At 34.6% G+C, this 68,839-nt stretch overlaps 1 protein-coding gene across 1 annotated transcript; it reads left to right on the forward strand.

Moving 5' to 3' along the window:
• Positions 1-3,094: 3,094 nt before the first annotated feature.
• Positions 3,095-26,859, forward strand: LOC132715085 (uncharacterized; the record flags this gene model as incomplete). Its single annotated transcript, XM_060698059.1, has 5 exons — positions 3,095-3,422; positions 13,820-13,896; positions 16,877-16,933; positions 19,016-19,343; positions 26,783-26,859. Coding segments are annotated over 5 exons (867 nt in total), but the record flags the coding sequence as incomplete, so codon positions are not given.
• Between the last annotated feature and the right edge of the window lie 41,980 nt (positions 26,860-68,839).

Raw genomic sequence — 68,839 nt, forward strand, 5'->3', positions numbered from 1 at the left:
TGGCCCGGAAATTGGGCGAATGACAGTTTGGAAAATCAATTATTATATGGATCTGATTGCTTATGTCATTGGAATAATGGACTCACGAGGGTAACTTGAAAAAACCCGAGAGAATCTACGCACAAATTTCAACCAAGGAAAGTAGTATTAGCTCTATGACATGAAAATAAAGCATATAAGTTTTTTTTATCAAATATTAATTTACCCGAGACTGAATTTGCAATATCAACAATCCGTGGCAATATCAAGGCAAATATACATGCCGTAGTCGGTGTGTTCAACTAAAACATTCGGTCTTTGTCGCAAAACTTCGGCAACTTAACGACAGTCTGGAGAAATTCTGGAAAATTCCGAAAGCTATTTTAGAATATTATTCGAAATTGGTGCTGAGCGGCTGATAAAAAATATCATAATTGTGAGTTTGAACTGTTTGTATTTCACAATAAGTTTATAGTTTTAAAATTGCTTCACAATATTTCGTACATTTATAAAACGTTACATGATTTACGTGCAGGTGTGGAAAGGTAATGTTTGAGTCGCTCACATTGTCATCATGTCAGTTCGGCCCAGAGTCGTTTCGAAACACTCGTCAAAAAAGAGTCCATATCAGTAAAAAAAATATTTGAACAAAACGGCGCCAATCCGTAAGCAGTGTAATGACGTCATCCAAAGTAAACAACTCATTCATAAAGAAGCTGACGTTATTCATACATACAAGAATGATAAATGGGACACTGATATAAACACAATACGTCGCAAGTTTTTATTGTTGAAAAACTTTGATAAAATAATGTTTTTTCTTATTATTTCTTTTGTTTAATAATTTCTATATCTTCGCAACAGTAGTGTGGGAATGTCGGACAGCATTTTACTAAAATCAAGAAACTGAAGTTATTCTGCTAAAAAAAACATTAGTGATCTTCCTTATTTTATTGTGTTTAGAATCGAAATAATATCGTCTTAACGGTGTTTATCGGCTATTTAACCACCGGTTTTTGTCGTTTTTGTTACAAAAAAAAATTAACCATATTCCATACATATCAAATTCCAGACCGGTGTTTAAAAGCCGATAACACGCCTTAGAACATATTATTTCTTAAGTTAAAACTCAGCTTGAAAATCAGAATAAAATCAGTCGTTTTTACATTTATATGCTTTTTCTATGCCTAATGATAATTTAATAATTTTTTAAGGAAATTTTCTCAATGTCAGTAGCCTGTGTTCATGACAATACTAACCACCGTCTGGAAGATAAGTAAAAAGAACATTTTGTTGGAAAGAAAACAACAAATGAAACTTATGGTACAAAAATTGTCATAAGCTATATAACATATATAGAGGATATTGAATGAGTGTAGGTTTAATACTAAATTTATTGAACCAGTTGAATAAAATCATATTATGTGAGCCTCTGGCGAGCATAATATTGTTTTATTCAACGAGTTCAATAAATTTAGTATTGAATCTATAGAAATATAATATTCTATTTATCACATATATAAAATAAGAACGGTAAACTGTTAACAAGAGTCATTTCTCTTTGGCGCGCCTATATTGTAACGCTAACATTAGCGCGCTTTAACGCTATGTTTATAGTGCAAATGACGTGACGTCAAAGTGTTATTACACTAGTGTAATATCGTCTAGTGTAATATCGTTTTTATTTAATGGCTTTATTACACTCCTGCGCCGCGGTTTATGTGATAAATAGAGGATATTGAATGAGTGTAAGTTCAATACTGAATTTATTGCACAAGTTGAATAAAATTATATGCGAGCCTCTGGCGAGCATAATATTATTTTATTCAACGAGTGCAATAAATTCAGTAATGAACTTACACGAATTTAATATTCTATTTATCACATACCCAAAATAAAGACCGTTTAAAGTGAAATAAGAGTCATTTTTCATTGACGCGCCTATAGTTAAACGCTAACATTTAGCGCGTCTTACACTATGTTTGTATAACGCTAATGACGTCACGTCAAAATATATGCACGGCCGTGCAATACCATATTTACGGAGTCGCAAAATCGGCACGGGTGTGTGATAAAGGTATTTTCTGCTGTATGTCACAGGAAACAACAATGTATTCAGTCAAAGTCAATTTTAATGGACATAACGTAGACCATATGTCGGCCATTTTGAAAACAGTATGTCATCATTTAAATTGCGGTAATGGTGTTACATTTCAGTTCATGTTTAAGTTAAAATTTCTACATATTATTTTGCTTAATTTTAAATATTAGAATTATCCTTACTTAGTAACTCTAAATTTATTTTTCAACAAACAAGAACATTTAGAAAATGATGATTGTTTCAGACATACGCACAAATTAAATGGACTATTGTTGCATTTTGCAGAAATTTGTTAAATGTTGTTCTGTTTTACGATTTAAAATATTTTGCACAAAAAAAATGTTGTATAGGTGTATGAATAAATATGTCAATTCTGACCAATTTTAACACTGATCACATGAAAATATGCCATTACCGTGAAATAAGTGATGACGCAGAATTAGTGATGTTGAGGAGTATATTTTTTTTTTTCATCGCCTCTTATTTAAAATCACAGGTGCTCGTCAAGTCTAGGTACCCATACAACTCTCACCCCCCCCCCCAAAATAAAAATTAAAAAGCACCAAAACAACTTTTTTGTGATAAATTAAAGAAAAAAATAGAACTTTACTAGGACAAGCTCACTCACTGTGGAACAACCACAATGTCTAGTTCTGTAACAATAAAAGCTATTTTGCTACTCTTTACACATCATGCATTTAAACTCGGACACTCCAACTTGTTAAAATCTTGCAAAACCACAGTGATTATGGGCCATTTTGTTGAAAACAAAAGTATAAAGCATACACCGTATTGTTCCGCTGTCCTGGTCCCCTACGACTACGTTCGCAGAACAGTAGACAACAGTAACAGTTGAATTGATGGTTCTTGGTTTTAAATCACAAACAAGCAGAACTAGCACTACCAACTTCAAGTGTTTGTTGCTTTAATACATTTTAAAGAACTACATGTATTTGAATTATATCAGTGTTGCATAGAAATTTTCTTTATCTTTTTATTTTAATTTACTTTCAGAAAATGTTAACATACCATATTACTGGTCTTGCTATTAGAGGGTATGATAAAACTTGTAAGCAGTGGAAACCGGAAAAAAATGAAGTTCTTGAGTGCAGTTGTGAGGGGGCAGTTGTTGTGATGAAAGGAAAAGTAAACTGTGGCTCTGTGCCCACAGATATACAGGAAGAGTCAAAAAAGTTTATATTGGCTGGTGGCAGTATAAAAGCTGAAGTTATAGATATAAATCCAAGGTATAGAGGTAAAGGGAAAGAAATACCTTGCATATATATTTGGTCTGGTCTGAACAATCAATTGATCAAGGATGCAGGGAAGGCAGCTAAATTAGGTATTTTAGTCTTATTTATATTTATATTATGTTATTTTGAAAATGATGAAAAAAGTACAGTTGTTGTGTTGCCTTGAAAAAAGGCTTCATATGGGTGTTACTTTAGTTGGCGGTGTCGGCGTCCCCTTAAGCTTGTCCGGAGCATAAGTCAGTCATTATAAGTTTGATTTACTTCAACCTTGGTATGCATGCTTCTTATAATGACCCGAAGTGCAGTGCACAAGAACCAGTACTCTGCACTTCTTAATTTTTGAGTTATTGCCCTGAATGTTAATTTTCATACTTTATTTTTATCCGGGCCATTTCTCCTAATGTATAAAAGCTATGGACTTGAAACTTTATAGGATGATAGATCTCATTAAGAAGAAGTGCAGTGCACAAGAACCGGTACTCTGCACTTCTTTTTGGCTCAACTATTTGATAAGAATAAGTAGAGCTATTGAAGTCCGCGTCAGCGTAACAACTTCTGTTAAAGTTTTTGTAATACCTCAAATATTTTCAAAGTCCATTGACATATGGCTTTGAAACTTTGCACACTTGTTCAACATCATGACCCCAACCTGTAGACAGGAGGAGGTAACTGTATCAAGCATTTTGAAAGAATTATGCCCCTTTTTCGACTTAGAATTAACGTTTAAGTTTTTGTAATACCTCAAATATTTTCAAAGTCCATTGCCATATGGCTTTGAAACTTTGCACACTTTACACCATCATGACCCCAACCTGAAGACATGAGGAGGTAACTGTATCAAGCATTTAGACAGAATTATGCCCCTTTTTCGACTTAGAATTTATGTACACGTTTGCATACCGCCCCAGATTATTTTCATATTCTATTGACATCTGGCTTTGAAACAAGTTGAAATTTTATACTCTTCTGTGGGAGGGTAATAGGACTCTCTCCAAGGCCTATAACTGTAACATGGATTTAAAGAAAAATTTTGCCCTTTTGTAAACTTAGAAAATTTTACATTTTCAAGGCTCTTTACTATCAAGCACTAAGAATAGTTGAGCGTTGCTGTCCTACCTACAGCTCTTGTTTTTTGAGTTATTGCCCTTTGTTAATTTTCATACTTTATTTTTGTCCAGGCCATTTCTCCTAAAGTATAAAAGCTATGGACATGAAACTTCTTAGGATGATAGATCTCATTAAGAACTTAGAAGAAGTGCAGTGCACAAGAACCTGAACTCTGCATTTCTTATTTTTTGAGTTATTGCCCTTTGTTAATTTTCATACTTTATTTTTGTCCAGGCCATTTCTCTTAAAGTATAACAGCTTTATATGGTCTTTTAACTTCATAGGATGATAGATCTCATTAAGATAAAGTGCAGTGTACAAGAACTGGTACTCTGCACTTCTTATTTTTGAGTTATTACCCTTTATTAATTTTCATACTTTATTTTTGTCAAGGCCATTTCTCAAAAATTATAAAAGCTATAGACTTGAAACTTCATAGGATGATAGATCTTATTGATAAGAAGTGCAGTGCACAGAAACTGCTGCTCTGCATTTTTAGCTCGACTTTTCTATGAAAAGGGGAGCTATCCTACTCGCCCCGGCGTCGGCGTCGGCGTCGGCGTTGGCGTCGGCGTCGGCGTTGGCGTCACACCTTGGTTAAGTTTTTCGTACCACCCCACTTTATTTCAGAAGTACTACAAGTATGGCTTTGAAACTTACCATACTTGTTCACCATCATAACCTCCATCTACAGACAAGAGTACATAACTCTGTCAAGGTTTTTGACAGAATTATGGCCCTTTTTTGACTTAGAAAGTGTATTGAGCTTGGTTAAGTTTTTTGTACCACCTCACTTTATTTCAAAACCATTGGAGGTATTGCTTTGAAACTGACCATACTTGTTTACCATTACGACCTTCATCAACAGACAAGAGGACATAACTCTGTCAAGGTTTTTGACAGAATTATGCCCCTTTTTGACTTAGAAAATACATTGAATATGGGTAAAATCCACTTATTGCCTTAACCCTTTGAGATATTGCTTTGAAACTTTTAATGCTATTTCACATCATTACCCCCATCTGTACGCAAGAGAAGGTAACTCTGTCAAGGATTTGTTTTAAAAATTAAGGCCTTTTATCGACTTAGAATCTTGGTTAAGTTTTTAGTACCAGTCCACTTTTTGACTGAACTGTTTGAGATATTAATTTGAAAGTTGGAATACTTGTTTACAATCATGATTTTTTTTCTTTCTTACCAGCCCTCTTTTGACTTAAACATTTCAAACTTTGCTGCAGTGTTCAAGGGTATCACACAATTCAGTAAAATAATTCTTCACTAAATATCTTAATGCTCATGGCCATTGTTCACTTTAAAAATACAGAGATTCTTGTATTGCCTTTTACTGCAAAAACTTTTTTTATTGGCAAGCAATAAAAAAGTCGAGCGCGCTGTCTTACGGACAGCTCTTGTTTATTTTTTGAGTTATTGCCCTTTGTTAATTTTCATATTTCATTTTTGTCCTGGCCATTTCTCCTAAACTATATTGTTCACAAGGCGATACATCCGACTTGCGGTTTTCTAATATTGTTTTTAGCTTACCTAAAAACAATTGCTCAATAGTGAGTTTTTGTCATTGCAAAATGTCCCCTTTGCCTCAATAGTCATACTCTTGAAAAAAAATATTTTGGGTTTTTCCCAGCTTATCCGCAAAGGAACTCTGGAACAGGACCGCATATTGCGGCACATAAACCCGAATCCGTACCGGCTTTAAATATTGTTTGTCCGACCTTTGAATATCTTTTCATATTATGCGAGCGGATGGTCTTTAATTATCTAATCTCAATTTAATATAATCTGCTAATTTAAAAATCAGTAAAATTTACGGTATATTGAAAAAAGAAAAGGAGTGACATCCGCCATTTACCGCAACGTTCGGCGTAAGTTATCCCCCTTGATATGCTTGATTTTTGTTTAAATTTTTCTAGTAATGAATTCCAGATGAGTGCCAAAAATATTTATCTTTGGATCATGTTTTAATATTCCTTTTTTCAGTTAGGCAAAATCAGTTGGACCATATTACTAAACTGTCTGTTTTCTCCATGTTAAAGAATCAAAACACGAATACGCCCGTTATAATGCCGCCTATACATGTCAACACGTGTAAACGATAAACCGTTAACGTTATATCCGGACAATACCTGATAGTTGACAAAAATAACGGGAACAAAATTCTGAAAAAATAGTAATCAATTGTAACCAAAGGGGAAAAACTCATGCCGAAAACGTTGCGGCGAATGGCGGATGTCACTCCTTGTCTTTTTAGCTCACCTGTCACAAAGTGACAGGGTGAGCTTTTGTGATCGCTTTTCGTCCGGCGTCTGTCCGTCCGTCCGTCCGTAAACTTTTACTTTAAATGACATCTCCTCATAAACCACTTAGCCAATTTCATCCAAACTTCACAGGAATGTTCCTTTGGTGGTCACCTTTGAAAATTGTTCAAAGAATTTAATTCCATGCAGAACTCTGGTTGCCATGGCAACCAAAAGAAAAAACTTTAAATATCTTCTTTTTAGGAACCCAAAGAGCTAGAGCTAAGATGTTTAGCATGAAACATCTTCTAATGAGTGTCTACCAAGTTTGTTCAAATAAAAGCCCTGGTGTCAAAATTGGCCCCGCCCCAGGGGGTTATTGATTTTCCCTATATGCATATAGTAAAAACTTAAAAAATCTTCTTTTAAAGAACTCAAAGAGCTAGAGCTAAGATATTTAGCATGAAACATGTTCTAATGGGTTTTTACCAAGTTTGTTCAAATAAATTCCCTGGGGTCAAATTCCCTGGGGTCCCTGGCCCTGCCCCGGGGGTCATTGGTTTTTTCTTATATGTGTATATATAGCAAAAACTTCAAAAATCTTCTTTGAAAAAAACCAAATAGCTAGAGTTTAGATATTAAGCATGAGACATCTTCTAGTGAGTGTCTATCAAGTTTGTTCAAATAAAAGCCCTTGGGTCAAAATTGGCCCTGCCCTGGGGGTCATTGATTTTCCTAATATGTGTATAGCAAAAACTTAAAAATCTTCTTTGAAAAAATCCAAATAGCTAGAGTTTAGATATTAAGCATGAAACATCTTCTAGTAAGTGTCTACAAAGTTTGTTCAAATAAAAGCCCTGGGGTCAAAACTGGCCCTGCCCCTGGAGTGTCAATGTTTTTAACTATATTTGTATAGTAAAAACATAAAAAGCTTCTCTTAAAAAACCCAATGAGTTAGAGCTTAGATATTAAGCATGAAACATCTTCTTATGGTTGTCTACCAAGTTTGTTCAAATAAAAGCCGGGGGGGGGGGGGGGCTGGTCATTGTTTTACATTATATGTGTGTAGTAAACACATCATGAAACATCTTCTAATGGGTGCCTTCCAAGTTTGTTCAAATAAAAGCCCTGGGGTTTAAACTGGCCCCGCTCCGGGGGCCTATATACAGGTGAGCGACCTCAGGGCCATCATGGCCCTCTTGTTTTATAATATCGTAAAATTTGACCAGTTTTAAAAGAGACAGATTGGGTTTAATTGATAACATATTTTTTGAGTCCATACACTCGGATAATACTAAAAGATATTTAGATGTAGCAGAAACATTTTTAAAAACCGTTAAACGATCCAAAATATGCGTCGCAATCTGCGGTCCCGTTCTCGAGTTCCTATGCTTATCCGGGGGTACAAGCAAACTTTTACAGTTACAGCTCCAAAAAATAAGCGCAAAAGGTTAACTTATCCGATTCCATTGTGTCAGGTAGTGGACCTTGTAGCGCTAAGAGTAAACGTTTGTTTGTACCAGGGAAAAAGCTTGTAAAAACCCACATTTAATGTGTTCCGGTTAACATCTGTTATCAAACTTCATAGGAATGATCCTTTACATAGTTCACCTTCTACTAAAGTTATATAAATAGTTCCAGTCTGATGCATGAGTAGTTTACAGGAGTTATAAAATAAGTCTATCAAATGTGCATTTCAAATACATGTACATGGATGGCAAGATATTTACAGTTGTAATAGAGTAGCAGAAATTCAGAATAACCAATAGCAAACTTTTAAACAAAAACAAAATTTATTGTTTATAACAAATTACTATATCACTTAATATGTTATCATAATGCAAAAAATTACGATGTTTTACTGCATTTATCCAACATTCTGTAATAGATCACTCACTAGAAAGTTTAGATCAATGTAGATTCTATAAACTTAATAAAATTTCTACAATGTTCCTCAATGAGTCATACAAATTTGACAGGAACAATATAGGTAGAAACAAGTTAATGATTAATTCTAAAAATAGCAATCAAAATATAAACTACATGTAGACATGTATAAGTCAACATTTTTGCAACATCCATCCATGCTTCCTTCCTGCCATCCGCACTTTTAGTTTGATTTAAATAATGTGTAGCACATTGGGATAATGTGTTGAATAAAACATGATCTTTGGCGCAAAGGCCAAGGTCCTATTTTGACAACAAAGGAGATTTTCAAAAAAGTACATTGATAAATAGTTTCTTTCTGGTCAACAATTCTGTCATTCTCGGACACCTCTGTGGAGTAGTGGCGACATATTGGGATCACTTCTCTGTTGTCTGTCCGTTTGCCACAAAACTTGTCCGTACTACTGCTCATAATCAACTGGTGAAATTTCATCCAAACTTTTCAGGAATGATCAGTACCAAGTCTAGTTGTGCATATTTTCAGCATTTTCTAGTTCAATGATTTTTGTCTGAGTTATGGCCCTTTAATAATTTTTATTTTTAAAGTTTGTACGGACTACTCCTCTTATACCACTAATGCAATATAAATGAAACTTTACTGGATTGATCTGTAGCTTAAGTCCTTGCGCATATTGCACAGGTTTTTTGATTGAATGATTTTTATCCCCCGCCGATGGAGTCGGGAGGGGGATATAGTTTTGGCGTTGACAGTCCATCCGCACTACCGAATAGGGAAATAGGGCCATCTAACTGTAAACAGAACAAAAGAGAACAATAGAGTTCATTCCGTAACAATAGAGTAAGGGGCCATCGGCCCTCTATTAAACAATAGAAAATAACAAAAGAAATAGCCCCTTATTCCATTTCCGCCGGACATTCGTCCGTCCGAATTTCGTTTCCGGAGTAGTTCTCTGCAACTACTGGCTGGAATTCAAGGAAACTTTATGGGAATCATCAATATCAAGAAGAGATGCGCATCTGTCCGTCCGTCCGTCCGAATTTCGTTTCCGGAGTAGTTCTCTGCAACTACTGGCTGGAATTCAACGAAACTTTATGGGAATCATCAATATCAAGAGGAGATGCGCATATCGTCGGCTGGTTCCGGTCCGACCCTTTAACTCAGAGTTATGGCCCTTGATTAGTTATGTAGTATGTATATAGAGTAAAAATCGTTTCCAGAGTAGTTCTCTGCAACTACTGGCTGGAATTCAACGAAACTTTATGGGAATCATCAATACCAAGAGGAGATGGGCTTATCGTCGGCTTGTTCCGGTCAGACACTTTAACTCAGAGTTATGGCCCTCAATTAGTTATGCAGTATGCATATAGAGTAAAAATCGTTTCCGTGCTACTTCTCTGCAACTACTGGCTGGAATGCAACGAAACTTTATGGGAACCTTCAATACCAAGAGGAGATGTGCATATCGTTGGCTTGTTCCAGTCAGACACTTTAACTCAGAGTTACATGTATGGCCCTTGATTTGTTATGCAATATGCATATGGAGTAAAAATTGTTTCCGGAGTAGGTCTCTGCAACTACTGGCTGGAATTCAATGAAACTTTATGGGAATCATCAATATCAAGAGGAGATGCGCATATCGTCGGCTTGTTCCGGTCAGACCCTTTAACTCAGAGTTATGGCCCTTGATTAGTTATGTAGTATGCATATAGAGTAAAAATCGTTTCAGCGCTACTTCTATGCAACTACTGGCTGGAATTCAACGAATCTTTATGAGAACCTTCAATACCAAGAGGAGATGCGCATATTGTCGGCTTGTTCCGGTCAGACTCTTTAACTCATAGTTATGGCCCTTGATTAGTTATGCAGTATCCATATAGAAAAATATTTGTTTCCTCGCTACTTCTCTGCTTCTACTGGCTGGAATTCAACGAAACTAAAATTATGGGATACTAAGAGGAGATGTGCATATAGTCACCTTGTTCCCGGTCAGATACTTATAACTCAGATTTATGGCCCTTGATTAGTTATGTAGTATGCATACATCTCATTGGCATTTCCAGATTTTACTATTTAACACAAAATTATGGCTCTGTTATTGCCCTGAATATTTATCAAGTTCAAAGAATATTACTGTTTATGCCATGATTAATATATAAATAAAGCCTTATGTCTTCAGTTGTTGTGTTAATAATAACCAGTACTCAGTGGGGGATATAAATTCAACGAATTTGCTTGTTGGCTGAGTTATGGCCCTTTTATAAAAAAAAGGAGTTTTTTTTTGTGTGTAGCCAGATACACAAAAGCTTGTATGGATAATTCTCAAAAACTACTGGTGCAATTTCATCCAAACTTTACAGGAATGATCAGTAACGAGTCTAGTTGTGTGTGTATTCAGCTTTTTATGGTTCATTGAATTTGTCAGAGTTATGGCCCTTTAATTATTTTTATTAATTAATGTTTCTCTATACTACTCCTCTTATACAACTAATGCAATTTTAATGAAACTTTACAGGATTGATTGGTATACTTGTGCATGTTACATGGGTTTTCCGCTTGAATGATTTTTATATGCCCGAAAGGGCATATTATGTTATACCCCCTGGCGTCCGTCTGTCTGTCTGTCCGTCCGTCCATTAGCAATTTGGTTTCCGGAGCATAACTTAAGTTCCATTTGGTCCACAATGTTCAAACTTCATAGGATGATTGTCCATATTGGGTAGAAGACTCCTATTGATTTTGGGGTCAAAAGGTCAAGGTCACTATTACCTTAAAACTGAAAACAGTTTCCGGAGCATAACTTAAGTTCCATTCGACCCACAATGTTCAAACTTCATAGGATGATTGTCCATATTGGGTAGAAGACCTCTATTGATTTTGGGGTCACAAGGTCAAAGGTCAAGGTCACTATTACCTTGATACTGAAAACAGTTTTCCAGAGTTCCATTTGACCCACAATGTTCAAACTTCATAGGATGATTGTCCATATTGGGAAGAAGACCCCTATTTATTTTGGGGTCACAAGGTCAAAGGTCAAGGTCATTATTACCTTTATACTGAAAACAGTTTCCGGAGCATAACTTAAGTTGCATTTGTCCCACAATGTTCAAACTTCATAGGATGATTGTCCATATTGGGTAGAAGACCCCTATTGATTTTGGGGTCAAAAGGTCAAGGTCACTATATCCTTAAAACTGAAAACAGTTTCCGGAGCATAACTTAAGTTGCATTTGGCCCACAATATTCAAACTTCATAGATGATTGTCCATATTGGGCAAAAGACCCCTATTGATTTTGGGGTCAAAGGTCAAGGTCATTATTTATAACTTAAGTTCCATTCAACCCACAATATTCAAATTTCTTAGGATGATTGTCCATATAAGGTAGAAGACTCCTATTGATTTTGGGGTCACAAGGTCAAAGGTAAAGGTCATTATTAATAACTTAAGTATATACAACCTACAGCTGTAAAATTTTATAGGATGAACAGCTTATTCCCATGTCTTACACATGCTTCATCCTTACTAAAAAAAACAACACACTTTCAGGCATATAATGCTCCGCCTAGCGGTGCTCTTGTTGACTTAGTTATGGCCCTTGAATAAAAAGGTGCTTTTTTGTGTTGCCAGCTACATAGAAGTTGCAATTTTATCAAAACTTTATGGGAATGATCAATACCATGTCTTGTTGTGCATCTCATCAACATTTTTGGTTCATTGATTTTTGTCAGAGTTTTTGCCCTTTCATGATTTTAATTTTGAAATTTGTCTGGACTACTCCACTAATGCAATTTCAGTGAAACTTTACAGGATTGATCAAAAGCTCAAATTCTTGTGTATATTACACAGTGTTTTAGGTTGGATGATTTTTTGCCGAGGTATGGCTATCATGAGGCGACACATGTTATTACTGATGGCCCTTGTTAAATAACTTGGCAGAAATGTATTGGACATGATGACTAAGTGACTTGAACATCATAGGTCTTAATCTAATATTTTTGTCTCCCAAAATTTTTGGGACACATAAAATTATTGACTTTGCCTTCGTTGTCTGTTTGTCCGTCTGTCTGGTTGTCTGTCTGTCTTTATTAAGCTTGTCCCCCCTTCATAGGTCAAACTACTGGTGGATTTCAACAGTCAGTGATCAGTACCATCCCTAGTTGTGCACATCACTGGCACGTTCTGCTTCACTGCACAAAATGGCTGCCAGAGCTTAAAATAGAAAATTCTTGTCCGGCCTTCACAGGTCAAACTACATGTACTGGTTGGATTTCAACCAAACTTTACAGGAGTGATCAATACCATCCCTAGTTGTGCACATCACCAACACGTTACGCTTTGCTGCACAAAATAGAAAAATCTTGTCTGGCTTACATAGGTCAAGCTACTGGTGGGATTTCAATGAAACTTCACATGAGTGACCATACATAGTTTTGGGAGACATGTTTTTGTGACAAAAACCCTTCAAGTTATATTTTAGTTTGTCATGATGCATTGCCTAACGGAACTCTTAAAAAATTGAATAAATGAAATGAAGCGGATAATGTTCTTTGGGTCCAAAATGGCTAGACCCAGCATATACTTTTGTTATAAGCAAAATTCAGTACGCATATTTTTGTTTCTTTGGTTTTTTTACACAAATTTTAATACATTTTTGTCATGTCTTGGCAATCACTCCACCTTACCAGCTTTCCAGTGAAAAGTGATCAACTTCTTATCACATATAACTTCTTAAAACAGTGATGTGAGAAAAATGACCATTACACACAGTGTCCAAGATGATTCTTATGGAGAAATTACATCATGCCGATGGATTATAATCCTGGATAGGATCTGACCAATGTAAAAATTGTATGATATTAGCCATTTTTATTACGCTGCTTATTGAAATGAAAAACCTGGCAAATACTTTGGGGAGAAGTATTATACAAGTGTCAGGACACAAAGATTTCAACTTGGTTAATTTTTGCCTGGAAGTTGTAATATCCTAAACTAATGAAAGGGTTGAAACTGAAACACTTGTTCACTGTGATTATCTTACATGATGGGTACAGATCCCGTAACTGTTAAGTTACCTTTTCACAGAGTTTTACCCCTTTCTTACTGTCAAACACAGAGAATAGTCGAGTGGGCTGTCTGCAGACAGCTCTAATTGATAAAATTTGTTAGAATAGAAGCTTTCAAATATTGATGGTGTCAAAAAAATTAATTTTATGTTTTAGCTGTGGCCAAAGCAAGGAAAGTGTTTGGTGATGATGGAATTAAGTTTGAACAGCAAAAAATACCACCAGAAGAAAAGGTAAAAATCATATGCTAGTGTCAACAATTTTCTGTATGTCTTGTTAGGATTATCAGACCCATTCCCAATGGCAAATATGCTTTTTAAGAAATTCTCAATTGAATTTAATTTCCAACTTAAATTTCCTGATAACCATATGAACAGATTTGCTGATGTTCTTTCTGGTTTCTATCAAACAGATGTTTCCTTACATTTTATTAGCTCGACCAATTATTTTTTTTAAAAAGTAGAGGTATTGTTAAAGTCGTGTCGGCGTTGCTGTTGCCATCCGCAAACTTGTACCTTAATCATAACTTTTTAAGTTCTTGTTGTATTGTCTTCATACTTGGCCACAACAACCCTTGGGACAAGATCTTTCGGTAGACCAGACTAACCTTGACCTTCATCAACAAATGACCTTGACCTTCAAGGTCAAATGTCCGAATTTTGCTTGTTTCTTGCTATAATAAGCTATAACTTTGTAATTTTTAAATGGATTGTCTTCAAACTTGATCATAATAATCTTTTAGAATAGCCCTTTAAGTTAATCAGACAGACCTTTACCTTCACTCATAAATGACCTTTACTTTGAAGGTCAAATTATTTAAATTTTCATTTTTAGCTAGACTATTCGCAGAATATATATTTTTTTTCTTTTTTATCAACTGAGATATATGCCTAAACCTTCCCCCCCCCCCCCCCCAAAAAAAAAAAATAAAAAAATTATATACAGTCTACTCCACTTATAACGAGATCAGTATTTAAGAGGTCAGCTTATAACGTACATTTTACTGTGTCCCGGCCTTTTTCCTTCTATTTTCCTTTCATTTTATAATTATATTGCTTAAAACGAGGTCGGTTTTAGTGAGATATCGGTTACAACGTACATATATTCGCTGCCCATGGGTATTTTGAAACTTTTTGAGAAATACACTGCGTGACGTTTGAAAACGACATTTAAAATGTAGATCTACATATTAATAAAACCCTCGCGTTGGACGTAGTATGTGTTTTAATATTTTTTGTTTAAATTCTATGATAGCTAGATATATTTATATACATGTATTTTTAAATGAAACAAAAATCTTCTGAGTGAAAAGAGTTACCTCCCATTATATAATCTTCAAAAAGGATGTACACGAATGCAAAAGTAAAAATAAATGATGCTGGACAGTGTCAGATTTCTCAATTTGTTCTGTCTCGTTTATAACGAGACCCGGTTATAACGAGGAATCATGCAAAGTCCCAATGATTTCGTTGTATCCGGAGTGCACTGTATATGTATGTATGTATATAAGATCCTTGACTGTCAGATGTCATTTATTCTTAGAAAGGATTCATACTTTTTCAAAACTTTGAGTGTGACTAGACAGACCTATAAAAATTATTAAAAGGAAAACATAACTTTTTTGCTTAAGATTTATTTAAACCATTTATTTGTTTGCTTTCAGAAAAAGTAAAATAGTAAAGAAGTAAAAAAGTCAAGCATTGCCCCCAACCCGGTGGTGGCTCTTGTTGTCAATATTACTGTATTCGTTATGCTACAGTTGATTTTTGGTTTGGTTAGAATAATAAATAGCATACAATTCAAAATACTATGCCAAAACAGGTCAAAACAGCCTGAAAGAAGGTTTCAAAAGGTACCAAATATTTTCCCAATTAAACAATTTTAACGACGCAAAATTTCACAAACTGGTCTTGGCACTTTTTCCCAAAATGGCTAGGAAAAGGTCTGATCTAGACTTAACTGATATTTCATCTTTTGAGCAATTATGCTCAGAGGGGAGTCTTTGTAATGGCAAGTTGTTCATTGTCTATTGTCTGACATTATTCATAATTTCCTTTACATCTCCTCCTAAACAACATGGTTGATTGTGACCAAGTACAGATATGTTTCACTCACCTCATTTGTTAATGTTAATATGTCTTTTTATAAACAAGGCTATCTGTCTGATTTTTGTAGACAAGTTAATCCGCACTGTGTGGAAAAATATTCTGAATTTGGCATGATTATGACCATTTAAATGACTGATGTCAGAATTTCTTTAGTATAACTATAGAAAATTTTGTACCATTCTTTCTTGAATATAAGACAAGATTATCAACTGTTTACATTGGTGCTAGAAAATCCTGTTTAACACCCCCATGTAAAACAAGTCGCGTTCTTTAAATGACGTCATTGCCGCGCCTTTTATGAATGAATTGCATTCTTAGGATGTCATCATTTTACCGTTATGAATAAAGTTGTAGGTTCATATGCTACTATAAGAAAAAAGTGCGTAATAAGAATATCAGTTTTTGTAATTTCTTTTATGAAAATAAATGATATATATAATATGCAAGAAAAAGAATCAAACACCGGCTTTCGGTACAGATGGGAATATCCAGCTCTAGGGTAACTGTTTAGCGGAAACTCAGCAGAGCCTCGTTACTGCCGTAAACAGTTACCGTCAAGCTAGATTTACCAGTCTGTACCGGCAGTCAGTGTAAGATTCTTTTAGTCTTCAAGTGAGTTCTTTGTAGCCAATGACCCCATTTTTAGCTCACCTGAACAAAAAGTGCTCAGAGCTTTTGTGATCACAATTTATCTGGCATCCAACGTCCGTCAGCCAGAGCTTACATATGGATATTTATGTGGCTAGAGTAGGTAACTTTAATTTCTCTTTGATGTTATTCATTCCCTAAGGCTTTTATGTGGCTATTTTCCTTTATGTGGCTAAAAAGAACAATTGAGAGAACAATAGAGTAGCTACATTATTACTGTCTCATTAGAACGTCCATCTGTGCATCCATTGTCAACTTTTTATACAAACAACTTCTCAGAAACAACTTTCCAGTACCGCCCATGAACAGGCTCAATCAAACCGAGCCTGCAACATTTTACAATTTTGCCATGTTGGGCTTTCTTTAGGGATTCTGTTTTTCACTATTTCAGTATAAATTATCAAGGTTAATTGAATAAAAGTTTTCTTAATAAAAAGTTAACTTTTGATTCTTGCAGCCAGGAACATCTAGTGGAAATCGACCTGCAAAAAGCAGTAAAAAAGAGAATGAAAAGGTAAAGTCTCATTACCTGTCTTTTTATGATTTAAAACATAATTTGTTTTAGCTTAACTTTTTTTTAGCTCACCTGAGCTAGCTCAGGGTGAGTTTTTAGGATCGTTGAATGTCCGTCGTCTGTCGTCCGTCCACACTTGTTTGTTAACACTCTAGCAGTCACATTTTTGCCTCAATCATTATCAAACTTTGTCAGGATGCTAATCTAGGTAATAGCTTGTATGAGTATGAACATGAGTCATCTCGAATGAAAAACTAGGTCACAGGAGCTAAAAATAGAAAAACCTTGTTAACACTCTAGTGGTCACATTTTTGACTCAATTATCATCAAACTTGGTCGGGATGCTTGTCTAGGTAATTGCTCAAATGAGTTGGAACATGGGTCATCTCGGATGAAAAACTAGGTCACAGGAGCTAAAAATAGAAAAACTTTGTTAACACTCTAGAGGGCACATTTTTGCCTCAATTGTCATCAAACTTGGTCAGGGTGCTTGTCTAGGTAATTGCTCGAATAAGTTCAAACATGGGTCATCTCGGGTGAAAAACTAGGTCACAGGAGCTAAAGATAGAAAAATCTTGTTCACACTCTAGTAGCTACTGTTTTGATCCATTTATCCTGGAAATTGGTCTGAAAGTTTGTTTTGATGATTTCTAGGTCAAGTTCAAACATGGGTCATCTCGGATGAATAACTAGGTCACAGGAGCTAAAAATAGAAAAACCTTGTTAACACCCTAGTGTTCACATTTTTTACTCAATTATCATCAAAGTTGGTCAGGATGCTTGTCTAGGTAATTGCTCAGATGAGTCCGAATATAGGTCATTTTGGATCAAAAACTAGGTCACAGGAGCTAAAAATAGAAAAATATTATTTACACTCTAGTGGCTGCAGTTTTGACAAATATTCTGGAAATTTGTCAGGAAAGTTGTTTTGATGATTTCTAGGTCAAATTCAAAATGGGTCATCTCCGGACAAAAACTAGGTCACAGCAGCTTAAAATAGAAAAATCATGTTAAAACTCTTGTGGCTGCAGTTTTAATCCAAATATTCTGGAAGTTTGTCAGGAAAAGTGTTTTGATGATTTCTAGGTCAAGTTTGAATATGGGTCATCTCCGGTGGAAACTAGGTCACAGGAGCTAAAAATAGAAAAATATTATAACACATTAGGGGCTGGAGATTTGATCCTAAAATTCAGGGAAATTGGTCAGGAAGGTTGTTTTTATGATTTCCTGGTCAAGATCGAAGATGTGTCATTTTTGATAAAAAACTAGGTCACAGGAGCTAAAAATAGAAAAAGCTTGTAAACACTCTAGTGGCTGCAGCTTTGATCCAAATTTCCTGGAAATCGGTTAGGATAGTTCAATGTTTTGATGACTTGTAGGTCTAGTTTGAATATGGGTCATTTTTCTCTAACACTCTATTGGCTGCAGTTTTGATCCAAATATTCTGGATATTTGTCAGGAAGGTGTGATAATTTCTAGGTCAAGTTCCAATATGGGTCATCTCCGGTCAAAAACTAGGTCAAAGGAGCTAAAAATAGAAAAATCTCGTTAACACTCAAGTGATTACAGTTTTGATCCAAATATCCTAAATATTGTTCAGGAAGGTTGTATTGATGATTTCTAGGTCAAGTTTGAAGATGAGTCATCTTCTGTCAAAAATTAGGTAACAGGAGCTAGAAATAGAAAAAAGCTTGTTAACAGTCTAGTGGCTGCAGTTTTGATCCAAATTTCCTGGAAACCGGTCAGGAAGGTTGTTTTGATGATTTCTAGGTCATGTTCAAATATGGGTTATCTCTAAAATTTTATTGCTTGTCTTCATTTTCCTGGAAGATATTGTTAGTGTATTGAAATATTTGTCCTCCATATTGATGCATCGGGAGGTGAAATATTGCATCGCAATATATTGATATTTATAATTTCATTTCAATGCATACATCTAGGACAGGACAGATCGCAAAGCATCAATGAATCATTTCACCTCTAGTTTGTTGCTTTAACCCATTTTAAAGAACTACTTGTATTTGCATTATATCAGTGTTGCATAGAAATTTTATTTATCTTTTTATTTTTATTCTATTTCAGAAAATGTTAACATACCATATTACTGGTCTTGCTATTAGAGGGTTTGATAAAACTTGTAAGCAGTGGAAACCGGAAAAAAATGAAGTTCTTGAGTGCAGTTGTGAGGGGGCAGTTGTTGTGATGAAAGGAAAAGTAAACTGTGGCTCTGTGCCCACAGATATACAGGAAGAGTCAAAAAGGTTTATATTGGCTGGTGGCATTATAAAAGCTGAAGTTATAGATATAAATCCAAGGTATAGAGGTAAAGGGAAAGAAATACCTTGCATATATATTTGGTCTGGTCTGAACAATCAATTGATAAAGGATGCAGCGAAGGCAGCTAAGTTAGGTATTTTAATCTTATTTATATTATGTTATTTTGAAAATGATGAAAAAAGTACAGTTATTGTGTCGCCTTGAAAAAAGGCGAATATAGGAGTTACTTTTGTTGGCAGTGTCGGCGCCCCCTTAAGTCCGGAGCATAAGTCAGTCATTATAAGTCGGATTGACTTCAAACTTGGTATGCATGCTTCTTATAATGACACAAAGTGCAGTGCACAAGAACTAGTACTCTGCACTTCTTAATTTTTGAGTTATTGCCCTGAATGTTGATTTTCATACTTTATTTAAAACCGGGCCATTTCTCCTAATGTATAAAAGCTATGGACTTGAAACTTCATAGGATGATAGATCTCATTAAGAAGAAGTGCAGTGCACAAGAACGGTAGTCTGCACTTCTTATTTTTGAGTTATTGCCCTTTGTTAATTTTCATACTTTATTTTTGTCTGGGCCATTTCTCCTAATGTATAAAAGCTATGGACTTGAAACTTCATAGGATGATATATCTCATTAAGAAGAAGTGCAGTGCACAAGAACGGTAGTCTGCACTTCTTATTTTTGAGTTATTGCCCTTTGTTAATTTTTTGCCCTTTGTTTTGGGTTTTACGTCACATCAACACAGTATAGGTCATATCGCGATGTTCCAGCTTTATTGGTGGAGGAAGACCTCAGGTGCCCTTCCGTGAATTATTTCAGGCACGAACAGGCACCTGAGTAAAACCACCGACAATCCGTAAGCTAGCTGGAAAGCTTCCTCACATGAAAGAATCGAAAGTCCCTGTCGGGATTGGAACCCACAGCAGTGAGGGGCAAGTGGTTTGAAGTTAACAACCTTAACCACTCAGCCACGGACACGTTGTGACAGGTAGTGCACCTTATAGCTATAAGAGTAAAAGTTTGTTTGTACCAGGGAAAAAGCTTGTAAAAACCCTCATTTAACGAGTTACGGTTAACATCTGTTATCAAACTTCATAGGAATGATCCTTTAAATCTAAGGTCACCTTCTACTAAAGTTATTTAAATAGTTCCAGTCTGATGCACAAGTAGGTTACAGGAGTTATAAAATAAGTCTATAAAATGTGCATTTCAAATACATGTACCATACATGGATGGCAAGATATTTACAGTTGTAATAGAGTACCAGAAATTCAGAATAACCAGTATAAAACAAAATTTATTGTTTATAACAAATTATTATATCATTTAATATGTTATCATAATGCAAAAAATTACAATGTTTTATTGCATTTATCCAACATTCTGTAATAGATCACTCACTAGAAAGTTTAGATCAATGTAGATTCTATAAACTTAATACAATTTCTACAATGCCCCGCAGTGAGTCATACAAATTTGACAGGAACAATCTAGAACAAGTTAATGATTAATTCTAAAAATAGCAATCAAAATATAAACTACCTGTAAACATGTATAAGTCAACATTTTTGCAACATCCATCCATGCTTCCTTCCTGCCATCCACACTTTTAGTTTGATTTGAATAATGTGTAGCACATTGGGATAATGTGTTGAAGAAACAACATGATCTGTGGTGCAAAGGTCAAGGTCACATTTTGACCACAAAGGAGATTTTTCAAAAAAGTACATTGATAAATAGTTTCTTTAATTTGTGGTCAACAATTCTGTTATTTTTGGACACCTCTATGGAGTAGTGGCGACATATTGGGATCACTTCTCCATCGTCTGTCTGTCCGTTTGTCACAAAACTTGTCCTGACGACTCCTCATAAACTACTGGTGCAATTTCATCCAAACTTTTCAGGAATGATCAGTACTAAGTCTAGTTGTGCATATTGTCAGCGTTTTGTGCTTCAATGATTTTTGTCCAAGTTATAGGCCTTTAATAATTTTTATGCTCCCCGAAAAATTTAGGGGTAGCATATAGTCGGCGCCTTGTCCGTCCATCCGTCTGTCCGTCCGTTGTCTTGTCCTGAGCATAACTTGAAAACCCTTGGAGATAATTTGTTGAAACTTTATACAGTGGTAGAGGGCATTGAGGGGGAGTGCAGTGTCAAAGAACCATAACTCTTTTTTGCCCGGTTTTTGAATTATCTCCCCTTATTGAAAAATCTTGTCCGGGGCATAACTCTAAAACTATAAGAGATATCAACATGAAACTTTGTAGGTGAATAGATCTCAATGGGTAGATGTGCAGTGCATAAGAACAATAACTATTTTTGTCCTAATTTTGGAGTTATTGCCCTTTGTTAATTTTAACACTTTAAACTTTGTCCGGAACATAACTCTAAAAGTATAAGAGATATCAAGATGAAACTTTGTAGGTGAATAGATCTCAATGGGTAGATGTGCAGTGCATAAGAACAATAATTCTTTTTGTCCTAATTTTGGAGTTATTGCCCTTTGTTAATTTTAACACTTAGAACTTTGTCTGGAACATAACTCTAAAACTATAAGAGATATCAAGATGAAACATTGTAGGTAGATAGATCTCATTGAGTAGAGGTGCAGTTCAAATGAACCATAACTCTTTTAAGCCTCATTTTTGAATTATCTCCCCTTTTAGAAAAATCTTATCCAGGACATAGCTGTTAAACTATAAGAGATATCAACATGAAACTTTGTAGGTAGATATATCTCAATGGGTAGATGTGCAGTGCACAAGAATCATAACTCTGCTTAGCCTAATTCTGGAGTTATTGCCCTTTGTTTATTTTTACTTTTTGAAGTTGTCCGGGACATAACTCGGAAATCATAAGAGATATCATCAAGAAACTTTGTAGGTTGATAAATGACATTGATTAGAAGTGCAGTGCAAAGAGCAGTAACTTTGCCTTGCCGAATTTTGGGATTATTGCACTTTGAACTTTTTCCAGGGACATAACTCTGAAACTACAAGAGGTGTACTTTCCTGTGTCCAAAACCTATTCGGGGAGCTCATCCGGCTTAAACCGGGCTCTTGTTATTTTTAAAGTTTGTCCGGACTACTCCTCTTATACCACTAATGCAATTTCAATGAAACTTTACCGGATTGATCTGTAGCTTAAGTCCTTGTGCATATTGCACAGGTTTTTAGGTTGAATGATTTTTGGCTGAGTTATGGCCCTTTTATAAAGAGGTGTGTTTTTTTTGTGTGTAGCCAGATACACAAAAGCTTGTATGGATAATTTCCAAAAACTACTGGTGCAATTTCATCCAAACTTTACAGGAATGATCAGTAATGAGTCTAGTTGTGCATATATTCGACTTTTTGTGGTTCAATGCATTTTGTCAGAGTTATGGCTATGGAACGCCATAGCTGCCTCATGTTTTTACATTTCTTTTTATCTTGCCCAGAAAGCATCTTATTATGTCAAATATAAGCGTTGTAATGCCATTGTAATTTGTCGACTTGTCTAAACATTGCCTTATTATGCGTAGCAGTAGTCTTATCTCTTTAAAATGTGATGTTGACTTGTGTTAACATTGTTTGATTTTTTCAAACAGTAGTGTTATCATGTCAAGATGTCGTTTTGGTGTGTCTGAAATGTGTCCTATTATGTCAACTTGTCGCGCTATTTGGTCAAATTGTTGAGCTGTTTTGACAAAAGACAGTCTGATCATTTGAAACAGTAGTGTTCTCTTGTCGTAATTTGGTGTTGCCTTGTAAAAGCACAGCTTTATTTTATCAAACTGCCATGAAATTTTGTCAAAATACGGTGTTTAAATGCCTTAACATCGTCTTATTGTGTCAAACAACTGTGTTAATTTGCCAACGTACACTACTGAGTTGTCTTTTTATATCAAATATTCGAATTATCTTGCCAAAATGGAGTGTTGACTGGGCTAAATCATGCCTTATTATGATAAACTGTATGCTATTTTAACAAAAAGCGGTTTTGACTTGTCTTATAAAGTCAAAAAATTGCGGTATCTTGTCGAAATGTGGTTACAAGACGTGTCTAAACTCTTTCTTATAATGTAAAACAGAAGTGTTATATTGTCGAATTTTGATGTTTTCTTGTAAAACACAGATTCTGAAATAGTCTTTAATTGCATGTATTGTGTTTGATAATTGTCTCAATTTGTTCAAATTTAGTTCTGTCTTGAGAAAGCGCTGTCTGATTTTGCGAAACTGCCCCGTTATCTTTTTTGCTCTATCTTTTTACGCTCCGCGCGGGCTCTGGTCACGTGATACTAAATTTTGACAACATCCCATCTGGACAGGATAACACGATTATCTGACATAATGAGACGGTATTTAGACATGTTAACGTCATAAACTGGCAAGTTAACGCCACTGTACTACATAATGATACTGTGTTTCAAAAAGTAAACACCACATTTGAAAAGGAAAAATGATACTTCGCCATAAAAGGGCGATGTTTATTAAAATTAACACCGAACCTTGAAAAAATAAAATGACATTTTGTCTAAAAGACAGTAATTTTAGACAAATCATCACCACGTTTTGACAAGATGACATGACTATTTGACATAATAAGACAAATATAGACAAGTTGAATCTGCATTTGGACAAAATAGCATGAAAGTTTGACAAATTAAAATTGCCTTTTAACAGTTCATAACCATAATTTGTAAAGATACCACCATTATTTCACATAATGAGACGGTGTTTAGGCCGGTTAACATAAAGTTTGGATAAAATTGCATGGCGATCTGAGAAAATAAGGCAGTGTAAAAAAATTAGACATGTCAAATTACCATCTTTCGACGAGTCAACAGTACTGTTTGACATAATAAAATAACGTTTACACAAACAAACACAATTTATTGGCAAGTCAACGATAGTATTTCACATAATAAGTATATTTTTAGACAGGATAACAACAGTTTTAGACAAGAAAGCAAAGATGTTTTTGCAAAATAAGACAGAATAACACCACCATATACTAAGCAACATAACAGTTTGACAAAACAGGACAGCGCTCAGCCAGGTCAATATAATGGTTGAACAAGATATCACTACTAGCTGACATAATAAGACATGAGTTTGACAAGTTGACACAAAGTTCCGACAAGATAACACTACTGTTTCACATTATTAAAAATAAGACAATTTCTAGACAAATTACCACCACAGTTTGACAAGACAGCATGCTATTTTGACATAAAAGGCATTCTCTTAGCAAGATAACACCGAATTTGAACACAATGACATGGCAGTCTGACAAAATGTGACGATGTTTAGACAAGTCAATACCACATTTGGACAAGACAAAACAACAGTATAACATAATACAACAGTGTCATAACATACCAGGATCACATTTGGACAAGATGACACCAACTTCCGACAAGATAACACTACTGTTTCACATGATAAGACAATTTCAAGACAATTCAACACCACATTTAAACAAGTCTGTGCTCAGACATATTGAAATCTCAATTCGAAAAGATGGCCTGCATGTTAGACATATTAAGACTTCCATTCGGCATGTTAACACCGGATTTGCATATGATAACATGACTTTTTGAAATAATAAGACAGTGTTAAGACAAGTCAGCACTACGTTTTGACAAGAGAAAATGAATAATTGACCTAATAAGACTTCGTTAAGACAGGTTCTCATAAAACGTTGACAAGCCAACACTTCTATTATACATAATAAGTCGCTTTTAGGGAAAAATAAAACGAAATGTAACAACATGAGGCAGCTATGGCGTTCCATAGGCCTTTAATTATTTTTTATTAATTAAAGTTTGTCTATACTACTCCTCTTATACCACTTATGCAATTTTAATGAAACTTTACAGGATTGATTGGTATACTTGCGCATATTACACAGGTTTTCCACTTGAATTATTTTTGACTGAGTTATGGCCCTTGAATAAAAAAGGGCTTTTTTGTGTTGCCAGCTACATAGAAGTTGCAATTTCATCAGAACTTTATTGGAATGATCAATACCATGTCTAGTTGTGCATCTCATCAACATTTTTCGGTTCATTGATTTTTGTCAGAGTTTTTGCCCTTTCATGATTTTAATTTTGAAATTTGACTACTCTTGTTATACCACTAATGCAATTTCAATGAAACTTTACAGAATTGATCAAAAGCTCAAATTCTTGTGTATATTACATAGGATTTTAGGTTGAATGATTTCTTGCCGAGGTATGGCTATCATGAGGCGACATATGTCATCACTGATGGCTCTTGTTAAATAACTCGGCAGAAAAGTATATGAATCACTAAGTGACTTGAACATCATAAGTCTTAATCTAATAATTTTGTCTCCCAAATTTTTTGGGACACATAAAATTATTGTTTTTGCCTTCCCTGTCTGGTTGTCTGTGCGTCTGTATTAAGCTTGTCACCCCTTCACAGGTCAAACTACTGGTGGGATTTCAACTAAACTTTACAGGAGTGATCAGTACCATCCCTAGTTGTGCACATCACCGGCATGTTCCGCTTCACTGCACAAAATGGCCGCCAGAGCTTAAAATAGAAAAAATTAGAATATTCTTGTCCGGCCTTCACAGGTTAAACTACTGGTTGGATTTCAACCAAACTTTACAGGAGTGATCAATACCATCCCTAGTTGTGCACATCACCAACACGTTACGCTTTGCTGCACAAAATAGAAAAATCTTGTCTGGCTTACATAGGTCAAGCTACTGGTGGGATTTCAATGAAACTTCACATGAGTGACCATACATAGTTTTGGGAGACATGTTTTTGTGACAAAAACCCTTCTAGTTATATTTTGATTTGTCATGATGCACTGCCTAACAGAACTCTTAAAAAATTGTATGAATAAAATGAAGCGTATAATGTTCTTTGGGTCCAAAATGGCTAGACCCAGCAAATACTTTTGTTATAAGCAAAATTCAGTATGCATATTTTTGTTTCTTTGGTTTTTTTACACAAATTTTAATACATTTTTTTCATGTCTTTGCAATCACTCCACCTTACCAGCTTTCCTGGATAACTGACCAGTGAAAAGTGATCATCTTCTTATCACATTTAATTTCTAAAAACAGTGATGTGAGAAAAATGACCATTACACACAATGTCCAATATGATTCTTATGGAGAAATTACGTCTTGCCGATGGATTATAATCCTGGGTGGGATCTGACCAATGTAAAAATTGTATGATATCAGCCATTTTTCTTACGCTGCTAATTGAAGTGAAGTGAAAAACCTGGCAAATACTTTGGAGAGAAGTATTACACAAGTGTCAGGACACAAAGATTTCAACTTGGTTAATTTTTGCCTGGAAGTTGTAATATCCTAAACTAATGAAAGGGTTGAAACTGAAACACTTGTTCACTGTGATTATCTTACATGATGGGTACAGATCCCGTAACTGTTAAGTTACCTTTTCACAGAGTTTTACCCCTTTCTCACTGTCAAACACAGAGAATAGTCGAGTGGGCTGTCTTGCAGACAGCTCTAATTGATAAAATTTGTAAGAATAGAAGTTTTCAAATATTGATGGTATCAAAAAATTAATTTTATGTTTTAGCTGTGACCAAAGCAAGGAAAGTGTTTGGTGATGATGGAATTAAGTTTGAACAGCAAAAAATACCACAAGAAGTAAAGGTAAAAATCATTTGCTAGTGTCAACAATTTTCTGTATGTCTTGTTAACATTTACATGTCTACAGGCCTTTTCAAAGTGTCACCCACTGGTCAGTTTTATCAGACCGATTCCCTAATGACAAATATGCTTATTTTTTTCCACTCCTTGATGATGATTCATTCCAGGATTCTATCGATGTTTCCTCACATATTGTTGTTTCAAATATTATCATTGTATTTGGTTACATTCCAAGTTGGTTTGGGTAATTGTAAAGAATAAAACAATATCATAAAATTTCTAAATGCTATGTCAAAAGACCCTGAAAAGGGAATTTTAAAAATGGTACCAATATTTTCCCCAAAAAATTAAAAAACAATGTGCATATCGTCAGCATTTTTCCCAGTTCAATGAGTTTTTTGTCCCGAGTTATGGGCCTTTTAATAATTTTTTAATTTTTTAAAGTTTGTCAGGACTACCTCCTCTAATACCGTTTAATGAAATTGCAATTAATCTTTACAGGAATTGATAAGTAGGTCAAAGTTCTTGTGCACAATACACAAGTTTTTCGCTTAAATGATTTTCAGCTGAGTTATTGCCCTTGAATAAAAATGTGTTTTGCCCTGTTAATGATTTTTGGGTCTCCTGCTACACAGTAGCTGCAACATTTGATTGGCTATCATGAGACAACACATGTCATCACTGATGGCTCTTGTCAATGATTGTTTAAACTGAACATCTAGCCAAAACATGACTGATAATGATACAAGGTGACCTGCAAAAAGCAGTAAGAAACAGAAGGAAAGGGTTAAGTTTCACAACCTTCTTTGACAAAGAAGTCCAAATTTGAAGATGTTAATTGGGTATTTGAAGCTTTTTTTACTTGAAAAATGTTATTTTTTACTATAACTTTTTTAGTTTTAAAGGTATCTACCTCAAACTTCAAATGACTTTTTTCCCTTATTTTCAAAAAAACATTTAAATGTGAAAAGGGTTCATAACTCTTGAACCCAATTTATTTACAGTTTTTTCTCTTTTTTAAAACTTAGGTTTTCTTTAAAAAAAATAAAAAACTTTTTTATTTTTTTAAGGTTTCAAAACTTTAAACTTCAAATATATTTCTTATCTTTTAACAAAATTTGTTGAAATTGAAAAGGTTCAAAAAAATCTAAAATAAAACTTTTTAAAAATTTTTCCCCCTTAAATTTTGGGGGAAATTTAGTTAACAAAAAATTTTGGTTTTACTATAAATTTAAATACAAAATTTAATACAAAATTTGTTTTTTCTTTAAATAGTTTTTTTCCTTAACGGGCGTCCAGTATTTTATTAGTCGAGTTTCGCTGTCTCCTGTGACATATGTTATGCCCCCGGGCATATAGTAATTGAACCATCCGTCCGTCCTTCTGTCAGTATGAGGACAACCTAAAACGGCAAGTAAGAACTACCTATACCAATGGCTACATACTTTACACACTTACTTATCAATACAATGCAAATGATATGGGCAAGTTACGTAACAGTGGCTTCAATTTTTACCAAGTTATTGCCCTTTTCAGCACTTAAAAATGAATAATTGGTTAACCTAAATGGGCAAGTTGGATATATCTTAAGTTCTATCTATACTAATAGCTTCATAATTACCACACTTACTAATCAATCCAAAGTTCATGTTATTGCCAAGTTATATAACTGTGCCATAAAATTTTTCCCAGTTATTTCCCTTTTTATCACTTTAAAAATAGGCCCTTGTATGGTTACCCTATTCCGGCAAGTTGGAATTATCTTAAATTTCTCCTAATTACTTCATTATACCCCCACCACAAAATGTGGGGGGCTATAATGGATTCGCTTTGTCGCGTCGGTCGGTCGGTCTGTCGGTCCGTCTCCATTTTCGCGTCCGCTATATAACTCCTATACCAATTGAAGGATTTTTCTTCAAACTTGGCTCAAATGTTCACCTCAACAAGGGGATGTGCAGAACCAATATTGCCCATGTGTCAGCTCAAGGTCAAGGTCACAATTGAAGGTCAAATATCAAACACTATCAAATATTACACAGTATGTCGTGTCTGCTCTGTAAGTCCTTCACTACTTGAAAGATTTTCTTCAAACTTGGCTCAAATGTTCATCTCAACCAGGGGATGTGCAGAACCTATGTCGCCTATGTGTCACGTCAAGGTCACAATTGAAGGTCAAATATCAAACAATTAAATATTACACAGTATGAAGTGTCCGCTCTGTAAGTCCTACACTACTTGAAAGATTTTTTCAAACTTGGCTCAGATGTTCACCTTAATAAGGGGATGTGCAGAACCCATGTTGCCCATGTGCCAGCTCAAGGTCAAGGTCACAATTGAAGGTCAAATACCAAACAATCAAATATTACACAGTATGTTGTGTCCGCTCTGTTAGTCCTACACTAATTGAAAGATTTCTTCAAACTTGGCTCAAATATTCACCTCAACAAGGGGATGTGCAGAACCCATGTTGCCCATGTGTCAGCTCAAGGTCAAGGTCACAATTGAAGGTCAAATATCAAACACTATCAAATATTACACAGTATGTCGTGTCTGCTCTGTAAGTCCTACACTACTTGAAAGATTTTCTTCAAACTTGGCTCAAATGTTCACCTCAACCAGGGGATGTGCAGAACCCATGTCGCCCATGTGTCAGCTCAAGGTCAAGGTCACAATTGAAGGTCAAATATCAAACAATTAGATATTACACAGTATGTTGTGTCCGCTCTGTAAGTCCTACACTACTTGAAAGATTTTCTTCAAACTTGGCTCAAATGTTCACCTCAACAAGGGGATGTGCAGAACCCATGTTGCCCATGTGCCAGGTCAAGGTCACAATTGAAGGTCAAATGTCGAACAATCAAATATTACACAGTATGTTGTGTCCGCATCGTAAGTCCTACACTAATTGAAAGATTTTCTTCAAACTTGACTCAAATATTCACCTCAACAAGGGGATGTGCAGAATCCATGTTGCCCATGTGTCAGCTCAAGGTCAAGGTCGCAATTGAAGGTCAAATATCAAACAATCTAATATTACACAGTATGTCATGTCCCCTCTGTAAGTCCTACACTAATTGAAAGATTTTCTTCAATCTTGGCTCAAATGTTCATCTCAACCAGGGGATGTGCAGAACTTATGTCACTCTTTTGCTGGCTTAAGGTCAATGTCACTCTTGAAGGTCAAAAATTGACTTAGAAAATATTCTTAAATTTTAACATTTATTTGAATATTTCTAAATCTAGAAAAGATATTTGCTTGAAACTTAAAATATTTTTGAAGGGTCACAATTCCGATATGCTGTTCGTTCAAGTTTCATAACTCTGTATTGCATTTAAACAAAGTTATGCCCCTTTTTAAGTCTTCAAATTTACATACAATCAAATATTAAACAATATGTTGTGTCCGCTCTATAAATCCTATACTAATGGAAGAATTTTCTTCAAACTTTACTCAAATTTTCACCTCAACAAGGTTATGTGCAGAATCCATGTCACCTTTGAGCCGGCTAAAGGTCAAGGTCACACTTGAAAGTCAAAAATTGACTTAGAAAATGTTCTTAAATTTTAACATGTACTTGAATAATTCTGAAACTAGCGCATGCATTTGCTTGAAACTTAAAAGATGTATGAGGTGTGGCAAATAAGATATGCAGGTCAAGTTTCATTACTCTGTATTGCATTTTGACAAAGTTATGCCCCTTTTTAAGTCTTCAAATTTACATACAACCAATACTAGACAATATATTGTGTCTACTCTATAAATTCTATACTAATGGAAGGATTTTCTTCAAACTTTACTCAAATGTTCAACTAAACTGGGTGATGTGTAAAACCCATCTTACCCTTGTGCCAGATTATGGTCAAGGCCACACTTATAGGTCAAAAATTGACTTATAAATAAAATGTTTAATACATTGGGAAAATGAAAGGTTATTTGTAACTGTTTCAAACATGATTTTTTGATAAGATATATTTATACTATTACCTGTACAATTAGTCTTTTTTTCACCAGAGATAATTTCTTTTTATGTATTTGTGCCACATAAGTTATTCCCTTAACCACATTTTAAAGTGGTCTTCTGTCAAGGACATTGGTGGGGGTATGAATCGCATTCAGCGATAGTTCTAGGTTTTTATGGCCCCCTTCAAAGAAGAAGAGATATATTGTTTAGCTAATGTCGGTCGGTCAGTCCATCTGTAGACCACATGGTTTCCGCTGATTATCTTGAAAACTATATATCACTAAGTCTTCATATTTCACATACTGATTGGTCATAACTAGTAGATGATCCCTTTTGAATTTGAAGTTGCTAGGTCAAAGGTCAAGGTCACAGAGGCCTTAAATGTCAGAATGGTTTCCAATGATTATCTTGTAAAGTATTCATCACAAAGTCTTCATGTTTCACATACTGATCATTGCTGGTAGATGACCACTTTTGACTTTTGGGGTTACTAGGTCAAAGGTCAAGGTTACAGGGACCTTTAATGTCAGAATGGTTTCTGTTGATTATATTGAAAACTATTCATCACAAAGTCTTCATATTTCACATACTGATAGGTCATAATGTGAAGATAACCCCAAATGATTTTCGGGTCAGGAGGTTTAAGGTCAAGGTCACAGGGGAGCTTTAAATGTCCGAAAAGGTTTCTGCTTTATTATCTTGGAAAATTATCACAAAATCTTCAATGCTTTCACAAACGGATTGGGCCATAACTATAGAATGAAAACCACTTTTGGACTTTTTGGGGTTACTAAAGTCAAGGTTTCAGGGGGCCTTTAAAAGTCAGAAGGTTTTTTGGATTTAAAATTGAAAAAATTTATCACAAAAGGGCTTTAATTTCAAAATATAAAAGGGAAAAGTGAAATGACCCTAAAGAATTTTTGGGTCAGGAGATTTAAAAGGGCAAGGGCAAAAGCTTTTCCCTTAATGTTAAAAAATGGTTTTTGGGTGATTATCTTTAAAAAATATTAATTCCCCAAAAGTTTTCCCTATTTCATCACTAAATTTTTCATAAATAGTAAGATGATCCCTTTTTTTGTTTTTTGGGGCCCCTAGGTCAAAGATCGGTCACAAAGGGGCCCTTTAAAAGTCAGAATGGTTACATTTTTATGATAATTCATATTTTATAACAGCTACCCTCCAACTTGTATAACTTATTTATGATAGCTTTCATTCAGTTTCGGGTCATATATTGATCATTATTTTTTTCCATAACTGAATACTTCCATATATCCATTATTAGCATGTTTCTATAACAAAATTACCAATAGTATGGGTCAAGGGCTAGGAAGGGGGGGGGGGGGCATATGTGTTGTTTGACATTCCATGTTTAATGATATCTTTCATATCTGGAAGGTTGATACCTTAAATGGTCCTCTAATTGTTTTATGGAGTAAGGGATCCCTAGGGTCAAGGTCAAGGTCACTGGTGTAAAAAACAAATTTTAACATTTTTGCTCATACAGCCTTTATTTTTAAGTTGATGTCATTCATGTTTGATCCAAACTGCTAAGGCAGGTCCTCTTCCTTTGGGTTTAGTTAGGGGTCATTTGGGTCAAGGTCACCAGTGCCAAAAATATATTTTTTATACTTATACAGGTGTATTAAACTTATTCTATTGACAGATGTCTCTTATACTTGGTAGGAATATAAAAAAAATTCTTCGGATGGAGTTAGGGGTCAGTTGGGTCAAGGTCACTAGTGCTAAAAATTGATTTTTACACTTTTGCTCATACAGCCATTATTTATTGACAGATGTTTTTCATATTTGGTAGGTAGATATTTATATTGCATCATACTCTTCCATCTGATTGAGGAAGGGGTCAGTGGGTCAAGGTCACCAGTTCTAAAAAAAGAATTTTTACACTTTTGCCCATATAGCCTTTATTTATTGATAGATGTTTTTATACCCCCGCACAACAAAGTTGTAAGGGGGGTATACTGGAATCAGCTTGTCCGTCCGTCCGGCTGTCCGTCATTTTTTTCTTGTCCGCCCAATAACTTAAGATTCCTTTGACCCTTAGTCTTCATATTTGGCATGGAGGTTAGTCATGATTAGTAGATGACCCCTATTGATTTTGAGGTCACTAGGTCAAAGGTCAAGGTCACAGGGGCCTTGACTTCAAAAAGCTTGTCCGCCCAATAACTTAAGATTCCTTTAACCTACAGTCGTCATATTTGGCATGGAGGTTAGTCATGATTAGTAGATGACCCCTATTGATTTTGAGGTCACTAGGTCAAAGGTCAAGGTCACAGGGGCCTTGACTTCAAAAAGCTTGTCCGCCCAATAACTTAAGATTCCTTTGACCTACAGTCGTCATATTTGGCATGGAGGTTAGTCATGATTAGTAGATGACCCCTATTGATTTTGAGGTCACCAGGTCAAAGGTCAAGGTCACAGGGGCCTTGACTTCAAAAAGCTTGTCGGCCAAATAACTTAAGATTTCTTTGACCCACAGTCGTCATATTTGGCATGGAGGTTAGTCATGATCAGTAGATGACCCCTATTGACTTTGAGTTCACCAGGTCAATGGTCAAGGTCACAGGGGCCTTGACTTCAAAAAGCTTGTCCGCCCTATAACTTAAGATTCCTTTGACCTACAGTCGTCATATTTGGCATGGAGGTTAGTCATGATTAGTAGATGACCCCTATTGATTTTGAGGTCACCAGGTCAAAGGTCAAGGTCACAGGGGCCTTGACTTCAAAAAGCTTGTCCGCCCAATAACTTAAGATTCCTTTGACCCATAGTCTTCATATTTGGCATGGAGGTTAGTCATGATTAGTAGATGACCCTATTGATTTTGAGGTCACCAGGTCAAAGGTCAAGGTCACAGAGACTTTGACTTCAAAAAAGTTTGTCTGCCCAATAACTTTAGATTCCTTTGACCACAGTCTTCATATTTGGCATGGATGTTGATCATGATTAGTAGATGACCCCTTTTGATTTTGAGGTCACTGGGTAAAAGGTCAAGGTCATAGGGACTTTGACTTCAAAAAGTTTGTCCACCCATTAACTTAAGATTCCTTTGACCCACAGTCTTCATATTTGGCATGGATGTTGATCATGACTATAAGGTGACCCCTATTGATTTTGAGGTCACTGGGTCAAAGGTCAAGGTCACAGGGACCTTGACAAAAAAAAGCTTTTCTTCTCAATTGTTAAAGAATGTCCTGTCCGCAATGTATTGATTTTGACATTTTCACATTTGAAGCATGTAGAATACATAACTTAGCAATGCACTGGCTTAGTAACCTCAGATTTGGCAGGGAGGTTGTCCCTGAGCTCTTAATGGCCACTGTTGATTCTGACAAAGTGGTATGCAGGGGTATTCACGCCATGATAGTGGCAGTTCTAGTTATTTCCAGATAACCAAAATGCGTTTTATAAGCATAAACATCTGCAATCTCATTGTGGCGAAATAGGAAGTACAATTTCCGTATACATGAGAAACACCACCTTTGGATCATTCTTACATCAATATTAAATCAACAGACATAGCTATAAGTAGCAGTCCTAATTTAACGGTATATTTCTGCATTGTAATGGATGTTTTCGTACAAATTTGATCTTTTTTATATCCGAAGGAAAAAACTGGTTATTAGATTGAGGTATGTCGGCGGGCGGGCGGATGGGCGGGCGGGCGTAACCAATTTCTTCTGTGCGCAACTCCTCCTACATTTCTCAACGGATTTTGACCAAACTTTCACAGAAGCTTTGTCATCAAGTGCCCTGGCGCATATTGTCGGGGTTTTGCGATTAGATAATATTTGACCTAATTATGGCCCTTTGTTTTTTTTCCTTATATAAGATATATAGTGAACAATTTCTTCTGTGCGCAACTCCTCCTACATTTCTCAAGGGATTTTGACCAAACTTTCACAGAAGCTTTGTCATCAAGTGCCCTGACACATATTGCCAGGGTTTTGCGATTAGATAATATTTGACCTAATTATGGCCCTTTGTTTTTTTTCCTTATATAAAATATATAGTGAACAATTTCTTCTGTGCGCAACTCCTCCTACATTTCTCAACGGATTTTGACCAAACTTTCTTAGAAGCTTTGTTATCAAGTGCCTGGCACATATTGTCGGGGTTTTGTGATTGGATAATATTTGACCGAATTATGGCCCTTTGTATATTTTTTCCTTATATAAAATATATAGTGAACAATTTCTTCTGTGCGCAACTCCTCCTACATTTCTCAACGGATTTTGACCAAACTTTCTTAGAAGCTTTGTTATCAAGTGCCTGGCACATATTGTCGGGGTTTTGTGATTGGATAATATTTGACCGAATTATGGCCCTTTGTATATTTTTTCCTTATACAGAATATATAGAGAACAATTTCTTCTGTGCTCAACTCCTCCTACATTTCTCAACGGATTTTGACCAAACTTTCTTAGAAGCTTTGGCATCAAGTGCCTGGCACATATTGTCGGGATTTTGTGATTGGATAATATTTGACCGAATTATGGCCCTTTGTATATTGTTTCCTTATACAGAATATATAGTGAACAATTTCTACAGTGCGCAACTTCTCCTACATTTCTCAATGGATTTTGACCAAACTTTCACAGAAGCTTTGTCATCAAGTGCCCTGGCGCTCACTAAATTCCCATGTTTCTTCCAAGACATCATTCAAGTATTTTTTTAAAATTGTGAACATACTTTTCTTGATATCGCACAAAACACCACACGTAAATATTGTTGACAAAAGAAAATGACAAGAGACGCAAAAATGCAAAAATTAAGCAAAAATAAAGTACTGTTTACCTTTCTAAAACATTTGGGGAAAAAAGGCGAATAGACAACATAAAATTTCTCAATCATTTTTGTTTGAGGAATATTAAAAAAGCCATAATTCCCCCTAAAAGTTCAATTAAAAACAAATGCCCCTTCATGACAAAGCTTCTGTGAAATATTTTGCTGAAAACCTGGTTGCATCGCATTGCGATGTTCCTTGTTTCTGAAAGCCATGCCGAATGCACCTTGATACTAAAATGGTAAAAGTGTGTTTGCACAAGGAAATCTCATATTTGCTGTGTACAGAATAGCAATTATAACACTGTGACATAGGGCATACACAGGCTGTTAGTTAAAATTTGTATGCGAACTTTATTGTATCCATGAGGGTTTTACGTTTAAAATCGTAATTTTCTAACAGTATTTACAACAATTTACAACAATGAGATTTACAACAATTTTTTTAAAAAGGTTAATGAAACTGTAGAATGCTTGGTTTTTAGGCCGATGTCAACATATTTTTACATATTTATTAAATGCAGCTATAATGTAATACTTTTAATTAAGCGGCCTATGTGCCTGACCAATTTAATTTTGTAAATATGTACTAATAAACTTTAACCTGCTTAATGTTTTAAATTAATTTTATAAACAGTTGATTCACTACACTGATTAACAGTTTGCCGATTTACCAAAGTAAATGTGTCACAATTCATTTAAAATACTGCAATCCTATTGTGCATAAAATAATTTCAAACTCTAAGAGTTTATAAAGCAATATGTTATGCTGCAAAAAATTATTGTTTGAATTTTTGAAAATGTTTGTATGAAGTAAATTTGGTGGTAAATTGACTTAAAAGAGAAAAACATCCATAAAATAGTTATGGGATGTGCAGCTTGTATCATATGTAGTAACAACTTTAATGTCAAATTTCTACACTTTGAAAATTTACTAGCGTGGAGTGTGGACACATTAAGAAGTTCAAGTAAAACATCTAATGAATTATATTAGATATGAACCATTATGATATGCATGAATCTTTAGCTTATAGCTGTTACTTTGGACTTGAAATGAATGTCAAATTTTCCTTTTAGGATATAAGCTCTAGAATTAGAATAAAATGTTCTAATGTTAAGAATACCAAAGAGATCCTTAAATGTTAACATAAGTATTGCAACAACAGTATTAATGTTTAAATGTGTTCAGTAGTAAATCCAGCGATATGAAGTTTGATCTCCCACTTCTCCAAACAAACTTAAATATTCTTTCGGATAAGACTTTAAAAAAATGATCTCATTATTTTTTTATTGTCTAACAAAGATAAATATGATTGATTGCATAATTTAAAATAAATGATGTATATATTTTGCTTTGTTAACATTTTAATATGATTTGTGCTTCTGCAATTATGAATTAAGCAATACAATACCATGCATTTGTTAACATTTGACTATGAAATGATTTTGGAATGTGCCTTTCATTTGATATACATGTATTTAAATGATTATATTTTGTATAATGATGAATTTTGTACAAATCAGAAATAAGGTTTCTGTTCTGTTCTGTTTTTTTATGGAATGACTTAATTTTTTAATGAGGGTGCTACAATTTCTATAGTGAGTCGCCTGAATGATTCCCATTGGGGACTATAAATAAATTTGTGTATTTGTGTATTTACATGTACAATAACCATGTACATGTATTTGAAATTTTACAGATAAACATTTATAACCTTTAATGCTACATGTATTTACTATTATGACTTTGTTGTGAATTTTGAAGACATTTATGTTTAGTGTGTTTAAATGTATCAACATTTTATGTTAAGTTCTTTTATGTTGAAAATGCACCATCCTGGTGTATTGTTTTTGTACTCCTGTTCATCAACCAGGAAATGTTAAAAAATAGCATGGAATAGGAAGTACATGTTTTTTGCAAAAGTTATAATGCAAGAAGGTGTTTTTCCTCGACAGCTTGGATTCCAGTGGAAAGACTTGTCGTACATGCTGGCTTGTACTAAATATTTCACAAATCATTTAAGTGCATTGGTCCATAATGGAAGGTCTGTAATTGCTGATAGTATTTATTATTGTAACCTAGTAACAAACCACAAAATGATTATACATGTACATGGATGTTACTTATACATGTAATTGTGAGATATATGAATGATATGAAATATACGTATGAATGAGGCTCATAAAAGAATTGTTTAAGAACAAAATATTATAAATGTTCATACTAATTTACTTAGAACTGCTTCAAGAAATATTTCATTTTTATTATTTTGTTTTATCAATATTTTGAAATATTTTTGGAAAACATGTCCATTGTAGACCAGTCCACTATATTTGCATATTTACATAATTATGACCTTTAATTGCTAAGAAAATGTCTTGGAATTCAAAGCAAAGTTTCTCAATTATTAATTACATTTTGACATACCGGTAGTTATGCCCCTTTTAAATATTTTGTATGCTATTTGTCTCAACTTGTTTTTGTAAATGGGCCCAATCAAAGTTTTATACACAAATTTTGATGTCTTTCAAATTGTCATCCCTATTAGGTAAAACGTATATACTAAGTCTATAATTGTGTTCAAATTGTGTTCAAGGACCAGTTTATGTATGCATGTATAAAAAAATTAAACACTATCAGATTTGCAGTGATATTGCAGCAATTTGAAAATGAATTAATAAAATTGTACATTAAGTATCTTGGTTTTGCTTTATTATATCATGTTAACCTGGAGATATTTTATATAACATTCATTATTAGAGCATCTTTCTACTAAGTAGTGGCATCAGATTTGATGGCATTTGGCAGGTGTTGCTATTCTTTGTAAGTTTGCGAAGGATTTCCAACGCCTTCTTTGACCCTTTTTAGCTCACCAGAACCAAAGGAGGTTCAGGCTGAGCTATTGGTATCAAAGGGGATGCTCTGGCGTCATGCATCAACAATCATCTTCTCTGAAACTGATAGGCAGATTTACCTCAAATTTGGTCTGTAACATCCTTGTGACAGTCACACTTTAATTTACTCATATATGATTTCAATTGGCCTTTTAAGGGGTCAACAGAGCTAAGAATAGAAATAACCTTTAAAGATCCTGTATGTTTGTAGATTGATATTGCTACTGTGTGTATACCACACTTCCAAAAATTATATTGAGTATATGTATATAATTATGCAAATAAAACAATTTTCAAACATCGAAGAATATGAAAAAGGTGTACTGCAAATATTTGTGAACATTATATTTAAAACTACCATGCCACGCGGAAATCTCTAGGACATATTTCTTGGGTAAGGGCTTTTGGCTTTTTATTGTACATAGAATACCATCCAAACATGTACAAAATCGAATTCGCATTGGAACCAGACAAATGGTTTTTAAACGGTTGGCTCTAGAATATGGCGTATACTCTAAAGTTTTTACAACTAGTTAACAGGAAGAAAAGATTCGCGTTCCAAAAAAACGACCATACCATGCGGAAATCTCCTGTACATATTTCTTAGGTTAGGGCTTTGGGCTTTATATTGTGCAAAGAAGATCCTCCAAACTTGTACAAAATCGAATTCGCATTAGAATCAAACAAATAGTGTTTAAACGGTTGGCTCTGGAAAATGGTGAATATCCCGAAAATTTATACAATTTATAAACAGAAAGAACAAATCGTCGGATATTCCTTGGGATACGGCTTTCAGCTTTATATTGTGCAAAGAAGACCCTCTAAACTTATACCAAATCAAATCTGCATTGTAATCAGATCAATGGTATTTAAATGGTTGGCTTGGGAAAATGGTGTATTTTTCTGAAAATTTATCAAATTTATATACACAAAGACCACATCGCCCGTCCAATAGAGAGATTTTAATGGGACCTCTCGCTATTACATTTCTTATTGTATAGCTATGAGAAAGATCATCTAATCTGATAAAAACAAGTTGACAATTACATTTTTTTAAGTATGTAGCGTTCATTTTACAATAACTAATTGTGCATGACATCAATTCATATAAGAAACTTTTCTATAGTGCGTTAACTTCTCACACTAATCGTACTTTTATTTATATACAGTATCACAATGATGTATATCTGAGGTTTTGAAGGATGTTGTCTCTAAGATGTTGCTTTTTTCACACAAATGGTGTTTAAACGGTTGGCTTAGGAAAATGGTGTTTTTTATACAATTTATATAGAGAAAAAAAACAAATCGCTGAAACAAAAAACAACCATGCCACGCGGAAATCTCTAGGACATACTTCTTGGGTAAGGTCTTTGGGCTTTTTATTGTACATAGAATACCCTCCAAACTTGTACAATCGAATCTGCATTGTAATCAGACATATGGTTTTTAAACAGTTGGCTCTAGAATATAGTGTATATTCTAACATTTTTACTATTAATAAACAGAAAGAAAAAAATCGAACATACCATGCGCAAATGTCCTGGACATATTTCTTAGGTTAGGGCTTTTGGCTTCATATCATGCAAAGAAGACCCTCCGAACTTGTACAAAATCGAATCCGCATTGGAATCAAACAAATGATATTTAAACGGTTGGCTCTGGAAAATGGTGGATTTTCCGAAAATGTATACAATTTATTTACAGAAGGAACAAATCGTCGGTCCAAAAAACGACCATGTTATGCGGAAATCTCCTGCGCATATTCCTTGGGATACGGCTTTAAGCTTTATATTGTGCAAAGAAGACCCTCTAAACTTGTACAAAATTGAATCTGCATTGTTATCAGATCAACGCTGTTGGAATGAATGGCGTATTTTTCTGAAAATTTATCAAATTTATATACACAAAGACCACATCACCAGTTCAATTGAAAGTTTTAATATGACCTCTTGCTATTACATTTCTTATTGTAAAGCTGTGAGAAAGATCATCTAATCTGATAGAAACAAGTTGGCAATTACATTTTTCTTAAGTATGTAGCGTCATTTTACAATAACTAATTGCGCATGACCTCAATTCATATAAGAACCTTTTCTATAGTGCGTTTACTTCTCACACTAATCGTACTTTTATTTATATACAGTATCACAATGATGTATATCTGAAGTTTAGAAGGATGTTGTCTTTTTCTGTCATTTTACTGTTAATAGGAGAAAATAAGCAAATCGAATGTCCAAAAACGACCATCCAACGCGGAAATCTCTAGGACATATTTCTTGAGTCAGGGCCTTAGGCGTTACATTGTGCACAGAAGACCCTCCAAACCTGTGCAAAATCGAATCCGCATTGGAATCAAACAAATGGTGTTTAAACGGTTGACTTATTTTTATACAATATATATAGAAAAAGAACAAATAGCTGAAACAAAAAACGACCATGCCACGCGGAAATCTCTAGGACATATTTCATTTGTAAGGGCTTTGGGCTTTTTATTAGCTCACCTGAGCATGCTCAGGGTGAGCTTTTAGGATCGATGATTGTCCGTCGTCCGTTCACATTTAGTTGTTAACACTCTAGCGGTCGCATTTTTGCCTCAATCATCATCAAACTTGGTCAGGATGCTTATCTAGTCGATAGCTCGGGGGTCATCTCGGATGAGAAACTAGGTCACAAGAGCTAAAAATAGAAAAACCTTGTTAACACTCTAGAGGTCACATTTTGCCTCAATCATCATCAAACTTGGTCAGGGTGTTTGTCTAGGTGAAAGCTCGGATGAGTTCGAACATTGGTCATCTCGGATGAAAAAGTAGGTCACCGGAGCTAAAAATAGAAAAACCTTGTTAACACTCTAGCGGTCACATTTTTGCATCAATCATCATCAAACTTGGTCAGGATGCTTATCTAGGTGATAGCTCGGATGAGTTCGAACATGGGTCATCTCGGATGAAAAAGTAGGTCACCGGAGCTAAAAATAGAAAAACCTTGTTAACACTCTAGCAGTCATGTTTTTGCCTGAATCATCATCAAACTTGGTCAGGATGTTTGTCTAGGTGATAGCTCAAATGAGATCGATCATGGGTCATCTCGGATGAAAAAGTAGTTCACCGGAGCTAAAAATAGAAAAACCTTGTTAACACTCTAGCGGTCACATTTTTGCATCAATCATCATCAAACTTGATCAAGATGCTTTTCTAGGTGATAGCTCGGATGAGTTCGAACATGGGTCATCGCGGATGAAAAAGTAGGTCGCCGGAGCTAAAAATAGAAAAACCTTGTTAACACTCAAGCGGTCACATTTTTGCATCAATCATCATCAAACTTGATCAATATGCTTGTCTAAGTGATAGCTCGGATGAGTTTGAACATGGGTCATCTCGGATGAAAAACTAGGTCACAGGAGCTAAAAATAGAAAAACCTTGTTAACACTCTAGTGGTCACAATTTTGACTCAATTGTCATCAAACTTGGTCAGGAAACTTGTCTAGGTCATTGCTGGGAATAAATAGAACATGGGTCATCTCGAATGAAAAACTAGGTCACCGGAGCTAAAAATAGAAAAATCTTGTTAACACTCTAGTTGCTACTGTTTTCATCCAAGTATCCTGGAAATTGGTCTGCAAGTTTGTTTTGATGATTTCTAGGTCAAGTTTGAATATGTGTCACCTGGGTAAAAAACTAGGTCACACTGCTCAAATATGGATAATCCTTGTTAACACTGTAGTGGTCACATTTTTGACTCACCTGTCATGAGACTTGGTCAGAATGCTTGTCTAGGTAATTGTTTGGATGAGTTTGATAAGTCAGGTTAGCGATCTAGGGCCATCATGGCCCTCTTGTTGTACATAGAATACCCTCCAAACTTGAACAAAATCGAATCCGCATTGAAACCAGACAAATGATGTTTAAACGGTTGGCTCTAGAATATGGTGTATATTTTAAAATCTTTACTAATAATAAACAGGAAGAAAAGATTCGCGTTCCAAAAATCGACCATATCATGCGGCAAATCTCCTAGACATATTTCTTAGATAAGGGCTTTAGGCTTTATATCATGCAAAGAAGACCCTCCATCCAAACTTGTACAAAATCGAATCCGCATTGGAATCAAACAAATGGTGTTTAAACGGTTGGCTCTGGAAAATGGTGAATTTTCCGAAAATGTATACAATTTATATACAGAAAGAACAAATCGTCGGTTAATAAACGACCATGCCATGCGGAAAATATCCTGGGCATATTCATTGGGTATAACAGCTTTCATCTTTATATTGTGCAAAGAAAACCCTCTAAGCTTGTACAAAATCGAATATCCATTGTTATCAGATCAATTGTGTTTGAATTGTTGGCTTAGGAAAATGGTGTATTTTTCTGAAAATTTGTAAAATTTATATACACAAAGACCACATCGCCCGTCCAATAGAGATATTTTAATGGGACCTCTCGCTATTACATTTCTTATTGTAAAGCTGTGAGAAAGATCATCTAGTCTGATAAAAACAAGTTGGCAATTACATTTTCAAGTATGCATCGTTCATTTTAAGTAACTAATTGTACATGACGTCAATTCATATAAGAAATTTTTCTATAGTGCGTTAATTTCTCACAGTAATCGTACTTTTATTTATATACAGTATCACAATGATGTATATCTGAGGGTTTGAAGGATGTTGTCTCTTAGATGTTGCTTTTTTCAGACAAATGGTGTTTAAACGGTTGGCTTAGGAAAATGGTGTTTTTTATACAATTTATATAGAGAAAAAAAAACAAATCTTGTCAAATGATTAATTTTGATTGCACGTAAAACTGCGAAATATATTTGTCCATATGTAGATAATTTGATAATTTAGATACATGCAGTTAGTTTGGGACCCTGGCAGATGATTCGTACCAAATATCATTTGACCGGAAAAAAAACCTTAAACTTTCCGTAATTTCATACATTAAGCTCTCTCAATCTAGTTTGTAATATAAATGACCTGTTAAGTAGGATAAATAAATAAACACTGCCTCTACTACTCTACAATGATTTTACACAACTGACTGATTTTACACCTTGCACTGACCAGTCTGATAATGGTAACCACCTGTTTTCCCACCATAAATTCTGCTACAGTCCAGACTCTTCCATTTGATTTTTTCTGGGGGGAAACAACTTTATAAATTTTAAATGAAGTCTGTTTAGAAGGAAATTGCAAAGTTATCTTTAAAAACTTATTATGAATTTGAAATTCTACATTACACTTTTTTTTCTCATATGTCTATATGATTGTGAAAGTAAAATGATGGGTGCTTTGATTTGTGGAATATCCCTGTTTAACATTATGCATGATGAATCAGTCCAGTTCTACAGTTGTAAAATTTGAAATCTGAGGTATTTGTGGAAATTATAGTGCTCATGTATCACAAAGGATCTTATTGATAATTAAGAAATTGTGGAGATATAAGCAATTTTCTAGGCAATATTTTGTATAAAATGTTTGGGTGTAAATTATTAAACTTTTCAAAGAAAAAAATCAAGGCTACAGTCTTGTTAATGAAAATGACAATATTCTGGATTATGGGATATGCTGGTTTCAAATGAAATTTGAATCTTGGACAAGATGAAAACCAGAATCATAAAAAATCAGGTAATATAACCTTTGGATACATATTTACAAAAAACAAGTATTATTTCAGGTCTGCTACATGTGCTAGCAATTATTTTTATCAACTTAATTCTGAAAAAAATAATATTGTACATTCTATTTACCCAGTTGGAAAATATTTTTTTTAATTTAAATTTTGTCACCAATAGCATTTAATTAGATACTACAATATTGACTGTTAACTGCTTTATATTTTTGAATACAGTCTTGAAGAGATGATATTAAATACATTTATACTTAACTTCTAATTAATAGGTCATAATTTATTTTCATATCTTTTATAATGAACTATGAATTTTGTTCTTAAAGGTCACAGTACACCCCCCAGAGACGTTGATCTACATGAAACAAAGCAAAGGACTAAAACAGACATGGTAAAACGAAATTGTAGTTGAACTAATTAGAATAGTTTTGACAGAAATTCATGGTTAAACAAAATAAGTCTACCTTAGTTATTAAAGTTAAGTTGCCAGTTTACCACTAATAGAAACAGCTCAGTAAATATCTTTTATCAGGCAATTCATTAAGTAGGAAAATTAATACATGTATTCATTAATTGTCAAAACATAATTATATAGGTTGAAGTTAATTGGTACGTATTTAAAAAAATGAATTGGTCAGACACTGAATATGTGCATTGATGACATTAGTACAAAATGCAAGCATTAAAAGTTACATGATTATCATTTAGTATTCATTTAATGATAAACTATTGATGTTTTATTTGATTCAGATGAAGCTGCTTTAAACAGGATCTTAAATCACAATGACAGGGACCAGTTAAGAAGAGAAAACACTTGCAAAGGCTTTATTCCAAGTACCTATATATGTAGACATTAATTTGGCAAATACTGGCAATAAATTTTTACAAGAAGAAAAAACTTTATTAGCATTTGTGAATTTTTCTTCAAATGAAAGGATATGCCTGCAGTGTTATTCATGACTTGGATTTTATTGATGCAGTATCAGTAGTGTAAGACTGTAAAAGAATGTAATAAAATATAGTAATCCATTTAAGACAAAGTGAAAATTTGTTATATTTATCCCCATCTTTAGTGATAGTGATTCTAGTTCAGTGATATTTCCGCTCACCTTAGCACAGAGTGCCATTGTAAACTATTGTGATTGTATAATGTCTGCTATTTGTACCTTAATCTTGTAAAAAGATATTTTCTCCTCAACCATTTCTTATTTTTAAAGATTGAGTAGCAACAAATGCACAAAATTTCTGACCAAAGTGTTTATATCCCAATAAAAAAGATATTTGCACCAAACATGCCAAATATGTTTGCATTTATGTGTGGTTTTCATCCCTTAAACAATAAGGGCAACTGTATTTCATTTTTGACCTGTAAAATTTTACACCTGTATTTTTGAGCTGAAAAAATTTTACACCTGTATTTTTAGACCTATAAAATTGTACACCTGTATTTTAAACAGCTGTAAAACAGTACAACTGTATTTTCGACCCGTAGAAAAAAACAGTTAATTTACATATTTCGTTCATATTACAGGTGTAAAACAGGTGTATTTTTGAAAAAACAGGTGTAATTTGCTATATGTTTATCAAAACTGAAGAAAAATACAGCTGTAATTTTTAACAGAAAAACAGGTGTATTTTAGGCAAAATTACAGGAGTAAAATTTCGTACAGGTTTGTCTGTCTGTTGGTCCATTTCATAGTTTCCGGACAATAACATTAGTTAAGACTATGATACTGTAATCAAACTTAGTATTAAGCATCATTATGGGGAATCCTCTGTTGGGGTTGCATTTGGACCCCCTGGGGTCAAGGGTCACTATTACTAAAATAGAATGTTTTTTGGACAATAACTAGTTAGGAATGAGTTATTATACAAAGCAACTAAGAGAAGATCCTGGTTGGGAGTGCAACTGATTTAAATAATTAGTTGATATTTTTTCCATAGTTATAGGTTGAGTTGAAAATTTTCTTCAGCCCACTTATTTTTCAAAAAGTCAAAGTTATGCATACCCTATTTTCAGATTGATTGTATTACACATAATGTGGATAAAAGAGTGATAAAAAAAATCCATTCTCTTGTTGACGATGGCGTTAGAGATACCAGCGAAATGAATCGACATGTAAAGTCTTTTTCTAAAGCCCATTTTCCTTTTGTGCCAGATTGTAGTAATCGTTTTTTTCCGAATAAGAAATGCCTTCAGAATCATATGTACAGTGCTTTGACAATGTCACAGTATGTATTTCAATTTTCCAATGCTATACCTTATTGAACTGTATTACAATATTCACATTTCATTAATAAACATATTTTATATATATACTATATAAAAACTGTTTCATTTATTAGAATATTATTCAAAGAGTCTTGTACATAAATAGAATATAAAACTTGATAGATATGCACTTTTATTTACTTTAACCCTTAATCTGCTAAATTTCTTAAATGGACTTGTCTTGCTCCAAATTATGCTGGGATAAAAATGTTTTGTAAGTCAGCCAATAGCTTGGTCAGACGGCACACATATGCAGACTTGTCAGATTCTATATCCCTGGTTCCAGCAAGCTAAGGGTTAAAACATGTATAAACAAGTTTTCAACTGAAGATCAGGAAAATCTACAACAGAATGTTTATGCCTGGAAGAGAGAAAGGCCGGATGATTATGTCTACTACCAAGGTAATACATAAAATTATTAATTATTTTTAGCTCACCTGAGCAATGCTCAGGGTGAGCTATTGTGATCGCCCTGTGTCCGTCGTCGTGCGTCGTCAACTTTTAACATAAACAACATCTCCTCTGAAACCAATGACTGCACATCAACCAAACTTTACAGAAATGATCCTTGGGTGGTCCCCTTTCAAAGTTGTTCAAACGGTTCCGGTCTGTTGCATATGTAGGTCAGAGGGCCAGAAAAGGATTTCAAAAAAACACAAAATTAAAAAATCTTCTTGTCTGAAAGTACATGGGCCAGAGCTTTGATTTTTGGTATATGGTATCATCTATGGGTCCTCTACCAAAGTTGTTCAAATTTTGTCCCTAGTGTCAAAATTGGCCCCGCCCCGAGGGGTCATAGGTTTTTCCTTATATGTCTATAGGTAAATCTAAAAAAATCTTCTTCTCTGATTTGGCAAAGGCTACAGATTAGATATTTGGCATGAAACATTGTGTAGTAGACCTCTATCAAGATTGTTCAAATAATGGCCCTAGGGTCAAAATTGGCCCCGCCCTGGGGGGTCATTGATTTTCATTACATACATATAGTGAAAACTTGAAAAATCTTCTGGTCTGAAACTAAATGGCCTAGAGCTTTGATTTTTGGTATATGGTATCATCTATGGGTCCTCTACCAAAGTTGTTCAAATTTTGTCCCTAGTGTCAAAATTGGCCCCGCCCCGGGGCTCATAGGTTTTTCCTTATATGTATATAGTAAAATCTAAAAAAATCTTCTTCCCTGATTTGGCAAAGGCTACAGATTAGATATTTGGCATGAAACATTGTGTAGTAGACCTCTATCAAGATTGTTCAAATAATGGCTCTAGGGTCAAAATTGGCCCCGCCCCTGGGGGTCATTGATTTTCATTACATACATATAGTGAAAACTTGAAAAATCTTCTGGTCTGAAAGTAAATGGCCTAGAGCTTTGATATTTGGTCTATGGTATCATCTGAAGGTCCATTACCACAAAGTTGTACACATTTTGTACCTAGTGTCAAAATTGGCCCCGCCCCGGGGGGTCATAGGTTTCTCTAATGTTTATATAGAAAAACATAAAAAAATCTTCTTCTCTGAATTGGCAAAGGCTACAGGTAAGATATTTGGCATGAAACATTGTGTGGAAGACCTCTGCCAAGATTGTTCAAATAATGTCCCTCGGGTCAAAATTGGCCCCGCCCTCGGGGGGGGGGGGGTCATTGATTTTCATTATTTACATATAGTGAAAACTTGAAAGATCACATGGTCTGAAAGTAAATGGCCTAGAGCTTTGATATTTGGTCTATGGTATCATCTATAGGTCCAAAACCAAAGTTGTTCAAAATTTGTTCCTATAATTAAAATCAGCCCCGCCCTGTGGGTCATTGATTTTCCCTATATGTATATAGTAAAAACTTAAAAAATCTTCTTTTAAAGAACCCAAAGAGCTAGAGCTAAGATATTTTGCATGAAACATCTTCTAATGGGTGTCAACCAAGTTTGTTCAAATAAAAGCCCTGGGGTCAAAATTGGCCCCGCCCCAGGGGGTCATTGATTTTCCCTATGTGCATATAGTAAAAACTTAAAAAAAAATCTTTTAAAGAATGCAAAGAGCTAGAGCTAAGATATTTAGCATGAAACATGTTCTAAATGATGTCTACCATGTTAATTCAAATAAGAGCCCTTCGGTCAAAATTGGCCCTGCCCCGGGGGTCATTCATTAGCTCGGCTTTTTTTTAGATATATACATATTATATATATATACATACATACATATATATATATATATATATATATATATATATATATATATATATATATATGTAAAGAAATGAGAGAATATATACACACATACCACCACATCGATATGCCAGTCCAATTACGACACAGCGCCTAGCAGAACAGTCATGAAAGCATAGCCACTGCTCATCCACCATCACAAAAATGATGGTTTCAGAACAGCTTTATATACAGTCACAAACTGCACTACACATTGAAACAAGCTCAACATTCACATATATAGAGTTTGTTCTCTGTTATCATATCTCACAAATCAACGATGACATTTTTATTGTCTTCTTCACTGATTGGGACCAAAGAACTATATATCTATTTCCGAAAGTCAACTGGATCCCATAAGATCAAGTAGATCCGTAGGATACAATGAATTTAGACAGATAAAGTATATATAAAGGGAGATAATTAAATTCAATACAGTTATACTTTCCCCTGCGTGGGATCACTTAAGATACAAGTGTGCAGATAAATTGATAGAAATGAGAGAATATATACACACATACCACCACATCGATATGCCAGTCCAATTACGGCACAGCGCCTAGCAGAACAGTCATGAAAGCATAGCCACTGCTCATCCACCATCACAAAAATGATGGTTTCAGAACAGCTTTATATACAGTCACAAACTGCACTACACATTGAAACAAGCTCAACATTCACATATATAGAGTTTGTTCTCTGTTAACCTATCTCACAAATCAACGATGACATTTTATTGTCTTCTTCACTGATTGGGACCAGAGAACTATATATCTATTTCCGAAAGTCAACTGGATCCCATAAGATCAAGTAGATCCGTAGGATACAATGAATTTAGACAGATAAAGTATATATAAAGGGAGATAATTAAATTCAATACAGTTATACTTTCCCCTGCGTGGGATCACTTAAGATACAAGTGTGCAGATAAATTGATAGAAATGAGAGAATATACACACATACCACCACATTGATATGCCAGTCCAATTACGGCACAGCGCCTAGCAGAACAGTCATGAAAGCATAGCCACTGCTCATCCACCATCACAAAAATGATGGTTTCAGAACAGCTTTATATACAGTCACAAACTGCACTACACATTGAAACAAGCTCAACATTCACATATATAGAGTTTGTTCTCTGTTAACATATCTCACAAATCAACGATGACAAGTGTGCAGATAAATAGATATATAGTTCTCTGGTCCCAATCAGTGAAGAAGACAATAAAATGTCATCGTTGATTTGTGAGATATGTTAACAGAGAACAAACTCTATATATTTACAAGCACTTTTTAACTGTCAAATGATAAATATTTACCAAAGAAGAGTAATGATACAAAATCCCATCAGTATTGAAAACAAATATGACCTTGTGAAAGCTTGATATTAATTACAAAAAAAGTGCTTTCAATAGACTACTCCTTTTCTCTTGTTTACATTCGTTAGGTACGGGAAAAATACGTCATGTATTTATGTGACGTCATGTTGTGATGAAGAGGTGCCCTAAAGGGAATCTTATTTCGACGTTTCATTTGAAACAGCAATGATTTTTTAAATCAAAGTGCTGCAGCACTGAATGCGACGGACATGCAACCGGAGAGAAATTTAGGCTTTTTTAGAAAAAAAAAAACAAAAATAAAACACAAAATATATAACAGAGAAAATTTGTTCCATACAAGTTCGAGATTTGTAGAGCAATATATTTTGTGTCCCAATCTGTAAAAAAATTCAGATTTTCTATTTTCAAGCATTTAAATACAGAATGAAATTTATGCCTAAAAACTCGGGTCAAACTTGTAAATCAGTGTCCTTATCGATTTATTCCAAGAAATGATATGTAAATAGAAAAAAAACTGTCAACGAAATATTTCTAAAATAAAACCATGCAAATAAACTTCAAGCATAATACATTATACATGTGAGAATGTTATTTAGAATTGCTTCGTGTTATAACATAGTGGGCATATAGACAATAAAATATAAGTCATTTGTATTTTTATTTCTCTTGGATATGTCTCATTAAAAATATTTTTGGTTAAAATCATCAGCAATATAGTGTATTTTTTAGATTTTTTATTTACAAGGGCCAGAGCACATCGTTTTTATTTTAATTTAAATGTCACTTAAGCACTACAGTGTTTAGTTGTCCTTTTCATTTTCACACTAAATTCCATTTTCAACTTGTTTGCTTCTTACAATTGTATAGAATTTCTAAAAGTATTGCATGTAAACAAAGTAAGTATCCGCTGGTTTATTACATGTAAAATGTGTACTTCCTAATCGCCTGTCCGAAAATCAGCACAGGTAAACCAGAATCTATTTTTAGAATAGCGAAGGTTAACTCATATCGTGACCTAGAAAAATATGTAAACAAACCACAAGAATCGGAAGTAGAACTGATATCATAACTTCCTTCAATAAAGATTACCATGAAAGACTACATGGTGGTAAAGTGTTGAAAAACTCTCTTGTTACATGAATTTTCAAAAATAGATATTTATACTAACCATTGTACTGTATCTAATTTATTAATAACTGCTGAATATTCAGCTAAACCCGCGGTATGAGTCACGGAAATAGTTCTTCTTTTATTAATGCGCGAGTTATTCTAGAGTCACGAAAAATTTTGATTTGTTAATAATAATGTTTTGTATAATGTAGAAATATTTATTTCCTACTAATAATTTCTTGGAACTCAGAGCTTATACCTTTATTATAGTATAATTTGTTGTCCTACTTTTTCGACAGCGGTAAATCGTTTCGGCAGTAATTTGCATATTGCGCAATAATACTACGGGACTACAACGTTTTTATCAATCATATACGTTCATATTTTAACTTGGATAACTTAATTTGAAATTGAAAAGGCTAAATATGGAAAATTTTAAGATATCCCGACAAAGTATGGGAGTTTTAAAGGATCAAATTCATGTACTATTTCTTGGGCTGTTAATCGGTTGAGGACACTGCGCGATTGTAGCAGACGAATTCCCATGTGTAGATGACTTAGCTCTGAACGCGCCTGAGGGCGCGTCCGTCGCAAAAATCGTCTAAACTCGGCAGAGGAAGGGTAATAAAATTATTATTTTGGTTTTGGAGTGATATATGTGGATATATTACCTGCCAAGATAAAATATCACCCTCGCCTAACGGCTCGGGTGATATAAAATCTTAGCAGGTAATATATCCACATATATCACTCCAAAACCAAAATAACATATAATATACATACATACATACATACATACACATACATACATACATACATACATACATACATACATACATACATACATACATACATACATACATACATACATACATACATACATACATACATACATACATACATACATACATATATATATATATATATACATACATATATATAAGATATATATAAGATATAGCCTATATACAGGTGAGCGACTTTGGGCCATCATGGCCCTCTTGTTAAAACTGAGATCACCTTTTACCCAGTTTAATTGAATGTAGAATGTTTGTCTTAGCAAACTCTAATACAGGCATACACCCATGCCTCAGGTGAGCGACCCAGGGCCTAAGGGCCCTCTTGTTTAATATGTTTATTTAAGGTCTTCGCCGGAAAGCCCATATGAGCGACAGTACACTCAAGTCGAGCCATCTTAAGAGCGTCCCGCCAAGATTTTTTCGTCGATTTTTTTTCCAGCTTTATTGGTGGAGGAAGACCCCGGGTGCCCCTTTGGGCATTATTTCTGGCACGAGCGGGCACCTGGGTAGAACCACCGACCTTCCGTAAGCCAGCTTGATGGCTTCCTCACATGAAAGATTTCGACCCGAGTGAGGATCCAACCTACAGCGGTGAGGGACCTGTGATCTCAAGTCAACGACCTTAACCACTCGGCCATGGAGGCCCCTATATTAAAATTTTTTTTTGAGAAAACCGAAAGAGCTAGAGCTTAAATATTTGGCCCCATAGAATTAATGTAATTTCAAAGTAATAATGTGTTATATGAACATAATAATGTCTTAATGTTGTTAGTTAATATTTCTGGGTATCATATTTCTTTGTAGATTTTATCTAAGCAAACCTTTGTTAGTTTTAAACTTATTTGTTGAGACAAATTGTTTTGGTTTTGATTCTGTGCATAATTCATCATTTGATCTAATAAATATAATTTTTAAAAGTCATGAAACCTTATATTATAAAATGTTTTAAACATTTGTGAACTTACCACCTGGTCCAAGTTTTATATAATTGTGCCGCCACTTTGGGGGGGGGGGATTAATATTTACCCTTGTCCATCCATCCGTTCTCTTTTATGGTGCACGTAGCTCAAAAAGTATTTGACATAGAGTCATGAAACTTTATAGAAATGTTGATCAGCATAAGTAGTTGTGCAGCTGGGTATTTTCCTATGGATATAGTTAGTAATTTTAGAGTTATTGCCCTTGACTAAGTAAAAATTCATAATTTTCAACTTGTGTCGCACGTAACTCAAAAAGCATTTGACCTTGAGTCATGAAATTTTACAGGAATGTTGATCAGCATGTGTAGTTGTGCACCTGGGTATTTTTGTGTGGATATATTTAGTATTTTTAGAGTTAATGCCCTTGACTTGCAATTTGCAATTCTCAACTTGTGTCACACATATCTCAAAAAGTATTTGACCTAGAGTCATTAAACCTTACAGGAATGTTGCTCAGCATGTGTAGTTGTGCACCTAGGGTTTCGCTTGTGGATTTATTCTGTTTTGTTAAGAGTTATTGCCCTTGCCCTAGTAAATATTTGCAATTTTCAATTTGTGTCACATGTAGCTCAAAAAGTATTTGACCTAGAGTCATGAAACTTTACAGGAATGTTGATCAGCATGTGTAGTTGTGCACCTGGGTATTTTCATGTGGATATGTTTAGTATTTTGAGAGTCTTTGCCCTTGACTTCGTAAAAAAATACGATTTTCAACTTGTGTCGCACGTAACTCAAAATGCATTCGATCTTGTGTCATGAAACTTTACTGGAATGTTGCTCAGCATGTGAAGCTATGCATCTGGGGTTTTGCTTGTGTATTTATTTTGTTTTGTCAGATTTATTGTGGCCTTAGGGCGCGGCATTTAGATTTACCCATGCCTGTCTGTCCGTTCTCATTTTTTGTCGCATGTAGTTCAAAAAGTATTTGACCTAGAGTCAAGAAACTTTACAGAAATGTTGATAAGCATGTGTAGTTGTGCACCTGTGTGTTTGTATGTATGTGTGTTATATAGATTATATAGTGAACTTATTTATTCAATATTTGTAAAGTTCTTTCCCTTGATTTTGTAAAAGATTTTTAGTTTTCAACTTGTGGCACATGTAGCCCAAAAAATATTTGACCTAAAGTCATAAGATTGACAAAACAGTGTCCTATGGACACATTTCTAGTTTTAAAAAGTATTCAGGGATCAAAAAAATTCAGACCAGACAAGTGGTTTTGAAATTATTTACTCGTCCTTCATATTATGCAATAGAAAGCTAAAAGTTCTCATGATCATTATTCCCCCCTAAAATGAAGTTTTGTGGGGTATATAGGAGTCACCTCCTGGGCAGTCGGTCGGTCCAGCTGTCTGTTTCATTTTCCTTGTCTGGAACTAATGATTGGAATTCAATACAACATCAAACAATGGCCAAGCACAATCAGAGGAAGTGCAATGCACAAGAACCATAACCCCATTTTGACTAATTACAGAGTTGTTGCCCTTTGATACTTTTCCTTGTTGGCAGCAACGAAGTTGTAAGGGGGGTATACTGGAATCAACTTGTCCGTCCGGACATCTCCCCGTCGGTCTGTTTCCTCGTCCGGCAGTTTTTCCTTGTCAGCTCAATAACTTAAGATTCCTTTGACCCACAGTCTTCATATTTGGTATTTAGATTGGTCATGATTAGTAGATGATCCCCATTGATTTTGAGCTAACCAGGTCAAAAGTCAAGGTCAGAGGGGTCTTGACTAAAAAAAGCTTGTTCAGGGCGAAGTCAGGCGAAAACTTCGCCGTAAAAATTCTCACTTCGCCCTATATGACCGGAAAAGCGAGATTGTAGTCGCCCTAAAATCTCTATGAAATGTCCCCTATATGTCTTGTTTGATTTACAATTTCCCCTATATGTCTTGTTAGCTCACCAGAGCCGAAGGTTCAGGGTGAGCTATTAGTATCAAAGGGGGAATTCAATGCAACTTCATACAATGGTCAAGCGCAATGAGAGGAAGTGCAGTGCTCAAGAACCGTAATTCTATCTGAACTTGTTACAAAGTAATTCAAAAAACTTCATCAATGGTCAACCACAGTGAAAGGAAATGCAACATACAAGAATCACAACTATCTTTAATTGCCCACAACCATAACTCTATTTCAATCATTTTACAAGGTATTCTGTTACTACAGTCAACTATTGTTATCTCAACATCGCTTTTCTCGATATTTCGTTATCTCGATGAAATTTTGAAAGTCCTGATTATCTTCCTTCTTTATCTATATTGGAAATAATTATGTGTTTATCTCGATTTTTTCATTTCGATATTTTTAGCATCTCGAAGTAAAATTTCAGCCCCGACAGTAATTTTCACGCTTTACCTAATTAATGTATTGATTGACTTATGTCCAAAATGAGTGAATTTTCCACTATTTATAAAATATTCGAACACTGTATTAAATACATTGGGACTTGGATGTAAATGAAAAAGTGTTCAGTATAGAAACATGATCGTTGCAAAATTGTTTCACACCATCGAAAAAATATCAAACAGTGGTAGAACTATCTCAAGAACGGTCCGATATCAAACCCGGGAGGATATCTGGAGCGACCATGTTGAAAACATTTTCACTATAGCAGTGTATTACTGAGTAAACCTTACTGTGTTTTTATCACAGACTCCCGTAGTTCCGCTGGTAAACTTCCGCTAATTTAACTTTGTTTAATGTACACTTTGGGATATTGGGCTAAAGAAAACAAGACATTGAGATATCATACTTTTAATTTATTTGACTTAAGGTATGCACATGCCTTTGTAAAAATCAGTTACTAGCCTTGTTCAAACCTTACACGTTTATCTCGACATTTCATTATCTCGATATTTTTGGACGGTCCAGATGATTTCGAGATAACAAAAGTTGACTGTAGTAACATTCTCATTTCTCAAGCAGTCTTGCAGAGGTATTAATCACATTTAGTGATAGCTCTAGTTTTCACTGTATGATGTATCTAAAATATATTTGAATGTGGATGAACATGAAATTTGATAAAAAAGGAATAAATTCTGTGATATGTAAATTTTATTTCTTTAGGACAAGCAAGGAAACAACTACATATGTTGTTAAAAAAAGTAATTTTGAGAAATTTTACAGAACTAAATTTCCACATCAGTACTTTGATGTCATGATGCAATGTCATATAGAAGAACAAATTATGTTACGCAGCAAAAGCAGTAAAATAACTTAATAACTAAACAGCATGAGGAAAAAGGAATATTTTATATGTATATATATAAATCACTTGTGAAAACCACCTTTTATATTTTCACTTGTGTCTATGCATCTGGTGTTAACAAGTTGAAATATATAAAAGATATTTGTTTTACATGTAATATTTAGATATATTTCACTGAGGCACCTGATGCAATATTTTCATGAGTGGCATTACAGACCACACAGTATACAGTGATTTTTATGCCCCCCGTTCAAAGAAGAGGGGGGAAGAGGGGGTATATTGTTTTGCTATTGTCTGTCTGTCCGTCGGTAGACTACAAATGTACATGGTTTCCGCTGATTATCTTGAAAACTATTCATCACAAAGTCTTCATATACAGTCTAACTTGCCCATGCGACCACGTGTATTAAGCGACTTTTGTCTTGAACGACCATTTTAAATTCCCCCCGATCATTTTCTCTCTTTATCTTTAATGCATTAAGCGACTTTTGCTCAACGCAACCAGCGACCGCTAATTAGTCACCTAATTGAGATAAATCTTTTCATTAAACGACCACTTTTACCTGTCAAGTAATTGTGTTTTTAGAGAACACCACCTCGTAATGTCACAGGTGTCAACAATCAAAACACAACAAATAAACGTGTGAAAAACTCTATTTCCCAAAGACCGCCTCCGTGGTCGAGGGGTTAGAGTCGATGACTTCTAATCCAGTTACCTCTCTGGCGTGGGTTCGATCCCCGGGAGATGCTTTGGTGGTTTAGCGCGGAGGAAGGTAGTCTAGTACTGGTGTAACTCTCCAGGAACGATGGTTAAGAAACTACCCGCCTATATGACTGGATTACTGTTGGAAAAAGGCGTAAAATGAAACAAACAAACAAACAAACTATTTCCCAAACCGTTTTACCGTATGCAAATGAAGTTAAGTATACGCGTGACGTGTATTATCCAATAATATCGGATAAACAATGCAAGGCTCCGCCCCTACTGAGATGGTGTATACGCTTCGCTTGTTGACATTAAGACTGCATTGAATTGACCTTGAACTTGATCAGCAATTAAATTAATCGTAACAATTAGATGTAGTTTGTGTTTATTTAAAATGAAAAAAGTGCACAACAGAAAACATCTTCAGTAATAGGGGTTTCGTGTTGGAATCAAGGAAAATCAACGGAGAAGTTAAAAAAAATTGGAAAAATGTCAAACATGTACGTAATGGATCAAAACTGTTTTGTCAATAAATATCAGAAAGTTATTTTTTACATTTGCATCCATTTAGATTATCAGAGGGTACTTATTATTCAACATGTATATAAAAACGAAGTTGAAAAACATTCCCACCGCATAAGAAAGATGTTATTTATAAATTTTGACTTTTATATCATGCTGACTGTCTTAAGAGACCGTTTCATTAAGTGACCGTTTTGGGTGTTTCCCTCGCTTAATACACGTTTGACTGTATAACATAGTGATTGGTCATAACTAGTAGATGACCCCTATTGATTTTGGGGTCACTAGGTCAAAGGTCAAGGTCACAGGGGCCTTAAATGTCAGAATGGTTTCAGCTGATTGTCTTGAAAATTATACATCACAAAATCTTCATATTGCACATAGTGATTGGTCATATCTAGTAGATGACCCCTATTGATTTTGGGGTCACTAGGTCAAATGTCAAGGTCACAGGGGCCTTAATGTCAGAATGGTTTCCGCTGATTATCATGAAAACTATACATCAAAAAATCTATATTTCACATAGTGATTGGTCATATATAATAGATGACCGCTATTGATTTTGGGGTCATTAGGTCAAAGGTCAATGTCACAGTTGCCTTAAATGTCAGAATGGTTTCAGCTCATTATCTTGAAAATTATTTATCACAAAGTCTTCATTATTTTCCTTTTTTCCATAATTGAACACTTCCATGTACCCATTTAGGGCAAGTTTCTATAATAAAATAACCAATAATGTGAGTCAAGGGCTAGGAAGGGGGGCATATGTTTCGTACGATATTTCCTGTTTCCCTGTATTTTACAGTGGAATAAAGGTTGTTTCCCCTAGCCCATAATATATCAGCTAGAAGACAGAAAGCTGTCCCTTTAGATAGCCTCTGCTAGTACCATGCATGTTATATTGAATTAAAATTGAAAATTTTATAAAATGTATGGGTAAATTCCATTCTCAGTGGTTGGACTTTTATTTTCCCCTTTTGTGATTCATCATGCTATATTTTCCCCTTTAGGAAATTAAAAAAAAAATCACTGGTATAAATATAATTGCTGCTGGTGTTAACGAGTGAAAATATATTTCAATCTTACATGCAAAACATACAAATTTCCTATATATTTCATGCTATTTTAGTGATTTTAAGTCATCTTTTCTTGTTTTGCTGCGTAACGTCATGAGTTCTTCATGATGTCAGAACATCACTGTATACTGAATTTATTCCTGTTGATAATTCCATTTAGTTATGAAATATTATTTTCATCCGCATTCAAATATAGTCCGGCTTCAGAGAAAATTATCAATTATAATTTCACTGTGAAAATTATCAAATATAATTTCACTTTCCACAGCAAAAAATGTAAGAAATTTCGTTCTTACATGCAAAAATGAAAATAAACACTTGTGAAAATGTTGAAAATCTGATGGTCACTTGTGAATTAAATTTTCTATCACACACTGAAAAAAATATCCTCTGTTTAAACTTATAATATTACAGTGTAAGACAAAACATCAACTAGTCATCCAGATAGTTCAGTGATTAGAATATCTGTTTCTTTTAGCAGAAGAGCTGGGTTCAAGTCCCAGTCTGGATAGCTGTTGTTTTGTTTTGAAACTGTTATTTCATTTAACCTAAAATATAAATCTGATAAGATTATTTTAATATTTTTTTTAGGATAATAGATTTTGTTATTAATTTATAGTAAACTTGTGTGATGTGTTACATGATGGCTTTAATATTTTTTCAGTATTTTACAATTTACTTGGCTTATTATTTATTGGCTAAGTTTAAAAAGAATGAAACAATAATTTATATCTGTACAGGTAACTAGAGTCGCGTAACTTAGCCCCTGTCATTCTTTATCGTAGATCAGATACTCTGTGCCATCGGCCTCATCCAAACACAGTTGAACATCTTCCCAGCAAAGATCCCGACATTCTTTCCTATCCTCATACCGAAATATTGAGTGCAAATAAGGCTCTTTGGTTGCTTGTACCTAAGGTTTTTGAGTCATACATTTTGTTTAATGTAGAATCATCAAGGATTTCTGCTTCCTTTGGCTTGTTCCCCAAACCAATTTTTTTAGCTGTTGCATTATTTTTTTGTCAACACTGCCCTAGCTTTGGAGAATTTTGTCTAAAAACATCATCATCTTGATCTTTTTGATTATTTTCCATGTCAAATAAATCATCAGATACTAGCCTGAACAATAATATTCTTCTGCAATATTCTGTTTTAAGTGTAGCAGACACCCTTTTTAGCTCACCTGAGCTTGCTCAGGGTGAGCTTTTAGGATCGGTGAATGTCTGTCGTACGTCCACAATTGCTTGTGAACACTCTAGGGGTTGCATTTTTGCCTCAATCATCATCAAACTTGGTCAGGATGCTTATCTAGTTGAAAGCTCGGATGAGTTCGAACATGGGTCATCTCCGATGAAAATCTAGGTCACAGGAGCTATAAATAGAAAAACCTTGTGAACACTCTAGCAGTCACATTTTTGACCCAATCATCATCAAACTTGGTCAGGATGTTTGTCTAGGTGATAGCTCGAATGAGTTCGAACATGGGTCATCTCGGATAAAAAAGTAGGTCACAGGAGCTATAAATAGAAAACCTTGTGAACACACTAGTGGTCACATTTTTGAACCAATCATCATCAAACTTGGTCAGAATGCTTGTCTAGTCAATTGCTTGGATGAGTTCGAACATGGGTCATCTCTAATGAAAAACTATGTCACCGGAGCTAAAAAAACAAAAACCTTGTGAACACTCTAGTGGTCACATTTTTGATGCTTGTTTAGATAATAGCTCGAATGAGTTCGAATATGGGTCATCTGGAATGAAAAACTAGGTCACCGGAGCTATAAATAGAAAAACCTTGTTAACACTCTAGCGATCACATTTTTGCATCAGTCATCATCAAACTTGGTCAAGATGTTTGTCTAGGTGATAGCTCGGATGAGTTTGAACATGGGTCATCTCGGATGAAAAAGTAGGTCACCGGAGCTAAAAAAAAGAAAAACCTTGTAAACACTCTAGCGGTCACATTTTTGCATCAATCATCATCAAACTTGATCAAGATGCTTGTCTAGGTGATAGCTCGGATGAGTTCGAACATTGGTCATCTCGGATGAAAAACTAGGTCACAGGAGCTAAAAATAGAAAAACCTTGTTAACACTCTTGTGGTCACAATTGTGACTCAATTGTCATCAAACTTGGTCAGGAAACTTGTCTAGGTCATTGCTGGAAATAAATCGAACAAGGGACATCTCAGATGAAAAACAAGGTCACAGGAGCTAAAAATAGAAAAATCTTGTTAACACTCTAGTGGCTACTGTTGTGATCCAAATATTCTGTTAATTGGTCTGAAAGTTCGTTTTAATGATTTCTAAGTCAAGATCGAACATGGGTCATCTTGGATGAAAAACTAGGTCACACCGCCCAAATATGGAAAAACCTTGTTAACATTCTAGTGGTCACATTTTCGACTCAATTATCATCAAACTTGGTCAGGATGCTTGTCTAGGTAATTGCTTGGATGAGTTCGAAATCGCATGTGAAACTAGGTCACCGGAGCTAAAAATAGAAAAATCTTGTTAACACTCTAGTTGCTACTGTTTTGATCCAAGTATCCTGGAAATTGGTCTGAAAGTTTGTTTTGATGATTTCTAGGTCAAGTTTGAATATGTGTCACCTGGGTAAAAAACTGTGTTTCTTTGTAATTGGGGTGCAATGAGGGGAAAAAGTAGTCCGGCTACAGTGAAAATTATATTTTTAGCTCATCTTTTGTGCTTTTGTGATCGCTTTTCGTCCAGCGCCGTCCGGCGTCCATCGATCCATAAACTTTTAATTTAAATGACATTTCCTCATAAACCACTAAGCCAATTTCATCCAAACTTCACAGGAATGTTCCTTTGGTGGTCACCTTTAAAAATTGTTCAAAGAATTTAATTCCATACAAAAAACTTTAAATATCTTCTTTAAAAAAAACACCAAAGAGCTAGAGCATGAAACAACTTCTAGTGAGTGTCTACCAAGTTTGTTCAAATAAAAGCCGAGAGGTTTAAACTGGCACCGCCCTAGTCCTATGTACAGATGAGCGACTTCAGGGCCATTATGGCCCTCTTGTTTAAATTTCACTAGTGGTTAATCAGAATATAATCATCTGATATATTATAGTAAAACACTTGAAAGCATGAAATAAGTTGTTTTTGTTCCATGTCGCGCTTTGAGGGTACCTATGTGTTAAAAAATGAGAGGGTACCTGTGATATAAAAATTCAAATGAAGAGAGGTAGCCCGTGCCGCTGCAAAACCGAAAGTATGGTGTTTTTATGAATTTTTCATTTATTTTTGACAATATACTGCCATTTGTCGGAAGATGATATGAATATGAACATATTAAATATGTATGATGCATATATAATCAAGCCACAGGTTCATTTCAGCCCGAACAATACATGTCGAGGTGATGGACGAGACAAGACATGTCGATTTCTTGTAGCTTATTGTGAAGTTGTAGTACATGAAAATCGGGCACATGACAAATCAGCACATAATTAAAACATTCTAGTGTTCCGTGGTATACATCTTTTCTACATGTCATACCTCCTTTCCTTATTACAATGAAATTTTACTGGATTGTTATCAATCGCTAGTTTGTTTTTAGCAGAGAATAACCTGTGTATGTTCAGAGAGGGTACCGTTTGAGCAGATTTCGCAAAGAGGGTACCGATATGGATATGCACCGTGATGTTTGTTTTTAAACTTTTTCCAGACAACGAGCATGCTTAATGAAGAAACGCAATGATTTTAAAGCACTGTTTTATATGTAGATGAACAGGCGGTAAAAAATACCTCCATCATGGAGCTAAATCTATGCCTCCATATATTGGTTGTCGTGAGTTCTTGACATCATCTATTTTGTAAGAATTCTGCCATGTTCTTTGTTAATTGAGTATTGGTGAAAGCGGCATTTAAGACATAAGGCGATTTAGGCAGTACAAGTGAATGCACTTTATTCAAGCACTAAAGCAGCTGACCACCAAACATAGGTTGTAGTCTTTGTTTTACAAAAAACAACAACAACAACAAAAACATACATATACACACACTGACATACATATATCGGTTTTCGTTATTGTTTTTCAGACCCATATTCACCAGAAATTTGAAAATTTGCATGTTTATACATATCGTCATTGCTGTTTCAAGCCAACATAGTTCATGTCTTAAATTGATATCAATTTTAAACGTTTTTTCTCTAGTTTTCATCTTCCTCCGTTTTAAGTCGTACATATGTATACATTATAGGAAAATCAGACATCTAGATGCGGTTTGTCACCAAAGCCTTTGGCAATACAATTATTTGAAGTTTTTTTTACGGATAAACCATTGCTTATATCAACCGGATTTCATTATATTACACGGTATATTTATTTCATTATAAAGAAAGGAAGTTGACCACCATAATTATATTGTTTGTCGTCTAAGGTAGAATACACTAAACCTTGCAGGTACATCAAAATTAAGGCATTCGAAACAATTTAGGCAGTATAAGGGATAACCTAAATTATTGTTTATTAAATATGACAACACGTTCAGCACTTTATTCAGAGACTTTTATTCAAGGCACTGAAGCAAGTGACCTCCTTACATGGTTATCGTCATGTGTGATTTACCCAAGCAAATTTATATTTATTGTATTTGACTGGATACATTTATACCTGCTATTAATGTAGTTGCAAGTCATAAAAAAATCTTCAGTAAATGTAGGTAGATAATAATAATTGTCGTCATTCATAAACCCTATCAGTTCCTTACTTATTATTTTACAATCATGTTTATTAACGCATTCAAACGAGATTCAAGCAGGCTTAAGCAGTGTAAGTTATAACCTCTAAATGCTGTACGTATATATCGCCTTCAGTCGGGCACCGAAGGAGGTGACCTCAAAAAGTGGGTTGTCGTTCAAATATATAATTGTTGTTGTATATGATTGGATCTTTACAAACGTGTCCTTTTAGTAATCTTATTTCAGAAAGCACATATATACAAGAAGATTTTATATACAAAAACACAACCATACATCCATTTGCTTGTTGTCATTGTTTCCATATGACTTTCGATCCCTAGTAATGTAAAAATCTGCTATGTCTTCAATTGGACTTATTTAAATTCATTGAAAGTAAAAACGATACTCACACGCACACACACGCGCGCGCGCACACACACACACGCACGCACGCACGCACGCACACACACACACACACACACATGTCGACATTGCTGATGAAAACCAACATAGTTCAAGTATTATATTGATTTAGACTTGAAATGGTATTTTCCAGTTTTCTTCTTCCGTCTTAAGAAGTACACATTAAGGGAAAATTGAGACATTAAAATGCCGACATAAACACTTGTAACCATGGATTCAATCCACAAGTTTTCATTTATTCTCTCTCTCCCCCCACCCACCCCCATCTAAAGTTTATTAACCGATTCAAACCACATTCAAGCCAATTTATGCAGTGTAAGTTGTAATAAACACTCCTTTTCCAAAGCAAGTACATGTAAATGTAAGTTATGTATTGCACTTCAGTCAGGCATCGAAGCAGTTGACCTCCAAAAGCGGGTTGTCCTTTTACCCAAATTTACATGTTCTTAACGTAATCTTAGCTTATTAAGTACATGTTATACCAGAAGATTGTAAAGTAAATGTATATACACATGTAGATTTTAAAATTTTTAACCCGCAGACCTTACATCCGTATATTGGTTGTTAACATAATTGTCACTGTTTTCAGAACCTCATTTTATGAATTCAAAAGTTCGCTATTCATAAACATGCCCTTGTTTGCATTAATTATTACATATATAATGGATAAACACGTAATAGAATAAATAAAATGAATATACATGATAAGATAAGATAAGTTTTATTTCAAGTCGGCAAGTTTTCATGATCATAAGACTTCTCCACATCCAGACACTGGCAGTCAGAATTGCATGTAACAATGCACTTTTCTAGTGATACATCAGTTTACAGTCTGACCCGGTAGCCTATACACTATAATTATAATCTAAAGAAAATTACTCCGAAAGAGATGAACCTCCATTTATTGGTTGTCATTGATATATACTCTATCAGATCATGGGCGAATTGTTTTTCATGTTTAATATTTTACAGGTAACATGCGTTTTAAAGGAAGTGTTAATGATAACCTACAATTACTTATTATTGGTGATACGTTCGAAAGCATGTACATCTCAAATTTAGATAGCACTTTATACAGGTACTGGGGCAGATGACCTCCATACACGGGTTGTCGTCTTCATTTTACCCAAGACAAACTATTTATTGGTGTAATTGGCTGAATCCTTTAAAAATTGGTTTGCCTTCACCTCAAATGTCGACAATTTATGTAAATTCACTTAATGATAGTCATATCATAATGTGTCGTTCCCGGATGACGCTGGAAGAGCCTACGGTGCTTCCCCGGTGTAACCCCGGTCGTTCCCGGCAGAGCTAAGGATGAAGCCTGCAAAGCTATACTCCCCTGGTTATCCCGGACCACCCCGGTGATATTAAATATTTTTTTATTTCCGATGTCGAATGCCAGATGTTCCAGGATCATTCCGGACGTTGCTGGCAGAGTTATGGATGTATTCCGGCCGTTCCCAGATCACCTGGACGTCTACCGGGGCTTTGCCGGGATGTAAGTGAGACTGTAGCTTAAATTATGTATTGCACTTCAGTCAGGCATCGAAGCAGTTGACCTCCAAAAGCGGGTTGTCCTTTTACCCAAATTTACATGTTCTTAACGTAATCTTAGCTTAGTACATGTTATACCAGAAGATTGTAAAGTAAATGTATATACATGTAGATTTTAAAATTTTAAACCCGCAGACCTTACATCCGTATATTGGTTGTTAACATAATTGTCAATATTTTCATAACCTCATTTATGAATCAAAAGTTCACTATTCCTAAACTTGCATTATTTGTAAAAGAAAAAAAAAGTTCATATAATGGCTGTACACGTAATAGAATAAATGGAGTTGTTACAGTTAATATACAAGTAAAGTACATGATTTTACATTCAGACATTAAACTTGTCTACATCCAGATACTGGCTTAACAATGCACTTTTCTTAGGGATACATCATTCAGTTTACAGTCTAACCCGGTAGGCTATACACTATATATATGATCTTATAAGGGTATAAATAGGTGAACCTCCATATATTGGTTGTCGTCATTGATATATATACTCTATCAGATTATGGGCGAACTGTTTTTCATGTTTAATAATTGCAGGTAACATGCGTTAGGGTGTAATTGATTACCTACAATTACTTATTATTGGTGATACATTCGGAAGCATGTACATCTCAAGTTTTGCACTTTATTTAGGTACTGTGGCAGGTGACCTCCATACACGGGTTGTCGTCTTTATTTTACCCAAGACAAACTATTTATTGGTGTAATTGATTGAACCCTTTAAAAAAAATTGGTTTGCCTTCACCTCAAATGACGACAATTTATGTAAATTCACTTAATAATAGTCATATCATAATGTGTTTTGTAAGAGTGCATAAATATACAAAGCAACTTAAAGTATACAATTTCACAATTTCTAGTGTTATAATATACAGTAGAGACACGCACATATTGTTTCGTGATGCTATAAGTTGCTTTGAAAACATAACTTGACTGATTTATTTTGTTTCAAGATCTAATATTGCGATATAATTATTTTTCTTTATTAAAATAAAAACTGATGGAGAAATAAAAGTACATTTCGCATATTTACGTCCCTTTCCATTCTCTATAGCAGCGTTCACTCAGACGCTCTTTAACGTTCGCGCTAAAAAACGCTTATAATAGTAAACTCCGCCTTACTCCAGGAAAGGGATGTCATATAGCCTCCACCTAAAAACAAGCTTCTAATCAGGCCTCAGACCACAATTAATTTCACTATATGTTCTATATAAACATTAAACCCTGTGGCAATTTTACTAACTATCCAATCAAATCAAAGTCACTTGTGCTTACAGTACAATCCAAGATAAATAATTCTAGCTATAGCAAACTAGGGGTCATTCATCATTTTTCCACAGCATTTCAGTTCAAAATACATCAGTCTGACAGTTTTCAGTAATTAGCCGGAACCATGTGAGTTCTGTCATGTAGAAAAACACTAAAAATACTAACTCGCATAAAATCTGGATCAAAATTGGCATTTACCAACTATTTGAAATGAATTCTGTCAGGAAATGGCCTTTTTTCTATCTTATTCATTCAATTATTCATTTATATCTGGCATTAAACACAGGCACTCTTTTATGCGGATTTACTTCCTTATTGTCAACGAAAGGCAAATAACTGTGGACTGATTCCACTTGCGAAACTCATACGACACCGGGAACCAATCGTAACAACTCGGCAATCTCCGTCAAGTTCGGAGATCGAATTCTTGAAGTCGCCCGAGGTGTTCCGATTGACCGGAACCGGATGTAACGGCTGCAAATATAGAATTTGGAATTTCCAGAAATCTCGTACTGTACTCAGTACTGACCGGACACTTTTGTACATTTTTTCATACAGATTTTATAATTTTAAAGCTAGAGATCTGAAAATGTTACACATAATGTTCAGAAGGGGATTGGGATCCCGTCGCGTTATATTGCGCTAGCGTGTAGATTGGTTCTATCATATCACGGTATGTTTACAGTTATAACTTTTATTTAAAATAAAAAAAAAAAATGGAATTTTACTCAAATAATTTTCTCAATGCACGTAAACAATCCTTTATCAAACATGAAATTAAACATTTGACTGTAGAAATGAGTCTTTAAAAATTCGAAAACCTAGCTAAACGCCGTTTTCCGGTACTTTCTGCACAAAATTCTGTACAAAGCTCTGGGGAATTCACCTAATGGAGTGTAATAACGAACTCGATGTTTTCGGCCTTTTTTAAAATTAAATTGAAATACAACAGTAATTTCCTTATAAGAAAATAATTGAATATCATTGTATGAATAATTCCATACAAAAAAAAAGTAAATTAAATACATTCTTAAAGAATATTGGCCACTTGTAAATCTCTCCTATAAAATTTAAACTGACGTAGTGGAATCTTCCATAATAAATAAGGTTATTTTCTGTGTAAACTGTTTACACAGAAAATAACCTTATTTATTATGGAAGATTCCACTACGTCAGTTTAAATTTTATAGGAGAGATTTACAAGTGGCCAATATTCTAAAAATAGAATTGCTGATAAGCAACCGTTGCTGGTCGTACATTTTCTTTGTACTACCTAGTCATTTTACATAAGAAAGCTATGGTGTTTATGCCTTATAAGAAATAAATATGAGCTCTATTTCAATTAAGTAGAGGTTTTATTGCTAAAGCATCAAGTCCCCGAATAGAAAAATGATTGTATTATCATAAATTTAAGAAAATATCAGTTTAATGGTTTATGAATAAAGAAAAGATTAACAATATGTTGAAAAACTGTTTATTCAGAATTAAAACATTATATCTGAAACAAACTTGCTTAGAAATATTGTCAAGAAACTGTTATCATTTATAAATTAGCAAGAAATACATACACTAAATTCATTGGGTGATTAAAAAGCAATTAAAGTAAAGCATTAACAAGTTTCCAAAGTGACTTGGAAAATATCGGCTATATGTTTAGATATCATATGAAACCATGCAATTCTACTGTAATTTTAAAGGTAAACTGACTACAAAATTATAAAAAAAACAAAACAATCTTTCTCATCTCATATTTCCTACTTATTTTTTTATTGAAAATAGATAAATCTGTAGGCAAAAGAATCTTCAAAAAACTATAAAGACATTGTTTAGATATTTGTAATAAGTTGTGGTCCTAAAGTTAAAATAAGTTAATTACAAAAGAGGTATTCAGCTGAGTAGCAGCGATATTGATAAGTGCCACCGAAAAGGTAAACCTAAACACAATTATAATAGAAAAGTGATCGTTAAGTTCACCAATTCGAAAGCAAGACAGCGGGTATATAACGCTAGGAAAGAGATGTCCCATGGCATTTTTGTCCAAGAAAACTTGACACCGCTGAAAGAAAATCTATCCTTCCAAGCACGGCAATTTGAAAGAGACAAATTAATAACTAAAACCTGGATAGCGGGATGTAGAGTCTATGTTCAGGTTACTGGAGAAACAAAAAGAAATTCGAAACAAGTTATAAACTTTGTGACAGGTATTTATTGACAACGAGTGCGCTAGATATTGACATCAATACATACTTATATATATAGTAACAGTGCTATTTTTAGACACGCCTCTACATACCCGTGTAAACTATGCAAATAGATTCACCTGTAATAGTTTATATTATTAGCAGACGATTTATTATCAAAAGTAATCAATAAGCATAAACACATTCTCTTTCCTTATGTTAATCTTTTATATATAATTATATATTTATATATATATATATATATATATATATATATATATATATATATATATATATATATATATATTATATATAATATATTATATATATAATTT

This window comes from Ruditapes philippinarum, unplaced genomic scaffold (genome assembly GCF_026571515.1).
Source record: "Ruditapes philippinarum isolate M1 unplaced genomic scaffold, ASM2657151v2 ctg4551_1_1_1_1, whole genome shotgun sequence".
Lineage (NCBI taxonomy): Eukaryota > Metazoa > Mollusca > Bivalvia > Venerida > Veneridae > Ruditapes > Ruditapes philippinarum.